The 72,089-nt window shown below is 44.1% G+C and overlaps 1 protein-coding gene across 1 annotated transcript; it reads left to right on the plus strand.

Annotated features, from left to right (window-relative positions):
- The first annotated feature begins 5,457 nt into the window (after positions 1–5,457).
- LOC143958921 (uroplakin-3b-like) lies at positions 5,458–52,381 on the plus strand. Its single transcript, XM_077467908.1, has 6 exons — positions 5,458–5,539; positions 27,926–28,078; positions 34,285–34,510; positions 43,785–43,861; positions 48,699–48,828; positions 52,259–52,381. Exons 1-6 carry the CDS (start codon positions 5,458–5,460, stop codon positions 52,305–52,307), a joined length of 717 nt encoding a protein of 238 aa, XP_077324034.1. The 3' UTR covers positions 52,308–52,381.
- Positions 52,382–72,089: the final 19,708 nt, after the last annotated feature.

Here is a 72,089-nt window from a genome sequence, read left to right on the forward strand (position 1 = left end):
AAACCCAGAGGTGATCAAATACCACCAAATGAAAGCTCTATTTGTATGAAAAAAAGGACAAAAAATTAATTTGGATACAGTGTTACATCACTGAGTAATTGTCATTCAAATTGGTCTGGGCAGGATGGGGGTTTAACCCCCCTGACGGTCTTCCCGAGTCTGGCTCGGGGTGGAATTTTTGTACCATTAGCGGTAACCCCGAGCCAGACTCGGGACCGCATTGCTGGATCCAGGAGGAGGTTTACTTACCTTCTCCCTCGGATCCAGCGTTGTCTCCCCGCTGTACGAGCGAGCCGTGCCTCGCTCGATCTATCACGGAGCCGATCTCCGTGCCCTGCGAGCGTTGCGACGCACGGGGACGGAGATCAGCGCCAAATTCAAAAAGTGAAACACACAGTATACATACAGTATAATGTAATCTTACAGATTACATTGCTGTATGTAAATATTTCACATCCCCTTTGTCCCTGGTGGTCTGCCCAGTGCTCTGCATGCAGTTTTATATAATAAAAACTGTTCTTTATGCCTGGAAACTGGAGATTGTCCATAGCAACCAAACTGTCATTTTACATCAAAAATGGTTTTAGACCAGCTAGAAAACAGCAATATTAAATTAGAATCACTCGCAGAATTGAGCGATAGTGATTTGTGGAGAGATCCGTCATCAAATACTGAAAAGTAATGACAGTGACAATTCTGCAACTGAGCAAATTTCAGTGTTTTTGATTTGATTACATTATTGAATAATTTTTATTATTGTTATATTATTATTTGGTACAATTATTTATAGTTATTGATTATATTATAATTTATGATTTAATTTTTCAAACTTTATCATACCCGGGATGTCTGCTAGACTCTGTTTTGGACAGATTTAAGAGAGTTATTCCTAAGAATTACAGGACTACAATATAAAATGCCAAATTTTCATGCAAAATAATGGTACTGCTTTTAGCACCTAAAACCCGAAATAATCGTACCGCCAGGGAGGTTAAGTGCCCTCAACCTAGCTTAGACTATTGTCCCAAAGTGTAAAAAAGCTGATATGAAACAACCGCAGTTCTGCTGATGTAGAGAAAAGCATGGCAATAACTATACAGGGAAGAGCCACTGCTTTGCTTGGCCACCAATAGGTAAAGGCCTACCATGCTGAATAGTCAACTCAGTCCTGGTTAAATTTGATGGACACATGTAAGTCTTTTTTGACATTGCATGTTATATGCGGTTTTTGGCTTCTTTTGTAAAGGTCTAGTTTATCCCCATCCTGTAGTGCTTCCAAAGCCCCCTACTGCTCATACTAGTTATAGGTGGCTTCAATGACCAATTGGAATGTTTAGGAAGAAAGACCAAGCTTAAAGTGGACAAAAAGTGAGCCGCTGCCCCATCTATAGCTGGCCTATACAGCAAGCAGCATTGGAGGGCAACAAATGACAAAAAACAGCCAAGGAAAAATCCAAGGAAAATACCAAGCTCATACCAAGCTCATACCAAACTCTACTTACAGACCAGCTGCGACCAACCAAATTAACCTAATTTAACAGTATGCGTTAAAAACAGGGATTTAGTCTGCACACATTTGTAAGGCAATGCACCCTGTTACCTGTAGTTCCTACCTCTAATTTATAAGAGGCACCACAGTGGAAAAACATGCATTCTGATGAAGCCCATCTGACTTTCATCTATCCCATCAGAATGTACGTACTTCCACTTTGGAGCCTCATATAAGTTAGAGGTGGGAACTACAGGTAACAGAGTGCCTTGCCGGGGCCTGTGGCTTACGCATGTATTTGAAAATGTGTGCAGACTAAACCCCTACTGTTAGACAGATTAATTTGGTTGGTCGCACCTGGTCAGTACGTAGAGCTTGGTATTTTCCTTGGATTTTTCCTTGGCTGTTTTTAACTCCACGCCAAAACCTTTAAAAAAACAGCATGGGGTCCCCCCAAAATCCATACCAGGCCCTTATCCGAGCAAGCAGCCTGGTAGGCCAGGAAAGGGGGTGAATGAGTGAGCACCCCCTTACAGTGTACCCCTAACCATTCACAGAGGGGGGGCCAGATCTGGGGGCCCCCTTATTCCGATAACCACTGGGCCAGGGTTGTGGGGACTAGGCCCTTGTCCTCATCAACATGGGGACAAGATGCTTTGGGGGGACCCCAAAGCACCCTCCCCATGTTGAGGGCAAGTGGTCTGGTATGGTTCAGGCGGGGGGGGGGGGCGCTCACTCGCCCCCCCCCCTTATCCTGGTCTGCAAGGTTGCTTGTGTGGATAAGGGTCTGGCAAGGATTTTGGGAGGGACCCCACACCAATTTTTTTTCAAATGTTGGTGTAGAGTTCCCCTTAAAATCCATATCAGACCCAAAGAGCCTGGTATGGACTGGGGAGAACCCATGCTGTTTTTTTTTCTTAATTTTGTCATATTGTTCCCCTTAACCCCTTCAATACACTGTATTATATACTGTACACTGACTGCATATATATATATATATATATATATATATATATATATATATATATACGCTACACTGCCTGCACTGTAAATATATATATATATATATATATATATATATATATTCTATACTGACTGCACTATATATATATATATATATATATATATATATATATATATATATATATATATATATATATATATGAATGAAATGTTGTGGGTGGAGTGCACATGATCCAGATTTAGCAGTGCAAGCAATCAGACCCTTCCACGGTTCATATATAGAAAAAACGATCAGATGGGATTTCTACGCTTAAAATGTATTTAGAAAAATTCAAAATCGAATTCCATTCAGTGTATCCGTGTCAATAATTTATCTATCCTGCATGACGGTTATCAATCAGTGCAGGAATTCCAGAGTCCTCCATTGCTTTTATACCGTCGAGGTCAAACGATATATGACAGATTGGTTAAATCTGATCAGTATGGTTCTGTTTATGCTGCATTCAATGCAACAGTATGATCAAAGGGAAATCTTTTTCCCATCCACATAGAGGGTACAACATTGATATTAAGAATCATTACACTTTCCAATCATTTTATGTTCATTTTATGTTGTATACATAATAAAATATTCATGTGGCTTATTGTATGTTGATGAAACCACTCAAAAGGTTAAAGATAGAGTAGCTAAACATACAGTATCTCACAAAAGTGAGTACACCCCTCCAGGGGTGGACTGACAACTCATGGGGCCCCCAGGCAATCAGACATTATGGGGCCACACAGGCCACGTGCACACGCGCGCGCACACACACACACACACACTATACAATCACACAGTATAAACAGACATGTTTCTACTCACTGAGAAGGTACTGGAGAGACAGATGTAAAAAAAAACACAGATTTTTTCATACTTTCAGTGGTTTTACTGAGGCTGGCAACCCTGATGGGGCCCCCTAGTGGCACGGGGCCCTCGGGCAGTGCCTGAGTGGCCCAATGGTCAGTCCGCCCCTGCACCCCTCACATTTTTGCAAATATTTTATTATATCTTTCCATGTGACAACACTGAAGAAATGAAACTTTGCTACAATGTAAAGTAGTGCACGTGCAGCTTGTATAACAGTGTAAATTTGCTGTCCACTCAAGATAACTCAACACAGCCATTAATGTCTAAACCGCTGGCAACAAAGTGGCATTATTTTGTGTGGCCACCATTATTTTCCAGCACTGCCTTAACCCTCTTGGGCATGGAGTTTACCAGAGCTTCACAGGTTGCCACTAGAGTCCTCTTCCACTTCTCCATGATGATATCACGGAGCTGGTGGATGTTAGAGACCTTATGTTCCTCCACCTTCTGTTTGAGGATGGCCCACAGATGCTCAATAGGTCTGGAGACATGCTTGGCCAGTCCATCACCTTTATCCCCAGCTTCTTTAGCAAGGGAGTGGTCAGCTTGAAGGTGTGTTTATGATCGTTATCATGTTGGAATACTGCCCTGCGGCCCAGTCTCCGAAGGGAGGAGATCATACTCTACTTCAGTATGTCACAGTACATAGTGGCATTTATGGTTCCTTCAATGAACTGTAGCTCCCCAGTGCCAGCAGCACTCATGCAGACCCAGACCATGACACTCCCACCACTATGCTTGACTGTAGGCAAGACACACTTGTCTTTGTACTCCTTACCTGGTTGCCACTGTTTCGTCACATATGACGACCCATCACATTTGGCTACCCGCTGTACCCGCTGGACTGCGCATGCGTAACGCCGCCATATGCATTCCAACACTTTATTAGATTGGATTCTGCTCTTGCGCAGAATCTTGTGGCCACACCCCTGAGTCCAGGTTAGAGCCCCACCATCCAAGTGGACATAGAGTTAGATTATAATTATGCCGAGTGAAGTGAGGCCGTGCCCGAAGCGTGGCGAGCGAAACACGTATACGAGGGGCCCTGTGACAAAGTGGTTTAACAACAGTGTTGGAACGCATATGACGGCATCGCCATGTGCACTCCAGTGGGTAGCAAAATGTTATGTGTAGCCGAATGTGACGTGACACCACCACACACATTTGACACCATCTGAACCAAATAAGTTTATCTTGATCTCATCAGACCACAGGACATGGTTCCCGTAATCCATGTCCTTAGTCGGCTTGTCTTCAGCAAACTGTTGGCGGGTTTTCTTGTGCATCATCTTCCTTCACTGTATACTACACGGTGTATATATATATATATATATATATATATATATATATATATATATATATATATATATATATATTAATGCACTGCCTGTACTGTATATATAGTCTACACTACATTGACTACACTGTATATACTGTATCTCGCAGTGCATTATGGGGTGTTCCGCTGTGCTCAAATTTGCTGCGGAACGCCCCATAATGTTCAACGGGCGAGCACCCGATGTTTGGGTCGAACTTATGTTTGACTTGAACATTGGGACCATCACTAATCCCCAGTAAAGGTAAATTATAAACTCTCCCTACTGGGTACTACAAATGTAAGGATAAATCTAAAACCATATTGTTTACTAGTACAGTAAGGATAAATACTAAACCCTGGTATGTCCTGCCACTATAAAGATTAATCCTAAACCCTGTTGTGTACTACCACAACTAGGGTGTACTACCACCCATGGTACATAAGTAATGCAGCTGTATAGTGCAGATAAGTGATTTTGAAAAGTTAGTATTGAAAGAATCCAGTGATGCTTTGGTGATAGATCATCTTCAGTGAGGCTTGTAGTAAAAGAATAATTACTAGACACTCACAAAGGAAGGCAGGAAAACTACTACAAACATGCCCAGAATGTATTTTTACAAGTTTTTAATTACTCTAGAGTTCCCAGAGGGCAGAGCCTTGACCTTAATATAGGACGGAAAATATTTTTATATGTGCCAGAAAGTTTATATTAACTGGTAACAGGAAGAAAATTTTATGTTTGTGATTAGCTAGGAACATTGCTATATCACAAAGAAGATGCGGTCCTGTGCACCAGTGATGAGGTCCCTGACAATTCTACTTTTTATTTGTGTAACCTCCCTGAATGCACAAAGTACCGGTAAGTGCAATTTTATATTTGTATTTTCATATGTATGTATGTATCTATTTATCTATCTATCTATCTATCTATCTATCTATCTATCTATCTATCTATCTATCTATCTATCTATCTATCTAGTGTATGACACAAATCATATATCCAGTATATAAATTCAGTTCTAATACAGTCAACCTAATATTATTTTGCTGAAGACAATATACTTGTGTTCATCTCTCAAGCTGAAGAAAGTTAAAGACCTCTGGTCTATTATGGGTGCTTTTCTTGAAGCACCCACTTAGCATTGAAGAGTATCATGGGCACAGGGGAAATGAAGGAATCAAGAAATAGATCAGGATTACCGGAAATTTACCATCATGTTGGCATATAATGCAATGATTCCTATACAGACACACACACACGCACACACAGGTTGCAACTCATGTGCCTTACACTTAGGGATTGATTTATTAAAACTGGAGAGTGTATACTTAGACTATGGTGGGGTAAAATAAAAGTTGGGAGCCTGTCACTGTGATCTTTTTAGAAATTTGATATGCTCACTCAACTCTGGAGAAATGTCAGCTTCAGAATAATCAAAATAGGTAAAGGTAGGATAGTAGTATATTGTGGTATCCTCAACCTCTGCCACAGGTTAATTGTGAACTTTTAGGCCCCTTTCACACTACCGTGACTTCAAAGTCGCTTGATTTTGCCACACTTTCGCGACTGCGATTTTGACGAGATCTCAGGGAATGCCTGTGTAACTCACATCAAAGTCAGTCCAAATGTGAAAGGGGCCTTAAAGTGAAATTCCAGGCTAGGTCTAACTAAGCCTAAAAAGTATTCCAACCCCCTTTTAACTTTTATTTTACCTACCCTGTAGAAGGAAGATGCTTGCACTTACCTATTCTCAGGGAGCCCCAGTCTGATCACCAGATCTCCTTAGCGGATGGCTTCAGGGGAGAGTAGGGACAGCCAACAATGAATGCCCATAGTAAGCCTATACGTGACGTCCATCTGTTGTCAGCGATCTCTCCTCTCCCCTGAAGCCATCTGCTGGGGAGATCATTTGACCAGACCGGAGAGCCCTAGGGCCGCGTACACACGGGCGGACTGTTCGCCCAACCTTGTCCGCTGAACAGTGTTTGGGCGGACAGTCCGCCCGTGTGTGGGCTTTCAGCGGACAGTTTCAGCGGACAGTTGGACGGACAAAGTCTTTCGGCAATTCCGAAAAACTGTCCGCTGAAACTGTGTTTGAGCGAACAGTCCGCCCGTGTGTAGGCTACTTTCGAAATGAGCAAACTGTTCCCGCTCGGAAAGTCCGCCCATTTCGAGCGCGTGTACAGGTAGGCGGGGCCCGCGAGGGAGACGTCGCGGGCTCCGCCGCCTGGAATGGGCTTAAAGGGGAACCCCAACGCCGAAAAAAATCGGCGTGGGGGTTCCCCCAAAGTCCACACCAGACCCTTGTCCGAGCACGCTACCCGGCCGGCCAGGAAAGGGGGGCGAGCGAGCTCGCCCCCCCTCCTGAGCCGTACCAGGCCGCGTGCCCTCAACATGGGGGGGTGCCTTGGGGAAGGGGGGGCCGCGCGGCCCCCCCACCCCAAAGCACCTTGTCCCCATGTTGATGAGGACAAGGGCCTCTTCCCGACAACCCTGGCCGTTGGTTGTCGGGGTCTGCGGGCGGGGGGCTTATCGGAATCCGGGAGCCCCCTTTAAGAAGGGGGCCCCCGGATACCGGCCCCCCACCCTATGTGAATGAGTATGGGGTACAATGTACCCCTACCCATTCACCTGTGAAATAAAGTACAAAAAAAAACACAACACAGGGAAAAAATATTTTATTGCACAGCTCCGGGGGTCTTCCGTCTTCGGGGGTCTTCTCGCCGGACTCCTCCGCTATCTGTGTGTAGCTCTTTTACTAGCGGAGGAGCCCGGCTTTCTTCCTCCCCGCCGCCGGCCTCTTCTCCCGACTTCGGGGGTCTTGTCCCCCTCTTCGGTTCTTCTGCCGGGCCACCGCGCCTTCTTGTAGCTCTTTTGCAGGCGGTGGCCCGGTCTTCTGTCGCCGCTGCCTTCCGTTCTTCTGTCGCCGCCTTCGGTTCTTCTGCCGGGCCACCGCGCCTTCTTGTAGCTCTTTTACAGGCGGTGGCCCGGTCTTCTGTCGCCGCTGTCGTCGCCGCCGCCTTCCGTTCTTGTTCTTCTTCTTGTTCTTCTTCTTCTTCTCCTGGAGATGTTGACTCGACGAGCTCTCCGGCCGGAATGCCAGAGCCGCGCTGTGCGGTCACTTATATAGTGACAATGGGGCGGTGTCACATGGTATATGTCACATGGGTTGGTCACATGGGTTGATGTCACATGGGGACTATGACATCGTAAGGGGGCGGGGTCACCATGTGACCAACCCATGTGACATATACCATGTGACACCGCCCCATTGTCACTATATAAGTGGCAGCGGAGCGTGTCCCTGGCATTCCGGCCGGAGAGCTCGTCGAGTCAACATCTCCAGGAGAAGAAGAAGAAGAACAAGAAGAAGAACAAGAACGGAAGGCGGCGGCGACGACAGCGGCGACAGAAGACCGGGCCACCGCCTGTAAAAGAGCTACAAGAAGGCGCGGTGGCCCGGCAGAAGAACCGAAGGCGGCGACAGAAGAACGGAAGGCAGCGGCGACAGAAGACCGGGCCACCGCCTGCAAAAGAGCTACAAGAAGGCGCGGTGGCCCGGCAGAAGAACCGAAGAGGGGGACAAGACCCCCGAAGTCGGGAGAAGAGGCCGGCGGCGGGGAGGAAGAAAGCCGGACTCCTCCGCTAGTAAAAGAGCTACAAGAAGATAGCGGAGGAGTCCGGCGAGAAGACCCCCGAAGACGGAAGACCCCCGGAGCTGTGCAATAAAACATTTTTTCTCGTGTGTTGTGTTTTTTTTTGTACTTTATTTCACAGGTGAATGGGTAGGGGTACATTGTACCCCATACTCATTCACATAGGGTGGGGGGCCGGTATCCGGGGGCCCCCTTCTTAAAGGGGGCTCCCGGATTCCGATAAGCCCCCCGCCCGCAGACCCCGACAACCAACGGCCAGGGTTGTCGGGAAGAGGCCCTTGTCCTCATCAACATGGGGACAAGGTGCTTTGGGGTGGGGGGGCCGCGCGGCCCCCCCTTCCCCAAGGCACCCCCCCATGTTGAGGGCACGCGGCCTGGTACGGCTCAGGAGGGGGGGCGAGCTCGCTCGCCCCCCTTTCCTGGCCGGCCGGGTAGCGTGCTCGGACAAGGGTCTGGTGTGGACTTTGGGGGAACCCCCACGCCGATTTTTTTCGGCGTTGGGGTTCCCCTTTAAGCCCATTCCAGGCGGCGGAGCCCGCGACGTCTCCTTCGCGGGCCCCGCCTACCTGCACACACGCTCGAAATGGGCGGATTTGCCTCCTCCTTACGTGGGCGAGTCCGTTCATTTCAAAAGTTGAGCGAACTGTTTGGCAAACAGTTCGCTGAAACAGTCCGCTCGTGTGTGGGCAAGTCCGCTCATGCAAATTTTGAGCGGACTGTTTGCCGAAACTGTTTGACGAACAAGGTTGGGCAAACAGTCCGCGCGTGTGTACGCGGCCTAGGAATTGGTAAGAATAAGGATCTTTTTTCTACAGAGTAGTTAGAATACAACGGTAGGTGTTATAAGGTGTTTGGGAGCCATTTTAAGCTTAGTTAGGTCTGGACTGCACTTCTACTTTAAGCCTAGCCCAGAAATTTGTAAATATGGACCTTTAAGAACAGCCAAGTAGAGAGTAGAGCAGTCACTGTCTGTAGGTAAAGGTCAAATGGATATTCCTCTTTTGCTAAATAAATACTAGGTTCTTGATTCAATGAGAACAGTCACAGGTATCTTTATGATGGAGCAGTGAGAACTCTATGTAATGTACACCGGCAGCAGCTTATGTCCAGCTGGTCACTCTGCAGAACAGAAGCCTTCCCCTAAGGGAGGGCCATTTCCCCCCAAGCTGCTGTGTCTTGGAAAAACTGAAAATCAGAATTGACCCATGCAGTTAGCAGAGAGAGGAGAGATCAGAGAGGAACCAGACTAGGATCTTTGGATGCAGGTTACTACACACTCCAGAGAGATGCGCTTTGTTCGTTTTCCATGTCTGAGGTTTACAACCACCTCAAGGCAAGCTTCCATACTTTAAAACAGGGGTATCCAAAATTTCTAAACAAAAGGCCAGTTTACTGTCCTTCAGACTTCAGGGGGGCTGAACTGTGGCCTTTGGGAGTAGAAATTGTCTTGGCGGTAGTGGGAGAAGACAATGTATCTTTGGTATCAGTTGGAGGACTAGTGCCCCATCGTTGGTGTTGGTGGGAGGACTAGTGCCCAGTTGTTGGTGTCAGTGGGAGGAATAGTGCCCCATTATTGGTATCAGTGGGACGAATAGTGTCCCATCATTGGTGTCATTGAGAGGAATAGTGCCCCATCATTGGTGTCAGTGAAAGGAATAGTTACCCAACATTGATGTCAGTGAGAGGAATTGTTCCCCATCATTGGTGTCATTGAGAGTAATAGTGCCCCATCATTGGTGTCAGTGAGAGGAATAGTGCTCAATTATTGGTATCAGTGGGAGAAATAGTGTCCCATCATTGGTGTCAGTGAAAGGAATAGTTACCCAACATTGATGTCAGTGAGAGGAATTGTTCCCCATCATTGGTGTCATTGAGAGTAATAGTGCCCCATCATTGGTGTCAGTGAGAGGAATAGTGCTCAATTATTGGTATCAGTGGGAGAAATAGTGTCCCATCATTGGTGTCAGTGGAAGGAATAGTAGGAAATAATGCTCCATTATTGGTATCTGTAGGAGGAATAGTGCTCCAATATTGGTGTCAGTAGGAGGAATAGTGCTCCATCATTGGTATCTGTGGGAGGAATAGTGCTCCATTATTGGTGTCAGTGGGTGAAAGAGTGACCCATCATTGGTATCAGAGAGAAGATCAGTGGCCCACCATTGGTATCAATGGGAGAAATAGTGACCCACCATTGGTATCAGTGGGAGGATTGGTGACGCATCATTGGTATCAGTGGGAGGATTAGTGACATACCATTGGTATCAATGGGATGAATAGCTCCCCATTATTGGTATCAGTTTGAGGAATAGTGCCACATCATTGATGTCAATGGGACAAATAGTGCTTCATGGTTCATGTCAGTAGCAAGAAGCATGCCCCATTGTAGGTGCCAGTGGTTGAAATAGTGTCTTGTATCATTGGAAGGAAAGGTTACTCAAGGGCCGGATAAAGACAAGCAAAGGGCCACATCTGACCCCTGCAGTTTGGAGACCACTGATTTAAAGCAATCAAATATAGATTAATTAATTTTATATTTATTAACTCAAAGTGGGCAGTACAAATATGCAACATTTACTGAGATCGTGATACACATTTATCTATGTTTAGAGACTAAACATGGATATTAGAACTGTTATGGTCCAGAGAGACAATAACTATGAAAGGGTTTGTTATCCCATCCATCTAAAACTATGCCAGCCCCTCTATTAGAAGCTGGCATAGCACGCAATGTCAGTAGTTTTAAACAACGAGCAGTGTAAACACCTAATTTGAGCTGTCTTCAGGCCAGTCACAGCATTCATGGCCGCTTTACAAATCTGATGGAATGCTTCTGTGGGAGGGGTCGTGATCTCCCTCTAACGTCAGATGGGGAGGCTGCTTGTCTCCTCCGCAGAAGCCATGTATCGTAGCTTTAAAGCAGCTGCAAGTCACGTGACTAGCCTGAAGACAGCTCAAATTAAGTATTTACACTGCTCCTTTTGAAAACTAGTGATATATGGGGTTGATTTACTAAAGGCAAATGCACTCTGCACTACAAGTGCACTAAAAGTGCACTTGTAAGTGCAGTCACTGTAGATCGCTGTAGATCTGAGGGGAAGCTCTGCTGATGTTATCATCCAATCGTGTGCAAGCAAAAATGCTGTTTTTTATTTTCCTTGCATGTCCTCCTCAGATCTACAGCGACTGCACTTCCAAGTGCACTTGTAGTGCAAAGTGGAGTTGATTTTAGTAAATAAACCCCATAGTGTGCTATGCCAGCCTCTAATAGAGAGGCCAGCAGTGAATTATTTTACAAGAATAGCGGCGGGGGCGGGGCCGGGGCCAGCCGGACACAGACACAGAGGGGGATGACAGGCAGGAAGGAGGGGGGGAGAGAGGAGAGCAGAGCAGGGCAGCCTATCATGGAGGGAGGCACTTTGACCATGGGGATCAGGGCGGAGCAGCCCTGATTTTTGTAGCATGGGTGGCTGCCTCAACACAACCAAATGTGAGCCAGGGGAAAAAAACACCCCTTATTCTGCCCCTTAATTGCACATTTCAAGCTATTCTAAATAATTTAAGTTGCCTATAGTGCCCTATGTATAAAACTGTCCCAGAGAAAAAACTTGGAAACTAAGAAATGTTAAAAAATTATGTTTTATAACTGATAGTGGGGGTTTCCCAAATTTGAGTGTAAAAGTGGAAATACCCATAAAGGTTTATGTAAATCCTAACAATGAGCTCTCTCTTGATCTGTCAAATATGCCTGCCAGGGTCCAGATCCAAACCTACACCCTCTGCAGTGTCTGGCTGTGGCTTTTCTCGCTGTGCCACCTGAGATGCTGGACAGCTCATTCTCTGATCCTTTGGACAATCTTGCCTTGTCTCTTGTTTCTGGTGAACCTTGAACGCTTTGCTTATTCGATAAACTTCCTGAGTTACAGTAAGCCATGTCTCAGTACTTCCTGTTTGTTAGATTATTGTACTCTCTTTCATTACCAACCTTTGGATTGTTCCTTGACTATGCTTCTGCTAGATCCCAACCTGCAACCACTTGTTACTGACCTTTGGCTTGTTTATTGACTAAGCTTCTGCTTATCCCTACCTGCTGTATCTGCTACTGGACCCCAACTTGCACACTGTCATGGTTTTGCAATAGTGTTTGTCTGCTTACCTGTATCCATGTGTTCATCTCTAGAGACCAGCCGACCCTCACCTGACTGCTTTTGTAATCCATCCTCTGGCATGACTTCACCCTAGCTCCTATCAGAGAACTCTATATTAACCTGTGCACTGCAGACCAACCCTGCTGATCAACCTTTGTGTGTTTGCTTCCTGTTACCTGCCGTGTGCTCCTCTGTTGTTCCGTTACCGACTTTGGCGTGTCCTTGACTATCCCTGTTTGCCTGTGATCCTGACCTTTTGGCGTGTCCTTTACTATTCCTGTCTGCTTGTGGCTCCGACCTTGGCTTTGTCCCTCACTATCCCTATCCTCCTGTTGCCTACTGTGGGTGTGAGCTGGGGGACCCTGGGGGTCGCGACCTGGAGCCAGTTGCAGCCAAGTCCATCCTCACCACTAGAGGCGCTGGTGAACACCTGCTGCCTCTTAGAGTCCGCGCCCCAGGGAATCTTATGCTCTAACCCCAGTGGGATCTGTCTCCCGTCTGCAGCGGTCAGCCGTAGGGTCCACAACCTTGCGGTGCACTCCTGATCCCTATGGTGTGCATCTGTCACCTCGCCTCAAGGTGACCTGTCACACACCTCCTGGTGGGGTGATCCTGAGGACTGGGACCTAGTACTAAGATTCCACAAAAACCATCTCTACCATCAGGAGTTCTGGTGAACACCGGTTAGTGCTTAGACCCCACACCTCAGGTAAGCCCACGTTATCTACTACACATGCTTGTGTACTTTTCTTGCTGGTCAGTGAGAGCCTCTCCACTGCTATAGCTACTGGTCTCCGAGCCTGACTTGTAATGGCAATACTATTTTAAGCACTATGTTATATCTATTTAATAAGTGCAAAAAATACCTGTTGACCTCTTGATAAGAATTTCATAACTGTCCTGTGTCCTGTTCTGACTTCCTGTGTTTTATAGCTTTCTCCATTCTTATCCTTAGCCTTTATGCCAAAGCAGGGGGAGGGAAGGAGGGATTTAGGTTTTACAGAGCACTGGGCTGTCTTTTCATTGGGGTGCAACCTATATGCTAAAGATGGTTTGCACCTAAATGGAAAGGGGTCTACTGTGCTGGGGGAGAGGTTTATGGGAAGGCCGGAGGTGTATTTAAACTAGGATTGTGGGGGGAGGGTGAATTACAGTATGATGGGACAGACAGGTCAGACAGGGATCTGCCCCTATTGATGGGTGGAATGGGGAAAGATGGGGGGAGGGCTATGGCAGATGATATGAAGGTTCCAATGTTACAAACAACCACCGGAAATTGTACTATTTGTACTAAAATAAAAAATATGCAACATACATTTGCAAAATGTGTCAATGAATTAAAGTGTTTGTTCTCCAATGCCAGAAGTCGGCCAAACAAAATGAGTGAGTTGGAACTCTGGTGCACAAAGAGAACTATGATCTAATTAGTATTGCTGAATCTTGGCTTTATTCCCCTCATGACTGGGCTATTAATATTCCTGGCTATGCTCTCTTTCAGGAAAGACAGGTTAAAGCGGGGGGGGGGGGGGGTGTATGTCTCTATGTGAGAAGTGGTCTCAAAGTGAGTGTGAAAGAGGACCTAGTTGATGGAGAGTGTGATGAGTCTGAAGCATAATGGGTGGGACTGTACATGGGTGTGCCTACTACAAAGGTTATCATTGGAGTTTGTTATAGACCTCCCAGTTTTAATGAGAAGGTGGAGACTCAGCTCCTAGCACAGATGGAAAGGGATGCAAAGGCTGAAATAGTGATAATAATGCGGGATTTTAACTACCCGGAAATTGACTGGAGTAATGGCACTGCTGGGACAGTTAAAGGGCAAAAATTTATAAACCTATTACAAGACAATTTTATGGTCCAGTTTATTGAGGCCCCAACTAGGAATGACACTCTGCTAGACCTGGTAATCTCAAGCTATGCAGAGCTTATTACCAATATTCATATAAAATAACATCTGGGTAGTAGTAACCATAAGATGATTGTATTTAATGTTAGTCGTAAGCAACAAACACATACGGGAAAGTTAAAAACACTTAACATTAAGAGAGCAAGGGCTGCTCTCCAAGCCTTAGACTGGGAGGGAAAATTGGCATCAATGGACACAGAACAGAAATGGGAATTCTTCAAAAAGACTGTATGCAAACTCACTGCAAAGTAAATTCCCATGGGCAATAAGTTTAACCACTTGCCGCTCGCCATATAGCAAAATGACAGCGGCAAAGCGGCTTCAATATCCTGACCGGACGTCATATGGTGTCCAGCAGGATAACAGCCGCCGGTGCACCAAGGCCAATCGGTGGTATGGTTTGCCAGTCTGACACACTGCAACACCGATCTAGGTAAAGAGGCTCTGACGGAGACTCTTTACCATGTGATCAGCTGTGGACCACCAGGGACGCCACTAGGGCCACCAGGGATGTCACCACCAGTTATGCCACCCTAGACCACCAAGGATGCCAATCAGTGCCCACAATGAATGCCAATCGGTGCCCACAATGGATGCCAATCAGTGCCCACAATGGGCATCACTGATTGGCAGGCATTATTGTTTGGCACTGATTGGCATCTATCTTTACCATCAATTACTGTACATCAGTGCCACCTATCAGTGCCCATCCATGCCCATCTGTGCCACCTATCAGTGCCCATCTGTGTCGCCTATCAGTGCCCATCAGTGCCACCTATGTGTACCCATCAGTGCTGCATATCAGTGCCACCTATCAGTGCCCCCATCAGTGCCGCTGTCACGTACCTGGTAGGCGAGCCCAGAATGCAGGGGGCGGCCTCTCGTAACCCCTGGCTCGAGAACCCCTGAGGGTGATAACAGGGGTTCAAAAATTCAGAGGGCACAAGTGCCTAGCAGGTGTAAGGCAGATCCGGATCGTCAGCAGCAACACAGGCAGCAGATAAGAACGGCTGGTGACAGTTGGCAGGTGGCAGCAGGCACAGGCAGATGGACTGGAATAGCAGAAGATCGTCAGCAGGTGACAGCAGGCTCAGGCAGTCAAGGCTGGAACAGCAGGAGGTCGTCAGCAGGTGACAGCAGGCACAGGCAGATGGACTGGAATAGCAGAAGATTGTCAGCAGGTGACAGCAGGCTCTGGCAGTCAAGGCTGGAACAGCAGGAGGTCGTCAGCAGGTGACAGCAGGTATTTGGATCTCCGATCGGATCAGCAGGAGGTAACAGCAGAGTTGGGTACAGGCCAGGTCGGTAACAGGCAGACAGCAACGGTACAAGGGAAGAGGCAGAGACGTAGTCAGACAGGCAAGGAGTCGGAGGCAGGCAGCAAACGAACGTAGTTAGGAACAGGCCGGGTAACAGGAATCAAGGCAACAGATAGCAGGTAACAGTATCTTCGGACACGCTGTAGACTGGACAGCAAGAGGGAAGCCGAGGCAGAGTCCTTAAGTAGCCTTTAGGGCGCCAAAGCGGTCGCACGACGAGTCTGCGTGCCCCCGCGAGTAGTCGTGCGTCCGTTCGTGACCTCGCCCACCCGCGTGCGCTCGTTCGCAACATCGCGCACCCGCGTGCGCCTGATCGTACCAGCGCGCACCCACGTGCGTCCGCTCGCGTTAACACGTGCCAAAGGGTAACGACAGGTTCTCAGCAACGGGCCCCTGCGAGCAGACCTCCCATGTGCGATCGGATCGCCAGGACGGTCATGACAGCCACATATTAGTGCCCATCATCAGTGTCCATCAGTGCCACCTCATTGGTGCCCGTCAGTGCAGCCCCATCAGTGCCCAACAGTGACGGAGAAAACACTTATTTACAAGGTTTTGTAACAGAAACAAAAAACATATTTTTTTCAAAATTTTCGGTCTTTTTTTATTTGTTTAGCAGAAAATAAAAAGGTGATCAAATACCACCAAAAGAAAGCTCTATTTGTGGAAACAAAATTATAAAAATAAAAATGTGTCATTCAAAGTGTGACAGTGCTGAAAGCTGAAAATTGGTCTGGGCAGGAAGGTGTATAAGTGCTTTGTATTGGAGTGGTTAAAAGGCTAAAAATAAAACTTATATGGCTCACAGACAAAGTTAAAATGGCTATAAATAATAAGAAAATAACTTTTTTAAAACTATGAAAATGAAGGAACACTATCACCGTTTAAATGTTACAAAGAATATAATAGAATATGTAAAAAGGAAATCAAGGATCCAAAAATTCAAAACAAACAGCAGATTGCAAAAGATAGTAGGACAAACCCCAAAACATTCTTCAAATATATTAATAGTAAAAAGGTCAGTTTTCAACCAAAACACTGCGCTATTCTTATATATATATATATATATATATATATATATATATATATATATATATATATATATAAAAAATATGAAAACAGCTGCTAACACACCACCAGGGTATAAAGTGTGACGTGATAAATGTTATATAAAAGTGTAGCGCTTCAAAGATATGGCGTATTTTCTGCCAACCTTTTAGAAATATATATGCATTCAGTAAATATTCCCAGTGTGAAATAGTGCACACAACATACAAAATCACATGTAAATATTACTTGCTATATATGGATATGTAGCTATAAATTTATTCTATAAAGAAAAGAAAACAAAAGAATAGATCAAAAAATGAGAAAATCCAGACATGGAAATAGCAAAGTCTCTTATATATGATGTCCGTGTATAATCCACAAATGTGTAGAAAAGATCATACACCTCCTTCATAAAAAATCGTGCAGTCACCACGTGATGTTCCCTTCACAAGCGAAATGGACGCTTACCGGATTTAGTGGATCCACTCAAATTTATATTTGGAGGATCACATAGGCTCATATATATATGCAGACTCCTTCAACAGTGCATTTTCCAGAGGGATTTCAAATATGGTTACTCCATTCATATATTAAGAGGTGACTTATCTCCAGCCATTAGGGATGAGCTTCGTGTTCGAGTCGAACATACGTTCGACTCGAACATCGGCTGTTCGTCCGTTCGGCGAAGTCCGAACATTTTGGTCCGGTCGCGCCAAATTCGTGTGTCGCTCACGGCCCACAATGCACTCCGATGGCGCAGTGCATTGCTGGCTCATGATTGGCCAAGCATGCACTGTGACCCCGCATGCTTGTCCAATCGCAGCGCCAGCAGCGAGGAGAGCCATGATTGGCCACAGGCAGGATGCCTGTGGCCAATCATAGCTCAGGCAGTGTAGTGCACGCCCCACACTATATAAGGCCGCCAGCGCGGCGGCCTTGTGTAGTGTGTTGGCGTCTGAAGCAGTGGGTGTTCTGTGTACCTTCAACACAGTACACACCGATCGTTTTCTGCCGATTTTCGATCTTGCTGTTGTGTAGTGGTTATTGTCTGCGTGCCCTGACCGCAGTATACACCGCTATATTTACCTCACCTATATAGCTAGTGATCTATCTTTTATAATAGAGCATGCAGTCAGTAGTGTTAGGAGATAGTGCGTGCTGTCTGCGTGCTCTGTACCCAGTACATACCGCTATATCCACCTACATAGCTGTTCTCTATTTGAGCCCACTTGCCATCTGCAGGAGTTATTGGAAGTTGTGTGTGCCTCCAGCACAGCACAGTATACATCTGTATATACCCCTTTATCTCTGGTGTTCTATAATAAAGGCATCTGCAGGAGTTAGTGGGTGTTCTGTGTACCTTCAACACAGTACACACCGATCGTTTTCGGACGATTTTCGATCTTGCTGTTGTGTAGTGGTTGTTGTCTGCGTGCCCTGACCGCAGTATACACCGCTATATTCACCTCACCTATATAGCTAGTGAGCTATCTTTTATAATAGAGCTTGCAGTCAGTAGTGTTAGGAGCTAGTGCGTGCTTACTGCGTGCTCTGTACCCAGTACATACCGCTATATCCACCTACATAGCTCTTCTCTATTTGAGACCACTTGCCATCTGCAGGAGTTATTGGAAGTTGTGTGTGCCTCCAGCACAGCACAGTATACATCTGTATATACCCCTTTATCTCTGGTGTTCTATAATAAAGGCATCTGCAGGAGTTAGTGGGTGTTGTGTGCCTCTAGCACAATATACACTACCCAACTGCTTTTTTACCCAACTTCCTTCAGGCCATTACCATGTCTGGAAGGCCAGCAAGGAGAGGCAGACAGGCGCGAGCCGATAAAAGAGGGCAAGCAGGCTCTGTGTCTAGAGACAACAGTGCTGGTCGTGGACGCGGTGCATTGTCATCAGCACGTGGCCATGGGACACGCTTGTCCTTCTTTTCGGCAGCTGGACATGTTGAGCCGCAACATGCCAACGACTTGGTAGAGTGGATGACCAAGCCCTCTTCATCCTCCTCATCCTCTCTCACCCAGGCTCAGGGTACTAGCAAAGCAGCTGCCAATGCATCGTCTTCCCTCCTCTCAATGTCATCATCAGTGACTCCTTCCCTAGACCCACCACGTCCTCCTGAGGAGTCTCCTGAACTCTTTGAGCACAGTGTTGGGTACATGCTCCAGGAGGATGCCCAGTGTTTTGTGGGCTCTGATGATGACACTCAGCTAAAGGAAGGCAGTAGCGTGAGCGCAGAGAGAGGGGATGCTCAAGAAGGACAGCAATGTTCCACAAGCTGCAGCATACTGCCAGGTTTGCTACAGCGATGAAGAGGGAGGGGATGATGAGGGCACTGACTCCACGTGGGTGCCTGGAAGGAGAGAGGAGGAGGACTAGGAGGAGGAGGCACATGTCCAACGAGGCAGGATGCCCTCCGGGGGCCAGCTTAGGGGCAGCACACCGACTGAATCACACCGCAGAGCTCCGCCTGTGCAGAGCGCTGCCTCTGCGCGTTATTCTAAAAGTTCTTTGGTGTGGGCCTTTTTTGAGACTTTTGAGTGCATCAGATCGCACCGCTGCTATTTGCAACATATGTCTCAAGCGTATCTCACGTGGCCAAAACATCAGCCGCTTGGGCACCACATGCTTGACCAGACATATGTTGACCTGCCATGCAGCTCGTTGGCAAGCGTACCTCAAAGACCCACACCAAAGAACAAAGCGGACCTCTCCTTGCTCCTCATCAGCTGGCATCTCCAACCCCACTAGACCTTCAGTCCTCTCTGAAACCTGCTCTGAGAGGAATGAAGGTGTAGAATTAGGTGTGTCACAGCCAAGTGCTTCCGGGAACTCTGCTAGCGGTACACCCACGTCCAATTATAGCAGGCAAATGTCCCTGCCCCAGCTGCTGGACCGGCGAAAGAAGTTCACTCCCAGCCATCCACATGCCCAGCGGTTGAATGCTAGCTTGGCTAAATTGCTAGCACTTCAACTGCTGCCTTTTCAGTTGGTAGACTCGGCCCCCTTCCGTGAGTTTGTACAATGTGCGGTTCCTCAGTGGCAGGTCCCCAAACGCCACTTTTTCTCACAGAAGGCGATTCCGGCTCTCTACCGGCATGTGGAAGGCAATTTCCTTGCCTCGCTGGACAGGGCGGTCAGCGGTAAGGTGCATATTACCGCTGACTCATGGTCCAGCAGGCATGGACAGGGACGTTACCTGTCTTTCACGGCCCATTGGGTCACTCTTCTGGCAGCTGGGATGCAGGATAAGGTGCAGTAGTGTTGGAGGTTGTTCCGCCACCACGCCTCCAAAATGCTACTATTGGTTGTGACACACCTCTCTCCTCCACCCCCTCCTCTTCTTCTTCCTCCATGGCCTCTTCCAGGGCTCTGTCCTCAGGACCAGCGGTGCTCCGTAGGCATTCCAGGGGCTACGCAAGTACGCAGGCAAAACGATGCCATGCCGTGCTTGCGCTGGTTTGTTTGGGGGACAGGAGCCACACTGGGGTTGATGTTTTGTCAGCTCTGCAGGGGCAGGCCGAGAGGTGGTTGACGCCACGCCAGCTTAAGCCAGGAATGGTGGTTTGCGACAATGGCACCAACCTCCTCTCCGCCCTCCGACAGGGACAACTGACCCATGTGCCCTGTGTAGCTCACGTCCTTAACCTGGTGGTGCAGCGGTTCTTGGGCAGGTACCCCAGGCTTACAGGATGTCCTGAAGCAGGCCAGGAAAGTCTGTGTGCATTTCTGCCGATCATTTAATGCCTGTGCTCGGCTGGCTGAGCTCCAAAAGGAGTTGAACCTGCCCAAGAACCGCCTTATATGTGACATGCCCACCAGATGGAACTCAACATTGGCCATGCTGCAGCGGCTGCACACGCAGCAGAGGGCCATCAATGAGTGCCTGTGCGACTACGGCACCAGGACAGGGTCAGGGGAGCTTGGTTTTTTCTCACCACGCCAGTGGGGCATGATCAGGGATGCATGCACTGTCCTGTCACCGTTTGAGGAGGCCACAAGGATGGTGAGCAGTGACAGTGCATGCATCAGTGACACTGTACCTCTTGTCCACCTCTTGGAGCATACGCTGCGTGGAATAATGGACAGGGCACTTGAGGCAGAACAGAGGCAGGAAGAGGAGGACTTCCTTGCCTCTCAAGGCCCCCTTTATCCAGACAGTGTTCCTGCTGTGCCACCCATTACACAGGAAGAGGATGAGGAGGAGGAAGAGGAGGAGGAGGATGATTGTGTCAGCATGGAGGTGGAGGCTGGCACTCAGCATCAGCATCAGCAGCAGCAGTCTTGTAGGGATGATTTACAGTCCCAAGAAACACGTGGACTTGTACGTGGCTGGGAGGAGGTAGCTGCGGATCATGTTGTCCTTAGTGACCCAGAGGACTCCGGACCGAATGCCTCAGCTAACCTACGCTGCATGGCCTCCCTGATCCTGCAAAGCCTGCGGAAGGATCCTCGTAGGATCAAGGAGAGGGACCATTACTGGCTGGCCACTCTCCTTGATCCACGGTACAAGGGTAAGGTTGCCGACCTTATCTTGCCATCGCAGAGGGAGCAGAGGATGAGACATCTCCGGGAGGCCTTGCAGAAAGGTCTGTGCAACGCGTTCCCAGAGACTGGGAGGTTACAAACTCCTGGTCTTGGACAACGTGTTGCTGAGGCATCGGTCAGAAGGAGCGGTGGAGAAAGTGGCTGTCTGACTGATGCTTTCAGACAATTTTTTAGTCCGCAGCCCCAAGGTATGATCGGTTCCAGCACCCATCGCCAGCGTCTGATTTACATGGTGCAGGAATACCTAGGGGCAAGGTCAGACTTGGACACCTTTCCCACCGAAAATCCTCTGGCTTACTGGGTCTTGAGGATCGATCACTGGCCAGAGCTTGCACAGTATGCAATTGAGCTACTGGCCTGTCCTGCATCCAGCGTTCTTTCGGAACGCACCTTCAGTGCTGCTGGTGGCTTTGTTACCGATCACAGGGTGCGCCTGTCCACCGAATCAGTTGATCGACTGACCTTCATCAAGATGAATCAGTCTTGGATCACCCACAGCTACCAAGCACCTGAAGCTGATGTAACAGAATAATTTTTTTTGAAATATCACATCCCTTCAAGACTGCCTATGCTGATGCTGAGTGACTGTCCTGTTATGTTGATTGTCTATCCTCTTCCTCCTCCGCTGATATGTTGGAAGAACATTTCTGGTTCTGGTTGATGCCATCAGCCCAATTTTTCTGCCCCTGTTTAACAGGGGCATTTAAGTACAATTTTTGATGCAATGCTTTGCAGCAGGGCTAATTCCTGCAATCAAACGAGTATATGGGAGAGGTTGCAGTGTGGTGGCACCAGCACCAGTGCCTAAGGCCCAATTTTTCTGCCCCTGTTTAACAGGGGCGTTTAATTACAATTTTTGATGCAATGCTTTGCAGCAGGGCTAATTCCTGCAATCAAACAAGAGTATATGGGAGAGGTTGTAGTGTGGTGGCACCAGCACCAGTGCCTAAGGCCCAATTTTTCTGCCCCTGTTTAACAGGGGCGTTTAATTACAATTTTTGATGCAATGCTTTGCAGCAGGGCTAATTCCTGCAATAAAACTAGAGTATATGGCAGAGGTTGCAGTGTGGTGGCACCAGCACCAGTGCCTAAGGCCCAATTTTTCTGCCCCTGTTTAACAGGGGCGTTTAATTACAATTTTTGATGCAATGCTTTGCAGCAGGGCTAATTCCTGCAATAAAACTAGAGTATATGGCAGAGGTTGCAGTGTGGTGGCACCAGCACCAGTGCCTAAGGCCCAATTTTTCTGCCCCTGTTTAACAGGGGCGTTTAATTACAATTTTTGATGCAATGCTTTGCAGCAGGGCTAATTCCTGCAATAAAACTAGAGTATATGGCAGAGGTTGCAGTGTGGTGGCACCAGCACCAGTGCCTAAGGCCCAATTTTTCTGCCCCTGTTTAACAGGGGCGTTCAATTACAATTTTTGATGCAATGCTTTGCAGCAGGGCTAATTCCTGCAATAAAACTAGAGTATATGGCAGAGGTTGCAGTGTGGTGGCACCAGCACCAGTGCCTAAGGCCCAATTTTTCTGCCCCTGTTTAACAGGGGCGTTTAATTACAATTTTTGATGCAATGCTTTGCAGCAGGGCTAATTCCTGCAATAAAACTAGAGTATATGGCAGAGGTTGCAGTGTGGTGGCACCAGCACCAGTGCCTAAGGCCCAATTTTTCTGCCCCTGTTTAACAGGGGCGTTTAATTACAATTTTTGATGCAATGCTTTGCAGCAGGGCTAATTCCTGCAATAAAACTAGAGTATATGGCAGAGGTTGCAGTGTGGTGGCACCAGCACCAGTGCCTAAGGCCCAATTTTTCGGCCCCTGTTTAACAGGGGCGTTTAATTACAATTTTTGATGCAATGCTTTGCAGCAGGGCTAATTCCTGCAATAAAACTAGAGTATATGGCAGAGGTTGCAGTGTGGTGGCACCAGCACCAGTGCCTAAGGCCCAATTTTTCGGCCCCTGTTTAACAGGGGCGTTTAATTACAATTTTTGATGCAATGCTTTGCAGCAGGGCTAATTCCTGCAATAAAACTAGAGTATATGGCAGAGGTTGCAGTGTGGTGGCACCAGCACCAGTGCCTAAGGCCCAATTTTTCTGCCCCTTTTTAACAGGGGCGTTTAAGTACAATTTTTGATGTAATGCTTTGCAGCAGGGCTAATTCCTGCAATAAAACTAGAGTATATGGCAGAGGTTGCAGTGTGGTGGCACCAGCAGCAGTGCCTAAGGCCAAATTTTTCTGCCCCTGTTTAACAGGGACATGTAATTACAATTCTTGATATAATATTTCACAGGAGGGCCCCTTCCTGTGCCCACCCAGAGTAACGGTGAGGACTTATAGTGTTGTGGCACCAGCACCACAACCACCAAAGGTCAATTTTTCTACCACTGTTCAACAATGGCATGTAATTACAATTCTTGATATAATCGTTCACAGCAGGGCGCTCCAGCGCCCACCAAGAGTCACTTTGAGGGCTTACAATGTTGTGGCAAAACCAACACCTTGTTCCGCCATTTCTGCAGAGCATATAGGGCAGGCCCCTACTTTCAAACATCCAATTTACAAACATCTCCTACTTGCAAACGGAAGGAGACAACAGCAAGTGAGATGAAAAAAGATGGACAACAAAACAAATTATACAGGGGTGATAACCCTTCCCTATGTTTTCCAAAAAGCTTAAAAATCTTTTTTTTGACTGGAGCTACACTTTAAAAATGTACCAGTTGAAAATTACAAACAGATTCAACTTAACACAACAAACCTACACAGTCCCTGTCTTGTTTGCACCGCCTGTATACTGCTGTTCTGAGTATATAGGGCCTGGGGGCCACACGCATTTCCTTTTTTTAATATGGGTACGGGGTTCCCCTTAATATGCGTACAAGACCTAAAGGGGCTGGTAATGGGCAGGGAGGGCTACCCATGCCATTTTTCTCAATGATTTTCAACCATATTGCAGGAACCAGATATAACATTAAAACCGCAAGCAGTTTTAAATGGTGTTATTTCCGTTTAATGTCATTTTGTGCAGGGACTGTTCTAAACACGGGAAACACGTGGCACTTCACAGGCATACTACAGACACCCCCCAGGCACCATATTTAAAGGAATATTTCACTTTTTTTTTCACTTTAATCGTCATTAAAATCAGTGCTCCCGCCAAAACGGCCATTTTTAAAAACATTTTAGGCATTGACCCATGTCCCCTGGGGCAGGAGCCAGGTCCCCAAACCCTTTTTAGGACAGTATCTTGCATATTAGCCGTTAAAATTAGCACTTTTCATTTCGAACGTTCGAGTCCCATAGACTTCAATGGGGTTCTAAAGTTCGTTCGAATTTAGGGTCCGTTCGAAAGTTCTGGTGCGAACCGAACCGGGGGGGTGTTCGGCTCATCCCTACCAGCCATACAGGTCCACAGGGATAATAGAGCACATATAAAGAAAAGCAGGGACCAAAATAGTGTAATTCCGTTTTGTATAAAATAATTTAATAAAAAATTATTGAACTCACATGTGTACAGAAGATTAAGCGCTTTTCAGTATAAAACAAGGCTGCAGTGAAGTGGGATACGCCATATCTTTGAAGCGCTACACTTTTATATAACAGTAAAAAGGTCAGGTCTGAGCATGTAGGTCCTTTACAAAATAATCTAGAGTGGATGACTGTTGACAAAGAGAAGGCAAACTTATTAAATACTTTATTTAGCTCTGTGTATACAAAGGAGCATGGGGGAGCTTGTGTCCATAATGGGGATGATATTGACACAGCCCCAAATTATCCACAATGGTTCAAAAGTGATATGGTCCAGGAATATTTAGACAGAATAAAGGTGGATAAAGCACCTGGATCAGAAAGCATCCACCCACAAATCCTAAAAGAATTGAGCTCTCTCATTTCAAATCTTTTAGAGACTCATTAATGACTGAAATGGTACCACTGGATTGGCGTAGGGCCAATGTGGTGCCCATATTTAAAAAGTGATCAAAATCTTTACCAAGTAACTTTAGACCTGTTAGTTTAACTTCTATAGTCGGGATGATACTGGAGAGTTTAATAAAAGACCACATAGATGAGTTCTTGAAGGAAAAAATATTTTAAGTAACAGATAGCATGGATTCTTGAAAGACAGAAGTTGTCAAACAAACCTTTTCTTTTTATTAGGAGGTAAGTAAAACCTTGGATAGAGGGGTGCCTCTGGACATAGTATACTTGAATTTTGCAAAAGCGTTTGACACAGTTCCCCACACACGACTAATGTGTAAGATAAAGTTTACAGGCTGGAAAGATCAATTTGTAAATGGATAGAAAACTGGCTAAAAAACTAATTCAGAGAGTAGTGGTTAATAATTCTTAGGGCTCTTTCACACTACCGATCTGTTCAACATTGAACGGATGCTCCATAGAGGTTTATGGAACGTCGGATGTCAGCGGTGACATGTCCGCTGACATCCGACCTGCTCCGATCCCAAAAAGTGTGACGGAGGAAAAACCTACTTTTCCATCCGTCTGTGGATCGGATCGGGTGACGATGGACTCTGCGGTCCGTCCTCATCCGATCTCCCATAGGGGAGAGCGGCGCTCTGACAGGTCCGTTCCTGCACAGTGTGCAGAGATGGACCTGTCATATTCCTGCTCAACAGGGATCGACGGAGGGACGGAAGACTAGGGGGCACTATTTACGTCTAGAGGAAAAAAGATTTCACCTCCAAATACGGAACGGTTTCTTCACAGCAAGAGCTGGGAAAATGTGGAATAAACTCCCTCTAGAGGTGGTTCTGGCCAACTCAGTAGACTGCTTTAAAAAAGGCCTGGATTATTTCCTAAGTGTACATAATATAACTGGGTACTGACATTTATAGGTAAAGTTGATCCAGGGAAAATCTGATTGCCTCTTATGCTGCATACACACGACCGGACTTTCTGTCAGAATAAACTCTGACAGTCTTTCCGACGGAGTTTCTGATGGAGTTCCGACCGAACGGACGTTTCAGCCGCGATGACGTACAACAGGACTACAAAAGGAAGTTCAATAGCCAGGAGCCAATAGCTGCCCTTGCATCGTATTTGGTCCATCGGACTAGCATACAGACAAGCGATTTTCCCAATAGGAATTGATTCCGTCGGAAAGATTTAAAACATGTTCTATTTCTAGGTCCGTCAGACTTTTTGAAAAAAAAGTCAGCTGAAGCCCACACACGATTGGAATATCCGATGAAATGATTCCGTCTGACCTTTTCTGCCGGAAAGAGCGGTCGTGTGTACGCGGCATTAGAGGATCAGGATGGAATTTTTCCCCTGCTTTAGCAAATTGGATCATGCTTTTCTGGAGTTTTTCGCCTTCCTCTGGATCAACTGTGGGTGAAGGATTGTGCATATGGGATTGAGTGATTTTTTTTTTTTTGTTGAACTGGAAGGACCTGTGTCTTTCAATCTGACTAGCTATGTAAATATGCTGTACAGATCTCAAAGTGGAAGTGGTTGAATGATTGAGCAAAAAATCCTGAAAGGGCTGACAACACTCAGTCCACAAAAAATGTTACATGTTGACAGCCCACAACAGAGCTTAGAATTTGAATGCATTTTTGGTGGATCAACAGGTATTTTTCTGTAATTGCAGAGTATTTAAAGGAATAAAACATGGGCTGGGTGTGTGTGTGGCTATGGTGCAGAGGGATCAGGTAAAACGTTTTTTCCTTATAACATTCTTTTACTATGCTGAAGATAGCATTAAACTTTCTTCCAGAATCAATGTAAGCAACTAGGCACTTATCCACATTAAACATAAGTGTTGTTCAGTAGTGTAGTAGGCATACAGTGCTTACATTCAGTAAGTTGCCAGAAGCTTGCTTTCTTATAGTGGTTGTAAAAGATAATATTTTTTTACCTAAAATAAAACACCTGTTATACTTATCTGCTCCGTGCAATGATATTGCACAGAGAGGCCCTACACCTCCTCTTCTAAGGTTCCCCACTGGTGTGATTGGCACCACCTGTTCTGTGTCTGCCCCCCAATATCAAGCTCCTTGCTATGGTGGAAGACATGCAAGCTCACACCCGGGCCCCGTCCCCTGCCTTCTGCTCACAAGATTTGATTGACAGCAGAAGGAGCCAATGTGAGACTAAATGTAAACTGTAAAAACTATTTCCGTAGTGCTTGTTCTACAAAACGTAGATGTTTTAAATAAGTGTACATGTTTCCATAGATGAATGAAGCTGGCCATAAATGTTTTTGAATTGATTCCCATATCCACACATTTGACATGGATGTGGGAATCCTTCTCCACTATGTCAGTGTAGTCTGACAGCAGTACTCCCCTGCCATCAGAATACACTGGTCAGCGATGCCACCAATTGGTTGTGTACGCTGATCAAAAGAAACATTTTCAACAAGCCTGTTCATGGATCGACTTCTCATGAATGGGAACAGCCATAGATGGATTGAGATTTGACCAGTCCCTGCTGAACTGGCTCAGTTGCAATCTGTCTGTGTGAGAGTGTTGCTAATGTTTCCACATTTGCTAAAATTAAACACAGATTATACTAAAATAAAATAGATTTTTAGATTTTTACCTCACCATTTTTACTCTTATTTTCCTATGTACAGCATCTATCAATTGTCCACCTGTGCTTGTTGGATCAAACTTACCTGGAAGAATTACATCTTGGGGATTTGCATTGCAAGATTTCTGCTGTACAGCTGCAGTTTCTAGCATTAACCCTACCGACAGCGTTGTGGTAATCGTGGCTTTGTCGAGTGGTAAGCAAAGTATAAATAACTGCAATAACTTGTTATCTTGGTATTTACACTGCTGTCTTGATAGCCAGTGAACAAAAAGTCTGCATTCACACTTTGGCATTGCTGTGTTACAATATGTGGTAATGCAGATAATATGCATCAGTGCATTGTTGTGGCATTAATTTTGAACGTCAACGCAATACACAAATGCAATGCACCTGTCTTGTAGCATTCAGCAATATGTAGCAGTGTACTGTGGTGCGTTGTGGTGTGTTGCATTACAAAAAAAGGTCATATGCATTTTAAGCACATTGGGGTGCATTGGGGTTCATTTTGAATGGGCTGCCATAACACAATGCACACTAATACACACCTTAACACGTGTGCATTAACGCATCACAAAGACGTAAATGGTCCCAAAAAGCTTTGGTTTCCTTTTACACAATTGTGGCCATGTGGGACATAAACTGTTGAAACTTTGTCTGTAAAAGGCAAGCAAATGGCAAAAATGTGTCCTCCGTATTGCTAGAGTTCCTTGCAGCCGATCTTTTCCCAATTACTGACTTACCACGCCTTGTTCTGCACTATATCTCCCTGTGTCTGAGGCCATGTTAGTAGAAGAGCAGGGCATTAATTCCTCATGTCACAGGTGATATGAAAGTTGATGTGTGTAAAGATTAAGAAGCAGTAGGAGAGGTTCAAAACGCTCAAAGCCACAGAAGAGATAAAGCAGAAGCATGGATATCCTTCTCTACAAACCCTTATGCTGTGTACACATGGCCGGACTTTTCGACAGCAAAGGTCGGACGGAACGAATCAGTCTGACAATTCGACCATGTGTGGGCTTCATTGGACCTTTGCTGTCGAAAAATCAGACAGACTTTAGATTTAGAACATGTTTCAAATCTTTCCGTCGGACTCGAGTCCGGTCGAAAAATCCATTCGTCTGTATGCTAGTTCGACAGACGAAAACCAATGCTAGGGCAGCTATTGGCTACTGGCTATGAACTTCCTTATTCTAGTCTGGTCGTACATCATCACGGTTGAATCCGTTAGACTTTGGTGTGATTGTGTGTGGCCAAGTCCATTCGGTCGGAAAGTCCGTCGGAAGTCCACCGAAAGTCAGTCGGGAAGACCGTCGGACCTAGTCTGCGAGAAAGTCCAGTCGAGTGTACACAGCATTAGGTACAGTTTCATAGCTCCCAACTGTCCCTGATTTCGAGAGACTGTCCCTGATTTTGAGCAATGTCCCTCTGTCCCTCATTCCTCCTCATTTGTCCCTCATTTTGGTCTGATCCATATGGATGTATATAAAATGCACTTTTTATCTATCAAAAAGTGTTTTCCAGGGCTAAACCTTTCATCCGATTTCTAAATTGCTGCATTTGTAAATTCCAAAAGCCAATATAAAGGAATTGTAGTGGTAAAAAAGCACTTGTGGGTTTAACCAATCTTGTTTTTTTGTACAATTCTCCTCTAAGGGGGCGTGGTAAGGGGTGTGTCCTATGCCTTCATACTTTTGCCGATAGGTGTCCCTCATTCCCATCTCAAAAAGTTGGGAGGTATACAGTTTCATCTGCAGTAAGCAGCACAGTAGCGACATCACAAAATCTCACTCAAAATCTCATCACAGCTACAGCACTTTAGTTGAGCTAAAGTAGTGACTTCTGAACACTTGTGAAGATGGGTGTAGCATGAGGGCATGCTGCTCGTAATGTGGCATCCCTTTCCCTTTGCTTCACTATGTTATAGACAAAATGGATACACTGTAGAGTAAAATAAGCCCCATCACTGGGATCAATAGTAATAGTAACCCACAGCATTGGTGTGGTGGATGCAATAATAGCCTCAAATATTTGTGTCAGTGCAACAATAACCCCTAGCACTGGGGTCAGTGGAAGCAAAAATAAACCCCAGCATTACTGTCAGTAGGGACAAAATAAACCACTTCATTGGTGGTCAGAAAATAAACAAAACAAATAATAAAATGAATAAGGTTAAAAATTGATACACAATGACATGATACTCATACAACAATCTATGTAAAGAAAACATATTTAGCAAAAATGATTATTCATAGGAAGCACTAGTGTACACATCTATACTGTATATGTACAGTATATATACATATTGATGACATTAACCTCTAATTCCTCATTAAGCCCTCCTGGGCTCTGCAGTATTCAATGCACGCGGACGCTGAGAGCAGCAAGGTGGTGATCTTAACCAGAGACTTAACCCCTCGTATACTGAATTGTTTTATTGGACTTTTTAGGACTTCTGCTTTTAGACCCATTTTGACCTGAGTGCAAGTACTGTCCTAACTGGTGGCTTATTGATTGTTTAATGGTGGTCAGTGGCAGTAATAATAACTCTCCAGAATTTCCCTGATGTGCGCCCGCGGCCAGGGATGCCCTTCTGGCAATTGAGTGCCGCGCTGTAGCTGTCTTTCGGCTATAGTACGGACGCGAAATGGCTAAATCCATTCTTCATTGGTGATCAGTAGGGATGGGCGAACGGTTCAGGCTGAACTTTCGCTCTTTGGAAGTTCAATGAACAGCCGAACAAACTGACCACAATGCATTGTGGTGCTGAACAGTGCATTGCAAGCCCTGATTGGCTGAAGCAGTGAAAGCTTCAGCCAATCAGGGCACAGAGCACTGTCAGAGTCATGATTGGATTGGACACTGTCCTCATGTCTTTATCGAACCATGGCTCATTCCCGCCCCACAGTATAAAAGTATTCTTTCAATGGCAGCCATTTTCAGTGTGATTCAGTGTGCTATTAGTTAGTTAGTGTTCTATGCTGTGCTATTTTGCTTCAATTGTCAGTGTAGAATATTAGTTTAGTGTCAGTCAAGGGATAGTGTGAGTACAGTGAAGTGTGGTTTTGTGCGTTACTGCCAGTTTAATGCCATTTACTTTTGTGTGCATTACTGCCAGTTTAACGCCATATAGTTCTGTGCGTCACTGTACATTTGCAGTATATTATAGTGTATCCATGGAGTATGTCTGTGTAGTGTAAGTACTCAAATTAAAGTGCACCAAACACCTCTTTACATTGATTAACGTGCATCTTCTTTATATTTGCTTAAAAGCACCGCCCCTCCCTCACAATAATGTCTGGGAGGACAACAAGGAGAGGCAGATATTCCCTTGGCACTGTTAGGTGGCCAGCATCAAATGTGCCCACAGGCAAAGGTGGACGTGGTGGTTAGTCCTCAGGCAGGGCATCATTTCCTCTGTCTGTTTTGGTGAGTTTGCCCGTGCTATCCAGCCACAGTATGCAGAGAACGTGGTGGACTGGTTTACTAAACCTTCCTCATCCTCTGTCAGGCAAGCAGAGACAAGTGTACAGTCCCCTGCATTTGCCAGAGAGGATAAACCGGCCTCCTTGTCCATATCTATTCCTGCCATAACCCAACATCAGCCATCGAGGAGTCAGCTGAGTTATTTGACCACAGCGTCAGCCACTTGCCACTTGCTCCTCGATGATGCCCAGCCATTACTGGATTCAGATGTTGGTTCTGAGATTAAGGATGACAGGAACATAAACCTAGAGAGAGAGGGAGGAACACTGGAAGACAAGTTGGCATTCATGTTCCCCAAGCCACAGCATATTGCCAAGTTTTCTCCAGTGGTAATGATGAAGATGTGGCAGATGATGATGAGGAGGTCACTGATGTGAATTGGGTGCCAGATAGAGCAGATGAGGAAACTGAAGGTGAGGCGGCACAACCCCAAGGAGGCTGACATCAAGAAAGAGTGTAGGGCAGCCACCCTATTCCATCACAGTCTGCAGCTGTTATCTCCCGACCCACTCCCCAAAGCTCAGCTAACTGTGTCTCAGGCACATCAAACGTGGCAAAAACACCAACCATTTTGGTACCACATGTTTAATAAGGCATTTAACGTCCAACTACTCAGCCCGTTGACAAGAGCACCTAAGAGCCACACAAAAGGGGCACTAATCTGTCCCTCCTCCTCCTCCTTACCCACTTCAGTCTGCCTCTGCTTTATCAAGTCATTACCTCTCAGCAGCCTCAACTGACAGGGATTATGGTATCACACAGGGTGTCCCAGGTTCCAGCAGCACATCTGCCAGAAGCATACCACCAGCTGTAGACTGTAGCCAGCAAATTTCTCTGCCCTATTAGCTGCAGCAGAAAAAAAATACAGTCCCTGCCACCCACATGCCCAGCATCTAAATGCAAGCTTGTCAATGCTGTTGGCTCTCCAACTTCTGCCTTTCAGCATGGTGGATTCTGACCCCTTTTGTGAATTCGCACCATGTGCTGTACCGCAATGGAAGGTTCCCAGTCGCTACTACTTTTCACATAAGGCCGTTCCATCTCTCTACCATCACGTGGAAGGGAATGTTCTGGCATTGTTGGGCAAGGCAGTCAGCCATAAAGTCCGCCTTACTGCTGACACGTGTTACAGCAAGCATGGACAGCAACAATATATTTCATTCTCAGCACACTGGGTAATGCTGCTTGTAACTCGAAAGGATGCAGGACAAGGCTTGGTGCCACAGCTTGTTGTGCCCCCACGTCTCCAAACAGCTGGTGATGATGATGCCAGACCTGTGAGCTCTACCCACTTCTCGTCTTCCTCCTCCTCCACCACCTCCATGCCCTCCTCCACAGAATTGTCTTATGAACATCAGGAACCCCCACTGAATTCAAAGGGCTATTCCCAGAGTCACGCTAAAAGGTGCCATGCAGTGCTTCAGCTGGTGTGTTTAGGGGACAGGAACCAAACCCGAGCAGTGATTCTTGCAGCTCTGCAGGAACAGGCCCCGAGGTGGTTCATACCACGCCAGCTGGAGCCAGGAATGGGGGTGTGCAATAATGGCTCAAATCTCCTGTCCGCCCTTAGACAGGGAAAGTTAACACATGCGCCATGCCTGGCACATGTCCTCAATATGGTGGTGCAGCGTTTCCTAAATACGTACCCAGTGTTGCAAAATGTGCTAAAGCTGGCCAGAAGAGTCTGTAGCCATTTCAGGCTGTCATACACAATTATCATTCAAAGAGTGACAGCGCTGAAAGCTGAAAATTAGCCTGGGCAGGAAGGAGATTTAAGTGCTCTAATAAGCAAATGGTATGTTCACTAGACCCCAGTAACTTTTTTCCTTTATCAATCAAAAGGAAGATATTCAACCATCTACTTAGGGTATGAGTTCAAACTGATTATACGTTAATATTATTAAGTTCCTATATTTTAAAATAATTAATATATAAACTATATTACCAAAAGTATTAGGACACTTGCCTTTCCATGCACATGAATTTTAATGGCATCCTAGTATTTTTCCGTAGGGTTCAATATTAAGTTGGCCCACCCTTTACAGCTATAACAGCTTCAACTCTTCTGGGAAGGTTTAGGAGTGAGTCTATGGGAATGTTTGACCATTCTTCCATAAGCACATTTGTGAGGTCAAGCACTGATGTGGACGAGAAGGCCTGGCTCGCACTCTCCGCTCTAATTCATTCCAAAGGTGTTCTATCAGGTTGAGATCAGGACTTTGTGCAGGCCAGTCAAGTTCCTCCCCCTCAAACTCACTCATCCATGTCCATATGGACCCTGGTTTGTGCACTGGTGCAGAGTCATGTTGGAACAGGAAGGGGCCATCCCCAAACTATTCCCACAAAGTTGGGAACATGAAATTGTCTAAAATATCTTGGTATGCTGATGCCTTAAGAGTTCCCTTCACTGGAACTAAGGAGTCAAGCCCAACCCCTGAAAAACAACCCCACTGCATAACCCCCCTTCTACCAAATGATTTGGATCAATGCAAAAAGTCCATAAAGACATGGATGAGCGAGTCTGGGGTGGAAGAACTTGACTAGCCTGGACAGAGTCCTGACCTAAACCCAACAGAACACCTTTGGGATGAGTTAAACAGGGCCTGCAAGTCAGGCCTTCTCATCCACATCAGTGCCTGACCTCACAAATGCACTTCTGGAAGAATGGTCAAACAATCCCATAGACACACTCCTAAACCTTGTGGACAGCCTTCCCAGAAGAGTTGAAGCTGTTATAGCTTCAAAGGGTTGGCCAACTCAATATTAAACCCTACGGACTAAGACCGGGATGCCCTGGTTCATATGCGAGTAAATGCAGGTGTCCCAATACTTTTGGTAATATAGTGTATCTTGGTAATGCAATTAAAATATCATATATTCTATTGTTACCATACTGTTTTTCACTTTTTTTTTCAGCTGTTGCAAAAATCAGTCTGTCTAGTATAAGTATAGCAAACCCACCACTGTATTTCAATTTGTCTAACAATGGTTATTATGCTGCTTTAACTGCAACTGTTGGAAGTTTGTGCAATGGACTCGCATTTCCATTTGGAGCAGTACTTATTGGAGATTCATTTTACTGCCTTCAAACTGGATTCCAAGCCTTCTGCAATGGTCCTTTGTCTCCAGGACTCTCATACAGGTAGGTTTTATCTTTACTCAAATATATGTGTATATATATATATGAGCTTAACACAAATGTGTAGATCTTCTAATAGCACCTTTACCACTAGGCATGGTTAGATTTATACTTTCTGTTCAACTTAGGTCAACTCATTTTTTTAATAATTACCAAGCGGGTAGGGCATAGGTAAAACAGACCACTTAATACTATTTATTTGTACAAAAAAAACATGTGCTGCATAGAGATGAGTGACTCTTTTTGGATTTACTAGTAGTTGGTGGAATCCTACTTGAAATTCACAAAACCAGAACTTAGCAGTGAACATAAAAAGGGCAAGGGGAGCTGGGATCTCTCCATGGGATATATTTACCGAAGCAAAACGTATTTTTAAAAGATACTACACAGCAGGGAGAGCCTCCTTTTTAAAGCGACTTCAAGGGCGACGTAGAAAAAACACCAATCCTTTCAATGACATGCTTGGGAGATGCTTTTAAGCTGTATATGGCATTGTGGAACAGTACAATTTTTCCCGAGCGGTGTTAGGGACAATGTATTCTAGCATCACATATTTTGTATGTGTAATTGATTTTTTAGCTTTTACTTTTAACTTAACTTTAAAACAGCAGTGGGACCTCAATGTGCCAGACTTATCCACCTTACCAACCATTCAGTGTCTGCTGCCCCTTTCTGGCAATCCCTTCACCGGCTTCCGCTCAACTAACAAATTAAATAAAAAATGCTAGCAACGACTTACAAAGCCATCCACAACTCTGCGCCCACGTACATCAATAGCTTAGTTTCAAAATACCAACCAAATTTCTCTCTTGGTTTCTCCCAAGACCTCCTACTCCCTAGTTTCCTTGTCACCTTCAGGACTTGGAGGTCTCCTCTCCAACTCTATACTCCAGTCTGTCTGACTATCTCCTACTCTGTCCAATCCTGAAAACCCTTCTCTTCAGAGAAGTCTATCCTGCCTCCACCTAACAACTGTACTTTTATATTTTCCATCAGCCCACCCCCTACAGTAACTACCTTTTGTATCACTTGACCCTCCCTTTTAGATTGTAAGATTCTTCCTGTACTGAATTGTATTGTAACTGTAATGTCTGCCCTCGTGTTGTAAAGCACTGTGCTATATCCTGAATTCTACTTTCTCCTCCTTTTTTTTTAAATTTAAACATAGGAAAATGGAGGTGGGCAATTTCAAATCTTGAACTTAAGTTTTTTTTTCTTAGGGGCAATAAATAGAATTATTCACCTAATGTTTCATGTTATGCCCCATTCGATACCTTTGTTCTCTCTCACTGCAGATACCTTTATGGATACTTATATATTGTTAATATTGTTATTTGATGTATATGTACAGGATGTATTGACATGCTTTTGCCCGATGTAGGCGTTAATAAAAATTGTAATTGAAAAAAAAAAAATCCTGAATAACAATCATAATAGTAATCTTATGTATTATCTTAGTTGTTTAAATATCTTATTTATTTCAATGTGATAAAGGCATTTTTGGTAGTTTGGCTGCAACAACAGTTTTTTTTTTTTTTTTTTTTTTATCAAGCAGTAATAGGCCTGAATTGAAAAGTGGAAAAAGTAGCCACAACAGATCTATAAGCTATAGAAAACCTTACTCTTAAAAAATAAATCTAAAGACCTCAACCCCATATAAATTGGCCACTGACAACACAGTGTAATAGTATAGTTTGTGAACTGCAGTACCTAAATATTTTAATAAAATATGAAACGTGTGCAAAAAAACACAGCCCCACTTTCTGTAATGTTTGGTATTGATGCATTAATTGGGCTGCGCAAGGCAGAAACTATGCACACATATAAACATATTGAAAAAGAAACTACCGTATGCACATCTGCATTTCTTCATGGCCACATAATCTTTAATCTCTCGGGCACTCATTAGCCAATTGTGGACTTTTTTTTTTTTACTTGTCTACTAATAGAGTAGAAGAAAAAAAGTCCCCAAATCGTCCCCATGACCAGCATCTTAAATCTCACCATCATAAGTGCTGGCTTTGCAGCTTCTCCCTTTACAGCTTGTGGAATCAATCCAACATCTACACGTTTATGGCCTCTGTTACATCACAATGGCAGATAACCAGCCACTGTTATTTTGTCAAAAATAATTCACCTGCCCTCCACCAGCTTGTGTCTATGTCAATGTCATGGCGGGGTACACAAGACCACAGACATGTGGCCCATAGTTGACAACATTAAAAAAATTTTTTCCAGGGGCAATATTTTTGCTTTCCTTTAATTGGGGGTGCTGCATTCATTTAAAATGGGTTTGGTTTTGCATGACCAATACATAACAGATGTGATTACCACTATTTGCTTAACCCCAACCTATTAAACTTATTATTATTATTAAAGTGGTTGTAAACCCTTACAAACCACTTTGACCTACAGGTAAGCCTAGATTAAGGCTTACCTGTAGGTCCAAGAAATATCTCCCAAACCTATATGGTTTAGGAGATATTTGCCTGAAGACTGGCACCGCTATCTACGGCGCGCAGGCGCACTGAGCGGGGCATCGTCGATGACGGCAATGCCGCGAGTCTCGGCTCCCGTGCGCATGCGCGGGAGTGACGTCATCGCTGCTCCGGCGAATCACAGCGCCGGAGCAGCGAGACCCACGGAGACCCACCAAGAAGATGGACGCTCGGAACTACAGGGGACAGCGGTGACATCGCTGGCTCCTGTGTCAGGTAAGTGACACATAATGGACTACTTTGCGATGCATAGTAGTCCATTATGCTTTACCTTTACAGGGAATGAAAGAGGAAGTAAACTCATCAGGGTTTACTTCCTCTTTAATTGAGACCACACCAGGTTGGAGTAACAAAAAGGCCGTAGCAGCCTACTTTATTTTAACAAATATGTATATATATCTTCAACTTAAACATAAACATACAATACAACATCTGTTAGTCAACCCCAGCTATCTAGCATTGGTCTATGCAGGAACTCCATAATCCTCTGTGAAAAGAACCATATTTAATAGGCCTCAAGCAGGCTCAGAGACAAACACTGACCTCAGTGCCCCCATTAACACTTCCCGGCTAACCTATGTTAGCTGGAAACCACCATCAGGACCCATACCAAAGATAGTTCCTGAACACTTTCTTCGATACGGGACTGTGAGGTCAGTGTGCAGGGTAGCCATTAAGCATGGGACTAGTGATGGACGAACTTCCGACAGGACGTTTCGCGAACGCGGACTGCGAACGTTCGCGGCGGGCCCCATTGACTTCAATGGGAGGCGAACTGCGCAAACCTATAGGTCAAATTTGCAGCCACAAAATAATTATTAGCTGTGCAAACATAGTCCCACCACATGGCCAATGACATAACACATGTATGAGGTGAATCTGGGATCGACAACTACAAGCATTCTTTTTTTATATGGGAAATTGTTCTGACAATTCAGGACTGTGGAGCGCATAAAGGCAATGGAGGAGAGGGAAGGTCAGGGACCAGGGTAGGCAAAGAAGAGGGTGCAGGAGATGATCACCAGCAGCGTCACATACAGCAATGACACCTGCACCGTGATAGAGTCATCTGACAGCAGCACCGTGATACAGAGCACTGACATCAGCAGCGTGACATACAGCAAAGACACCTGCACGGTGATAGAGTCATCTGACAACAGCACCGTGATAGAGAGCACTGACAGTAGCAGCGTGACATAAAGCACTCACACCAGCACCGTGATATACAGAACTGACAGCAGCACCGTGATAGAGAGCCCTGACATCAGCAGCGTGACATAAAGCACTCACACCAGCACCGTGATATACAGCACTGACAGCAGCACCGTGATAGAGAGCACTGAGATCAGCACCGTGACATAAAGCACTCACACCAGCACCGTGATATACAGCACTGGCAGCAGCACTGTGACAGAGAGCCCTGACATCAGCACCGTGATATACAGCACTGACACCTGCACCGTAAGCAGCCCCAGGAGGAAGTCAGCACAGGGATGGTGGGAGCCCCTCATAATGAGCATAGCACAGGGATGGTGGGAGCACCTCAAAATATGCACAGCAGAGGTACAGCCCCAGGAGGAAGTCAGCACAGCACAGGGATGGTGGGAGCCCCTCATAATGAGCATAGCACAGGGATGGTGGGAGCACCTCAAAATATGCACAGCAGAGGTACAGCCCCAGGAGGAAGTCAGCACAGCACAGGGATGGTGGGAGCCCCTCATTAAATGCACAGCAGAGGTACAGGGTACGGGTACGGGCATATAGTACGGTGTGCTTTTTTTGGACAAGGAAGTGAGCCAAATTAAGAAAGAAGGTCTGTGTGCTCGATTAAAAAAATTGTTTATAGACATATACATGGTCTACTGGTCACATGTGTTGAATTCCTCCGAGATCCATGCCTCATTCATTTTTAGAAATGTGAGGTAGTTAACACTGTCGTGAGCTAGGCGAGTACGCTTATCGGTTACGATCCCCCCTGCTGCGCTGAACGTCCTTTCGGACAGGACACTGGATGAGGGGCAAGCCAACAGTTCCATTGCAAATTGGGCAAGCTCTGGCCAGAGGTCAAGCCTGCCCACCCAGTAGTCCAGGAGTTCATCACTCCTCAGAGCGTCCACATCGGCCGTTAACCCGATGTAGTCGGACACCTGACGGTCTAGGCGTTCCCTGATGCTGGATCCGGATGACACCTGTCGATGGGTTGGCTGAAAGAATGACCTCATATCCGAAGTCACCAACACATCTTCAAACCGGCCTCTTCTTTCAGTTGTACCCGCAACTCCTTCTCTGGGAGTGGGAATTGCTCCTCTGCCAGCGCACGCAAAAGCAGAATGCAGCATTTCTCGAAGCAAGGCCTGGAAGTGCTGCATTCTGACAGCCCTCTGCGACGGCGGTAACATTTCCGCCATTTTGTGTTTGTACCGGGGGTCTAAGTACGTTGCCACCCAGTACTGGTCCTTGACCCTTATGCTTTTTATACGGGGGTCCCTATTAAAACAATGGAGCATGAAGGCCCCCATTTGCACTAAAGTGGAAGCGGTGTGGTGGCCTGGCTCCTGCTCATCATCCAGGATAATGTCGTCCTCTTCATTCTCCTCTCCCCATCCACGCACAACAGGGATCCCAGAAAGGTTTAAAGCATGCTCTTCTTGCTCCTCCTCATCCGCCCCGGCACCATCCTCCTCTGACTCCTCTTCAGACTCCTGTTGTTGACTTGTCTCAGATAGAGTAGCCCCCCCTGGGAATTCATCCAGCATTGCGACTTCCTCATCTTCCCGCTCCTGCTCCTCCACAGCTTGATCAATGACACGACGCAATGCACGCTCCATAAAGAAGGCATAAGGTACCATGTCATTGATGGCGCCATGGCTGCGACTGACCAGTTTGGTGATCTCCTCAAATGGGCGCAGAAGTCTGCATGCGTCGCACATGAGCAGCCACTGGCGTGGTGAAAAAAACCCCAGCTCCCCAGAACCGGTTCTGCCGCAGAGTTCATACAGGTAGACGTTAACTGCACGTTTCTGCTGGAGCAGCCTATCAAGCATATAGAAGGTTGAGTTCCATTGCGTCGGGCAATCGCAAATAAGACGTCTGACCGGCAGATTGTGTCGCCGCTGAATGTCAGCAAGGCGAGCCATGGCCGTGTAAGATCTTCTGAAATGGGCCGAGATTTTCCTTGCCTGCCGCAAGATGTCCTGGACCCCAGGGTATTTGACAACGAATCGCTGCACGACCAAGTTTAAGACGTGTGCCATGCATGGCACGTGCGTGATTTTGCCCTGTTTCAATGCGCTAAGCAGATTGGCACCGTTGTCACACACCACTTTTCCAACTGTCAAATTGAGCGGTGTTAGCCACTGATCTGCCTGTGAACGCAAAGCTGAAAGGAGTGCCGGGCCAGTGTGGCTCTTGGCTTCCAGGCACAACAGACGCAGCACGGATGGCAACGTCTCACCTGGCATGTCGAATAGGTTCTGGGGAGCTTGGGCGGCACAGCGGAAGAGACGCTAGCAGCGGAAAAGGAGGAGTCAGCTGAGGAGGAGAGGGAGGAGGATGGAGTAGGAGGAGGAGGAGAAGAAGAGTCAGGCCTGCATGCAATCCGTGGCGGTATAACCAAATCTACACGGGTGCCACGGGTTTCATGCTTGACGGCCGTCAGAACGTTCACCCAGTGGGCAGTAAAAGTGATATACCTTCCCTGCCCGTGTTTGCTAGACCACGTGTCTGTGGTCAGATGTATCTTGGCACCGACACTGTGTGCCAGAGATACATTCACTTGCCGCTGAACATGGCCATATAGCTCTGGGATGCCCTTCTTTGAGAAATACTTCCTTCCTGGGACCTTCCATTGTGGTGTTCCAATGGCCACAAATTTGCGAAAGGCCTCCGAGTCCACCAGTTTATATGGCAGTAGTTGGCGGGCTATGAGTTCTGACAAGCCAGCCGTCAACCGTTGGGCAAGAGGGTTATCCGGCGTCATCATTTTTTTACGCTCGAACATTAGACCCACGGAAGCCTGCCTTTTTGCAGAAAAATGTGAGCTTGGCGTGATGGAAGGTGGAGTGGAGGACAATTGTGAGGAGAGAGGAGAAGGAGAAGTAGAAGACGAGGCTGGACGGTGAGAGCCTGCAGTGTGGCTTTGCGTGTTCCGTTGCTCCCACTCGGCTCGGTGATGGCTGCCCATGTGCCTTCTTAAGGCGGTCGTCCCTAGGTGAGTGTTGGGCTTACCGCGACTAATGCGTTGACTGCAAAGATTGCAGATGGCAACGCTATTGTCAGCAGCGGACACGTTAAAAAAAGCCCACACTGCGGAGCCATGTGCCGGTGTCCTGGGAGCGCCAGATGTGACCGTACATGGTCGATGACTCGCTCCTGATACATTTGCAGTCTGCTTTGTCCCTCCTGTGCAATGTAAGTTATTCCTGCTTTTCCTCCCTATCTGCTGGTCCATATCTCCCTCTGAACTCCCCTCCTCTTCCTCTCTTGTGGGCACCCACGTGACATCACTAGACACGTCATCATCAACGTCACCTTCCCCACCGCTATAAGTAGAGATCTCGGAGTAGGCAGCAACACCGGGGACCAACCTCCTCCTTGGGCTGATCTGGGTACTGTCGTCAGACTGCTGAGTAGCGGTTGTTGCTACCTCCTCTTCCTGATCCAATACCAAGAGTGGCTGCGCATCAGAAATGTCCTCTTGATATGGATCGGAAAATAATTCCTGTGACTCAAGCGGAAGGCATGTGGTGGTGGTGGTGGTGGTGGTGTTGTTGGTGGTAGTGTCTTTGGGGGTGCACATAGCAGAGAGTGAAGAAGAGGGTGCAGATCGAGAGGATGAGGAGGGTGCAGAAGAGTAAGGCTGAGCGAGCCATTCAACCAAGTCTGGTGCGTCCTTTAAAGTAATTGAACGCACCTTCTGCAACTTCCCACTTTGGCTCAAGCCTGTTGCTCCTGCCCTACCCCTACCACCCCTGCCGAAGGGCCTGCCTCTTCCTCTGCCTGTCATTTTTGAAATGACCCTGTGACAAAGCTCTCAGTTCCTATACCAATGAAGGACTGCTGCAGTATAGGGCAGCGGTCAGCAGTAGTGCACCTCCACCCTATGTATTGTGGACCGATACCAGTCCTTATAGAATAGCAGACTGTACCTCACTCAACCCTATGTACTGTAGCACCCTAGACCAAGTTACCAGTCCTTATAAGGACTTTTGTGGACCAAGTAGGTTGTGTGTGAGTGATTAGCAGACTGTACGTCAGTCCCTATACCAATGAAGGACTGCTGCAGTATAGGGCAGCGGTCAGCAGTAGTGCACCTCAACCCTATGTATTGTGGACCGATAACAGTCCTTATAGAATAGCAGACTGTACCTCACTCAACCCTATGTACTGTAGCACCCTAGACCAAGTTACCAGTCCTTATAAGGACTTTTGTGGACCAAGTAGGTTGTGTGTGAGTGATTAGCAGACTGTACGTCAGTCCCTATACCAATGAAGGACTGCTGCAGTATAAGGCAGCGGTCAGCAGTAGTGCACCTCAACCCTATGTATTGTGGACCGATAACAGTCCTTATAGAATAGCAGACTGTACCTCACTCAACCCTATGTACTGTAGCACCCTAGACAGACCAAGTTACCAGTCCTGATAAAGAGCTTTGTGGAACAAGTGAGTTGTGAATGATTAGCAGACTGCAGCAGAAGGGCAGCAGTCAAGTATAATATTCTTTCTATATTTGGAAGAAAGAATATTATACGTGTACAAGCCTATTACCATACCACTGATACCAGTCCTGAAAAGAACCTTTGTGGAACTAATAGTAACAGCTACTGTTTAAACTGACCCTCACTGCCTGACACACTGCTTCCTGCCTGTCCCTATATAAACTGGCAAAACAGAGGCTGCTGGAACAATAACTGGTTACTGGAATAGCACTTTTGTGGACCTGATAGTAACAGCTAATGATGATGACTAATCTGGCTGTCCCTACAGCAGCACACAGTGTTCTGTCCCTTTCTCTAAACTGACAAAAGACACTCAGGCTGCTGCAACAATCAGTAGCACAGCAAACCTATATACACCTAACACCTATACCAGTCCTGAAAAGAACTTTTGTGTACCAAATAGCTAGCGATTTATCTCTCCCTGCTCCACACAGCAACCTTTTCCCTATAGTGACAGAAGAAAGAATGTAAAATGGCCGCTGGATCGGGTGTATTTATAGGTTAGGGGGAATGTCCAAGTGTCCATGTGCTGTAATGTCTCAATTGGCTGTCCTGTACCCCATGATGGATGTGTCATCAGGTCAAAGTTCTTTTACACAGTAAAAACACGGAAGTCCGCGGGGCGAACGGCGCCAATAGTCCGCCGAACGGGCGGACCGCGAACAGCCGAAATTCGCCGCGAAACGACCGCCGGGCGAACTGTTCGGCCATCACTACATGGGACCTGGATAAAAGCAGAGATTACTGGAGATCCGCACAAATTTTTTTTTAGCTTTCAAAGAACCCCTGCTAAAAACAATAAATTGAAGGTCAGTAGTAACAATGCATGTGGTTAGAATGGCAACCTTACAGACAGTTAAAATAAATCTTTAGCATCATGCCACTGATTCTGTCAAGTGGAAGTGGCTAGGGTCCTAGAACTATGCAGACACCATCAAATGAAAGGTCAATCAGCCACAACCTCTGGAGGAACTTCCAGTTCCCTGGATGAGAGAGGCTAATGTATTATGTGATGGAAATAGTATGATTACTCATTTTGTATTTTGTTCTGTGTTTTAAAGGGTAGCTTTGCTAATATATCGTAATGGCCAACTTATCGCGGAAACTCCATGGTCAAATGTAATTACTCTTACAAACCGTGAGTAATTGTTTTTTTTCATTGAATACATAAAAGCATGTTTCTTAATTTCCAGATATTAGTGATATAAAATGAAGATAATAAAGTGTTTGTAAATGCTAGCATTTTTAAAACTAAAATAACAAACATGTTATACGTACCTGCTCTGAGCAGTGGTTTTGCACAGAGCAGCCCCGATCCTCCTCTTTTCGGGTACTCCACCAATTCTCTTGGCTCCTCCCCCCTGCTGAGTGTCCCCGTAGCAAGCCGCTTGGTATGGGAGCACTTGTGTGTGCTCACTCCCGAGCCCCATTCTTGTTCCAATGGCAAATGTCTACAAGAGATATTCTCCACACTTTGTAGAGATTTCTTCTTGCTGCCTGTTTCTGGGAGTGACAGAAAATCTCAAAAAGACCCTTCTCTATCCAAAACTAATAAAAAGATTTGGCTTTAAATACACTTTGATCAATGCTCAGTGCCACCGAAATCAGTGTTCAATGGTCAGGGCAACCTGGTGATCATGGATGAGTACCTGTTTAATTATTTGTGTTCAGCTGTCAGTGCCCCATAATCACTGGTGTTCATTGATCAGTGCCTGCTTAATCACTGGTGTTCAGTGGTCAGTGCCCCCTTTTATTGATGATCAGTGGGAGCTTGGTAAGAGAAAACATTGATGTTAAGTGCTGAATAACCTGGAGGGAACTCCACAGATCATTTGTTACTGCCTCTTAGGTCTCTACAGAGTGATGCCTGGTGGGAAATCACTCTGCCTGTTGCTGCATACTGTACATAGGAAGGTGGCACTGCACCAGGTGCACCAGACAAAAGATCCAGGGTATGTGCCCTAGGTCCCCTGGTTTAAGCAACTCCACCGGAGGCTGCCTACATGAAGGTGGCACTACACTTGGGGCACCAGACAGGAGACCAAGGGCATATGAATAAGGTGCCCTGGTCTAGCAACCCCTGTAAATTAGTATTGATGTATGTTAGTGTGGATTATGAAGCAAATTAGCACTCTCCACAGACATGGATTGGTGCTTGTGATCAATATAATGTGACACTTACTTTTAAATAATTATAACAAAGATCAACTATTACATTTAAGATGAGGTTGGCTTAATAGTACCAAAAGACCGTTCACTAAAAATACTGTGACAATATGTAATTTCATGAATTCTTAATATAGTAACCATTGTATATATAGAATGCAGGTTACTGACTATATAGCAGTGGGGGTTATTTACGAAAGGCAAATCCACTTTGCACTGCAAATGCACTTAGAAATGCAGTCTCTGTAAATCTAAGGGGTAGATCTGAAATGAGTGCAAGCTCTGCTGATTTTATCAACCAATTATGTGCAAGCTAAAATGCTGTTTTTTTTTTCCTTGCATACCCCCCTTGGATCTACAGCGGCTTTACTTCCAAGTGCACTTCCAGTGCAAAGTAGATTTTCCTTTAGTAAATAACCCCTAATGCAATCATTATGATGCTTGTTGGCAGTTGTAATGCCCTTTATTTGTAGCCCTCCTGTGGTGATGTAGTGGGTGGGGGGAGGGGCTTATGCTTTTTATATACCAGCTGTGGGTGGGGCCTGGTGGTGTTGCGGTATAGGAGCAGGATATCCCTGACCAGCAATATATAGCTATGTGCCTTAAGAAGAGAGAAAGAGCCCACTCAGGGCTGAGCTGCCAGGATGACTAGAGGAGGACACATCGGAGGAAGATGGAGGAACCCTGCTACCCCTAACCTTCCTTTATCAGGGCCTGTGGCTTGGTTCAGGATGGCCTTGAGACTTAGGTGAATTACACCCTATATGTGAGGGAGGAACACCCTATGTGTGAAACCAACTGCAGACTATGAATATGTGGGAAGGTGGATCTCAGGCCAGGAGAGTGTGACACAATATGACATGGCACAGGTTCTCCCTAAAGGCAGATACTCGACTATCCTATCTGACAAAGAGGCCCAGGGACTCAGGGACAGCATGGTGCAAACAACTGTCCAATCCTGGTCCTTTCGTGCTGACAAAGTAGATTTCTACCTGTAAATAAAACATGCTTTGCATTAGGGTCTGTAATACAGTTGATTTTTGGCACAGGCATTTTCATAAACTACCCTTTGCAAAATAATTTTAGCACTAAGTGATAAAATGCCCAAAACAGACTTTTGGACACTAGATGGCACTAAGTAGAAATGAAAAACAATCATCCAGCACATGAAATAGCCTAATAACATTTATTTTTTTGCCCCTCTTCACACAGAAAGAACATACATGCACTTTCACTGGGTAAATTTGTATACTTTTTTTATATAAATAAATATTATGGCCCTACAAAGTTGCCCTGTGTAGCTGTGACTAACCCAATACATCCACTACTCTGCCCTTAACTGACTTTTATTCTGACGTGAGAATCATGTGTAGCACCCTCTAGTGTGCTAGGGGAGGTTTTTATTTCTCTTAGGGTAGGTAAATTTCCAGGCCTGGGCATGTTTTTGTGATCTGGGTTAGGAGTGAAGTAGAGCAGTGCTGGGTAACTTACAGGTGGTGTCACCAGGACCTAGGGGGCCGTGACCAATCCCCAACTTGGATTGGCGGGGGGCAGGCCTCCTTAACCACTTCAATACAGGGCATTTATACACCTTCCTGCCCAGACCAATTTTCAGCTTTCAGCGCTGTCGCACTTTGAATGACAATTGCGCAGTCATGCTACACTGTACCCAAACTAAATTTTTATTATTTTGTTCCCACAAATAGAAATTTCTTTTGGTGGTATTTGATCGCCTCTGGGATTTTTATTTTCTGCTAAACAAATAAAAAAATACCGAAAAGTTTGAAAAAAATATGTTTTTTTTTGTTTCAGTTACAAAACTTTGTAAATAAGTAAATTTTCTCCTTCACTGTTGGGCACTGGTGGGGCTGCACTGACGAGCACTGATAAGGTGGCACTGATGGGCACCGATGAGGTGGCACCAAAGAAGTGGCACTGATGAGGTAGCATTGATGGGTTCTGATATGTGGCACTGATATGCAGCAGTGATAGGCGACACTGATGGGCACTGATAGGTGGCATTGATAGGTGCCCCATAAAGGCACTGATAGGCGGCATGGATTGGCATGGATAGGCGGCATGGATGGGTATGAATAGCTGGCACGGATAAGCATGGATAGGCGGCATGGATGGGCACTGATAGGCAGCATGGATGGGCACTGATAGGCGACACTGATGGGCACTGATAGGTGGCATTGTAGTGTAAAGTAATGTACTGATGGATGCCAATCAGTGCCAAACAATAATGCATGCCAATCAGTGAAGCCCATTGTGGACACTGATTGACATCCATTGTGGGCACTGTTTGGCATCCATTGTGGGCACTGACTGGCATCCCTGGTGGTCTAGGGTGGCATACCTGGTGCTGGGCATCCAGGGTGGTCTGGTGGCATCCCTGGTGGCCCAGTGTGGGCATCCTGGGGGGGCTGTGCTGATAATCGATCAGCACAGACCCCCCTTTCAGAGGAGTAGCCGATCGGCTCTCCTCTACTTGCGTCTGACAGTGAGGAAAAGCCAATCACTGGCTGTTCAATGTGATCAGCTGTGATTGGACATGGCTGATCATGTGGTAAAGAGTCTCCGGGGGTGTGCAGCGGCTTAATATCCTGAGGACATCATATGACGCCCAGTCAGGATATTGAAACCACTTTGCCGCCATCATTCAGCTATATGGCAGGTGGCAAGTGGTTAAATATCATGGGTCAGCCCAGCTGGCGAGGAGTTGATCGGCTGGAAGAATGGAGATGGAGTCTTAGGTTGTCAGGGCCTTTGAGGGAGCTCCCCAGTCTGTGTGGATGACCTTGGGCCTGGGCTCGGGTGCAGATGGGGCCCTCCAAGAAAATGTGGAGGTGTCCTGGACAGGATGCACAGGAGGAGCAAGAGAGGACAGTGGGAGAACACTGCCGGGCAAGTCTAGAGGAGTACTGCAGAGGCAGCCAGGAGTGCTGGTGAGTGAGCACACCGTCAAGAGGACTGGGAGGCACACCTGAGAGGACTGATGTGAAGCAGTCTGGGAGATAGGTGCAGAGCCAGTCTGGCGGATGGTGGTGTCATGGGCAGTGGAGCGAGGTAGCTGCAGCCAGGAGGGCTGGCAGTGCCTGAAGAGGTGGCACAGGGAGCAGTAGCCACAGGGACAGCTAGCACTGAGACTTTTCTATCTGCTACACCATATGGGCCTGTGGTTCCTTCCTGTACAGGGCATTTGCTTTGGGCCTGGCTGAGCCAGTGCCAGGCTTACAGTGCTAGTTAGTCTGGAGAAGGAAAGAGAGGAAGCAATGTGCAGGAGGAGTAAGGAGTGATATTCTGAAGACAGGAAGTGATGTGCAGGAGGGGAAAGGAGTGATGTATATACAGGATGTATATAAAGTCCCACTTTTGATTCCATGGGCATCTCATAAGTCCCCATCCCTATCCAAGTTCAATCTCCCTCAATAAAGCATAAAAAAACGAAGCGCAAGGACTGCTTCATGTCTCTGGATGAATGACAAGTTTGTGCCTGGCGGGGTCAGGGTGACAGACAGACCACAATACTACTAGTACACATGTAATTTTGCATCATTGCAACGTCACATGTGCTCTAAAAGTTTTCTATGTGTAGCATTTACCCCCAAAGGAGCCACTTTGGCATGGTAGATTCTTTGTTCTCCCCTCTGACACAGGCCATGGTAATGGGATGCTGCAGAGGAGCACACAGAATTTCACCGTTCCTCATCCCATTCTCCTACACCTACAGTATCCGGGTACATGTGTGATGTTGTAGTATGTACTGTGGCAGAAACGACTAATAAAGTTTATCTTTTGTCTTGCAGCACAAGATTTTCATACCATTGACCCTAATCCTAAATCGCGCAGTGCTAGCATGATCATTATTTCAACAATCCTCCCACTGCTCGTACTTGCACTACTAGCCATTTTTGTTATTGTCTTATTCTTGAGATGGTAAGTTTTGCCACTACATTTAAAATCTATACAGAATGTATTGTGGTACTTCAAAAAGCAACAGACTCTTTTAGAAGATATTGCTATCTAGCACAATATATTTGATAGATTGGGATTGAGTAGACAGGGAGATTGTTTTGTATAGATCACTAATCTCCTTACCCTGTGTAATCTTCATTATACATTTCTATACTAGGTTTGTTCATTGTCTCTAACCTACATACTCTCTTCTCTTTTATGTTTAGAGGATGACCCTGTCTTCCTGTCTGATTCTACTTTTCTAGAGCCTAGCAACATAATAAGCCTGTAAATGTTTGACCCATTGTACTTTCTCTCGCCTGTAGAATAGCAAACAGTAAAAAAAAAGTTGAAAAAATTATATTTTAGACAACAGGCAAAAGGGGATGGTTAAAGTGATTGTAAAGTATCTTATTTTTTTTTTTTTTTTTTTAATAACAAACATGTTATACTTACCTTCTATGTGCAGTGGATTTGCACAGGGCAGCCTAGATCCTTCTCTTCTCAGGTCCCTCTTAGCTGCTCCTTGCCCCTCCGCTGTCGAGTGCCCCCACAGCAAGCCCCTTGCTATGGGGGAACCCCAGCCAAGTCACAGCTCTGGTAGGCAATGGGGCTCCGGTAAGTATTCCAGTATGCTGGGGAGGCTGCTGCACACAGAAGGGTTTTTAGCTTAATGCATAGAATGCATTACGATAAAAAAAACATTCAGCCTTTACAGCTCCTTAAAGGATGGTCCTGTCCACATTATTCACAAAGACCCCTAGAAAATCACCAGCCTAAGCAGTAGCATAAAATTAATACTTAATTTGATGATAAGAGTAAACATGAAGAACTACAGCACTGTCATAAGCAGTAGACATGCAAAAGGAAAAAATGTGTTTAGTTTTGTTTCGTTTTAATTCGTTAATTAATTCATTTCGTTTAGTTATATTCGTTAAATTCCTTAAATTAGTTTTCGTATTTCACTTAGTTTTCTACCGAATTCGAAAGATCGGTCACATTCGAAAATATTTCTACCGAATTTGAAATGATTTTAACATGATTCGAAATTATTTCAACTGCATTCGAAATTATTTCAACTGCATTCGAAACTATTTCAACCGGATTCGAAAATATATTGCGACCGGACTTCAGGGCCATGTATCTCGGGGTCACTTGGTGCTAGAAACTCCAAATTTGGATATGTTATAGTGCTAGTTCTATTGTGTTTGCAAATCTGGTGTTTCTAGCTTATAAGTGATCCCGAGATATGTGGCCCCAAATTCGGGTCGTTTTTTTTGCACTGGTACAAGTATGAGAAGTTGATGTGACAGATATATATAAGTAAGTATAAGTAACTAACCATCTTCCAAAGTTTCTAATTCAAATCGAAAAGATTAGAACAGAATAGAAAAAAATAATTTAATAGAATAAAATAGAAGAATATACAACCATCTTCTGAAATTCAAATTTGAATAGAATAAATTTGAATTACGAATAGTATGAATTCAAATTTTTAAATTAATTAATTTTAAATTTGGATAGAAAAGATTATAATAAAATAGAAAATAGACTAGAAAAACAATAGAACAGAACAGAATAGAATATATTATATTTTATTCTGTTCTATTGTTTTTCTAGTCTATTCTTTTATATTCTATTAAAATCTTTTCTACTAAAATCGAAATCATTATATACTAAATTCGAATTTCGGAAGATGGTTATATATATATATATATATATATTTTCGACATTTGAATTTTGTATAGAATGAATTTGAATTTGAATAGAAAAGATTAGAATAGAGAATAGACTAGAACAATAGAACAGAATAGACTATAGATACTATCTATTTAATTTTAAATTTTTTTGCAGATTACCATTTGTTTAATAAGATCTCCTGCAGACTATTAGCATCTATTAAATTTTTTTGCATATCTCCTGCAGACTATTAGTATCTATTTAGTTTTTTTCACCAGATCTCCTGCAGACTATTAGCATAATTTTTTTTATAGCAGATCTCATGTAGACTATTAACAGCCATTTCACTTCTTTTTTTGCAGATCTCCTGCAGACTTTTAGAATCAATTTCATTTTTCTTTTTTTTGCAGATTACTATTTATTTCCATCAGATCTCCTGCAGTATATTAACATCTATTTAATTTTTTGCAGATCTCCTGCAGACTATTAGCATTTTTTTCATTTTTATTTTTATTTTTTTGCATTAGAACAGCCATTTCCTTTAGATATAGATGCTAATAGTCTGCAGGAGATCTGCAAACAATGAAATATATGTTATTATACTGCAGGAAATCTGATGGAAATAAATAGCAATCTCCAAAAAAAAATGAAATTGATTCTAACAGTCTGCAGGAGATCTGCAAAAAAAAAAAAGTGAAATGGCTGTTAATAGTCTACAGGAGATCTGCTAAAAAATAGACGCTAATGGTCTGCAGGAGATCTGGTTAGAAAACAAAATAGATACTAATAGCCTGCAGGAGATCTGCAAAAAATGTAAATAGATGCTAATAGTCTGCAGGAGATCTTATGGAAACAAATAGTAATCTGCAAAAGAAATTAAAAATGAAATAGATAGTATCTATATTCTATTCTGTTCTATTGTTTTTCTAGTCTATTCTCTATTTCCATTCTAATCTTTTCTATTCAAATTCAAATTCATTCTATATGAAATTCGAATGTTGGAAAGAAATATATATATATTATAAAACCACCATCTTCCGAAAATTCTAATTTAGAATATAATGATTTTGATTTTGATGCATCCGAATTACCGAATTGCAATGCTAACGAATTCAAACGAAGTTTGAATCGAATTCGAAGAATGACATTTTGCGACCCGACTTTGGGGCCATGTATCTCGGGGCCACTTATAGCTAGGAATACCATTGGTATGCAAACACAGTAGGACTAGCACTACAACATATCCAAATTTGGGGTTTCTAGCTCTAAGTGACCCCGAGTTATGGGGCCCCAAAGTCGGGTCGCTAAATGTCAAGCACTTTTCTGAAGCAGAGAATGACATAGGGTTATAGGGTTTTACAATCACTTTAAAAAACCAAGCAGGAGATTATGGCTCTAATTGAAATGCCCATGTGGAATCCAGTTTTATTAGTCTGTGGATGGACCCACACATTTTAGTGTTAGCCATAATTGTCAGCATTTTTATTAGCATCTATTATTTTTTTATTTTTGTGGTCAAGGTGGGAACATTGTAATATGTAAAAACAGTAACAGGTATTTACAGATGAACATCTACAATTGCTTCAAGTATACTTAGGGAACTGTAGGGAAAATATAACAGCAACAGAAGGCAGTAGAGATATTTCAAAAATACATTTATTATTTTTATACAAAATAAAGTGAAATAAATCTTTGGAAAAAAAATACAGTAAATATTTTTGTTTTCTTTTAGCTGCTGCAAACGATTTGCACCAAAGCGATGTCAACAGGGCAGTGAATAATTCAGATAACATTTTGCTGCCATCAATGTGAAAATGTCATTTTTTATGTTTAACTGTTTCTATCATATAATAGATTTTACCAAACACTGCTGTAATTATTACCTATAATCTGCATGTTATGTTTATCTATGTAAAAATTGTATATTGTTAGGTGACTGTCAATTGTATACATTATATATATATATATATATATATATATATATATATATATATATATATATATATATATATATATATATATATATAAGAAAAATTGTTTTCTTTGGATAGTCAGTTTATTGCCTTCTGTGTCTCATTAGGAAGATTTACCTTCATGCCCTGTCCTGTAGAGTCAACAGGAAGAGAAAGGATATCTTTCCAATGTGAAGGATATTTCCTCTAAGACTGTTGTCATGGGTAAAATTGTTCCAGTTGGAAGATTCCCCCTCTATTCCCATTCTGGTGGCAACTCCAAACTTTCAAATTACCTTCACTTTCTTTCCAGTGACACTGGAGATCAGGACAATTTGAGAGGATGAGTCTCCCTGGTTAGGACACAGACAGCAATAAAAACCTGACAGTGGTTCTATCACCTCTCTACTGTATCCAATTTACATTTTTTTGCCTTTTGTTAAACTTTAATGTCTAGTACACAATAAGAAATGGCATGTTTTCTATAGCAATTATAATAATAGTATTTGGCATCTGTAAAGATCCCACACAGTCCTCTCCAACTCTCATAATAGTGTGTTCTGTTTGACTCAAAATAACTATGACATGAACTAAGGGGAAAGTTCCAAAGTGGGGATACAGACAGTAAATAAGCTCCATGGGGGTTCCAGCCTTCCCTCACTTTATCCAGAACCAGAAAAATGCTGGTTTGCACTTTAGATGTCCCCTGAAAGCAATATACTGTAAGCTTTAGAACATCTTAGGTCTATAAGGTTAGAAGAAGGTCATCTGCAAGCCAAACGCACCTGTCATTGAAATCTGAGTAATCTCAGAAGCATCTCATACCAATGTCAAACCAATGCCACTGACAAAAGGCCAACTCTGGGCTCCCTGCTTCTGCTCACATTACTTTATTTCAATTATTTATTTATTTAAACTGGTCATGTGATAAGCGAGGTGCTTTCTGGATCTTCTCCTGGTGGTGGCGTGTCCTCAATGCAGAAAAGCATTGCTGGTATGATGACATTGGAGCCTCCCTCTGAATCTTCATATGTAAGTTCAAGGCAAGGCAAGGCACAGGTCCATGATGCCCTGCGCTCAAATGATGTCCTGGCAGGGAAAGAAAACAAGGTGGGCACAATGCTACAAAATATGTAAGTATTGCAGTCAGAGCCATTTTTGAACATTAACATTTGAAGAGGGACTGTTTCAAAATAACTGATGTTATGATTTTCGAAAAACAATCTAAGATTCTCATAGGAAGTGAATTGTATATAATAGTGATTAAAGTGGCTTTGGATGAGAATGAGATTGTTGATTAGTGAAATCAGTTTAGGCTCCTCTTGAGAAAGATCTGTTCTCACTGGTGGAAGGCCTTCTTGCTTCTGAGTGAATCCAAGAGTAGGAGTGCTAAATGATGAAGATAAGGAGGTTGTATTAGTAAAACTCGAGAGTGCAAAATCTGATGCAGTTCTGCATAGAAATCAGTTTCCAGGTTTGGCTGCCATGCACAGCTACACCAGATTTTGCACTCTCAAGTTTTGGTAAATCAACACCAGTACGTTTAAAGTTTTGTGATGTTTTATATACAGTGGGGATCTAAAGTTTGGGCACCCCAGGTAAAAATGTGTATTAATGTGCATAACGAAGCCAAGAAAAGATGGAAAAATCTCCAAATGGCATCAAATTACAGATTAGACATTCTTACAATATGCCAAAAAAAGTTAGATTTTATTTCCATCATTTACACTTTCAAAATTACATTAAAAAAAATGGTGTCTGCAAAAGTTTGGGCACCCTGCAGGAAATATCTTGTACTGCCCCCTTTGGCAAGTATCACAGCTTGTAAACGCTTTTTGTAGCCAGCCAAGAGTCTTTCAGTTCTTGTTTGAGGTATCTTTGCCCATTCTTCCTTACAAAAGTGTTCCAGTTCTTTGAGATTTCCTGGGCTGTCTGTCACGCATTGCTCTTTTAAGGTCTATCCATAGATTTTCAATAATGTTGAGGTCAGGAGATTGTGAAGGCCATGGCAAAACCTTCAGTTTACGCCTCTTGATGTAATCCCCCGTGGATTTTGAAGTGCGTTTAGGATCATTATCCATTTGTAGAAGCCATCCTCTCTTTAACTTCAGCTTTTTCACAGATGGCATCAAGTTACCATCCAAAATTTGCTGAAATTTTATTGAATCCTTTTTTCCTTCTACTAGTGAAATGTTCCCTGTGCTACTGGCTGTAATACAACCCCAAAGCATGATTGATCCACCCCAATGCTTAACAGTTGGACAGAGGTTCTTTTCATTAAATTCTGTGCCCTTTCTTCTCCAAACGTACCTTTGCTCATTCCGGCCAAAAAGTTCTATTTTAACCTCATCGGTCCACAGAACTTGTTTCCAAAATGCCTCAGGCTTATATATATGTTCATTTGCAAATTTTAAATGCTGATTTTTGTGGTGAGGACGTAGAAGAGGTTTTCTTCTGATGACTCTTCCATGAAGACCATATTTGTACAAGTATCTCTTTATAGTGGAATAGTGTACCACAACTCCAGTGTCTGCCAGATCTTTCTGGAGGGATCGTGCAGTCAAACGTGGGTTTTGAATTGCTTTTCTCACAATCCTGTGAGCTGTTCTGTCTGATATTTTTCTTGGTCTTCCAGATCTTGCTTTAACTTCCACTGTTCCTGATGACTGCCATTTCTTAATTACATTCCGAACAGAGGATATTGACATCTGAAAATGCTTTGCTATCTTCTTATAGCCTTCTCCAGCTTTGTGAGCGTCAACTATTTTCAGTTTCAGTTTTCTAGACAACTGCTTAGAAGAACCCATGGTGCTGATTGTTGGGGCAAGGTCAGGTGAGTCTGGCCATTTAAAACCTTTGAGATGGACATCACCTGGTCTTCCCAGACGATGATTGAGAACAATCCATGACACTGGCAGGTCTCAGCTTTGCAAAGGGGGCAGTGCATGCTATAAATTCTGCAGGGTGCCCAAACTTTTGCAGACACCATTTTTTTATGTTCTGTAATTTTGAAAGTGTAAATGATGGAAATAAAATCTAACTTTTTTTTGACATATAAGAATGTCTAATCTGTAATTTGATGCCATTTGGAGATTTTTCCATCTTTCCTTGGCTTCGTTATGCACATTAATACACATTTTTACCTGGGGTGCCCAAACTTTTGATCCCCACTGTAATATATATACAGGCATACCCCACTTTTAAGTACATAATGGGGTTTATTTACTAAACCTGGAAAGTGCAAAATCAGACTCACTTCTGCATAGAAACCAATGAGCTTCTAACCCCAGCTTGTTCAATTAAGCTTTGGTAATAAAACCTGGAAGCTCATTGGTTTCCTTGCAGAAGTGAGCCTGATTTTGCACTTTCCAGCTTTAGTAAATAAACCCCATTGTGTACTTAAAAGTGGGGTATGCCTGTATATATATATATATATATATATATATATATATATATAAAGTTTTTAGAAAATTAGATTTGCCTATTGCGTTTGACTTTGAAAATTCTTCAGCAAAAACTAGAGGGACAAAACTCAATTAAGTACGTATGTTTACAGGTTATGCTGTCTCTTACCAGTCTTATGTTAAATATGTTTCCACATTAAAGGATAAGTATGGCCAAAGCTTTTTTGGCCATACTTCTCCTGTGGATCACAGGAGTGCAGCTCGATCTGTTTTTAGCCAAGAGCGGGCTTAAGCAGTATCGATTGGATGTTGCAGCCACCTAGGTGATTATAAGGTTTTTTTTTTTTTTTTGGAAACCCCATACTTCTCTTTTAACAATATTTAAATATGAATTCCAGGGAAAAGAGGTATTGCCAAATTAACTAATACATACTGGGTTAAAATGCAACTAGTGTAAATACCTGAATTTGACTTGATTTCAGTATTTTTTTCTCCCCCTTACAATAGCATTCATATGTCAATCAGATGTCTTCCATTAAAATGTGCTACCTTAGGTAATACAACTCCCATTTATGTATTTCAACATGAGTTCAGCTTTGATCATGCCTCAGATTCAATTTAAATAAAGTAAAAAATGTGTATCACAACAGAACTATAATAAACATATACCATTATAAAATGTCTTCTGTGTTTTATTGTCCTCATAATGCAAGTTGAAATGAAGAATGTCTAGAAAAGTAATATTGCTAAAACCGGTAGAGGTTTTTGGTTTATATTATTAGTAATTACAGAGATAATACAAGCCAGTAAGGAAGGGAAAGATGTTGCACGAGAAAGAACAAATGTACAAAGAATATGAGTATTGATGGTAGATAGAACATTATGTTCTCAGTGCCGATGATGGACCAGAAATGTCATTGCATTAGGAAAATCAATACAGTTGCTGGATCATGAAAGGGCCCTGATTCCATATTTAATATTGTAGAAATACAAGTATTTACTTTGGTTAAAAATTTGCAGAGATTTGAGTTCTTCTATTTTCATTGCAGTACAAATGTCCATAGACCATTCTGCAAGTCGTGTGGGTAGTTTTTATTTGCTTCTAGCAGCACATAGAAAGCACTATAACAAACCTCAAAAAACAGTAAAAATAAATGCCAAGGTTACTCCTAGTTGACTCTGAGAACTGTAAGCGTATGTAGTGTGAATATACTGTATTGTGTAGATCTCATTTAGTATAAAAGCAGAAATAGTTTAAAAAATCATGAAGCAGTAGAACAGTTATAAACCTTAAAATATAATTTAGAGTGTCTTTCAATGAGAGATGACCTGAGTTCCTAAAGAAAATTATCAATTTAATAGACAAAAGGTTTGGCTTAGTCCATACTTTGCCATACGGTTGTCTGGTCATCTGGACAGTCTATAGCGATTATGGAGATGATCTGCCTTGATGCTGATTGCATAAAAGGACTGGGAAGTCATTGTAGAAAGACAAGGAGGTAGGCAATCAGACTTTCACAGTGGATAGGTACCAGGGGAGGGATGGCAGCCTTAGGCCTGGGGGGCAAGTCCAGTCAAGTGGCCCATTGAACAACCTAATCAGCTCACCATCCATCTGCACCACATTGCCCGCACAGAGAGAGAGAGAGAGAGAGGGAGGGAGACTGCTCCACATTGCCCCAGAGAAAGAGCGACCACTCCACACTGCCTGCACAAGGAGAGAGACCGCTTCACACTGCCTGCACAGTCAGAGAGACCGCTTCCCACTGCCTGCACAGGGAGAGAAACCGCTTCACACTGCCTGCACAGGGAGAGAGACCGCTTCACACTGCCTGCACAGGGAGAGAGACCGCTTCACACTGCCTGCACAGGGAGAGAGACCGCTTCACACTGCCTGCACAGAGAGAGAGAGACAGACCTCTTCACACTGCCTGCACAGAGAGAGCGAGAGACTGCTTCACACTGCCTGCACAGAGACAGGCCACTTCACACTGCCTGCACAGAGACAGACCACTTCACACTGCCTGCACAGAGACAGACCACTTCACACTGCCTGCACAGAGAGACCGCTTTACACTGCCTGCACAGAGAGACCGCTTCACACTGCCTGCACAGAGAGACTGCTTCACACTGCCTGCACAGAGAGACTGCTTCACACTGCCTGCACAGAGACAGACCACTTCACACTGCCTGCACAGAGACAGACCACTTCACACTGCCTGCACAGAGACAGACCACTTCACACTGCCTGCACAGAGAGACCGCTTCACACTGCCTGCACAGAGAGAGAGACCGCTTCACACTGCCTGCACAGAGAGACCGCTTCACATTGGTAGTCGATCAGCAGGTACCATGGACTCAATATCTACATGGCACCCATCGATCAGAGACACAGAACGGCAGCCTGCCTATGTAAACAAGGACCATTCTGACAATCACCATTCTGACAGGAGGGAAGACATGGATCCTTTGTGTGCAAATCAGGGACTATTATCCATGTCTTCCTCTAGTAAAAGCACCTCCCACACTGTAGTAAAACACTGGCTAGGCACACAGTTAACCCTTTTATTTCCCCTGATGTTATCCCTTTCCAGCCAGTGTCATTAGTACAGCGACAGTGTATATTTTTTAGCACTGATCATTGTATTAGTGTCACTGGTCTCCAAAAAGTGTCAAAAGTGTCAGTTAGTGTCCAAATGTCCGCTGCAACATTGCAGTCCCGGTATAAGTTGCTGATTGCTGCTATTACTAGTAAAAATAAGTAAATAAATAAAAATATCCTACAGTTTGTAGATGCTATAACATTTGCACAAACCAATCAATATACGTTTATTGGGATTTTTTACCACAAATATTTAGCTGAATATATATTGGTCTAAATTTATGAAGAAATTCATTTTTTTTTTCAATTTTCTTCTATTGAATATGTTTTATAGCAGAAAGTAAAAAATATTGTTGTTGTTTTTTTTTTTTTTTTCAAAATTGTCCCTTTCTTGTACATAGCGCAAGACAAAAAAACCTCAAAGGTCATCAAATACCACCAAAAGAAAGTTCTATTTGTGGGAAAAAAAAGGACATAAATTTTATTTGGGTACATCGTCACACGACTGCACAATTGTGAGTTAAAATAACACAGTGCCGTATTGCAAAAAATGGCCTGGTCATGAAGGGGGGGGGGGTAAATCTTCTGGAGCCGAAGTGGTTAAGCAGCATTAAATGCTCCCAAGGGGAACTCCAGGATTGTGGTGTTAGCCAGGGTTAGAGGTGGTGTAGTGGCTATCTTAGGGCATACAGTATTGGATTACATTCTGTGGGATAAAGGTTGTACATGACTAGGAGTAATCGGTAAACTAGTGCTATGAATGAGCATGGTTTAACCACTTGCCCACTGGGCACTTAAACTCCCTTCCTAACCAGACCAATTTTCAGCCTTTGGTGCTCTCACATTTTGAATGGCAATGCAACACTGTACCCATATGAAATTTGTGTCAGCACAGCAGCAGGTTCAAACAGGCCAGCGGGTGCCAGTATCTGTCACGCCATGCGTGCACCATTGCACACATGCATTCATATTTGGGTTGGTTCGCAATACGTGCACCAGCGTGCATAGAAGTTCGTCATATACGCCCATGATGGATATTGGCAACATTGCCAGTTCTTCTATGCCCATTTCCCTGACACAGTGTGTTGTAGTGCACATAGATGTGACTAGACTCATAATGATGCAAAAGCTTATCTCAAGTGTCCTGACTGTCCCCAGATGTACGGAAATATTATTAAAAAAAACATTGTACCACTGACTCAAACAAATGTAAAAAAAATGTGTTAGCAGTGTACAATTTCAACTCTTCCTATAAAACATGTAGACAGTAATATTTCAATTTATTTAGTAAAAACCCCAGAATCAGTGACTAATGCAGTATTATGAACGTGAGATCAACAGTGTAGCAAAGCCCTTTGTCAGAGTGTACCAGAAACTCAGTTTCACATGTTATGTGCTCCTGCCCCAGCTTTTGTTGAGCTTGATCAATGACAAATGTCTCACTCTATTCTAGTTTGTTTTCAATATGTGTGTTGTAGCACTGATAAAATTGTATTTTCAGCTCAGTAATCAGAAAGTTCCTATAAACAATAGGAATTTTTGCAGGCCATGCCATTTATTACACACCTCTTCAATTAGCATCGTTCCTTGTAAAGGAGAGAAATGCCAACCAGGTGTAGAAATCACTATTGGTGGCAAGCAAGGAGACAGCTTGGAGCAGATGGCCAGCTATGGTATATATACCAGGCGATATATGAGGAGTCCCAATAACTGCACAGAACTAATAGTCACATCATCAGCAGATTTGTGAAAACAGAAAGCACCCAGAACAAAGAATAACGGTAAGTTCAGAATTCTAATTTGCACCTACTATAACTATTAAACTTATGGCGAGGTTGGCTAATGGACACATAATGCGTAGTAAAGTGCTATTAAGTATAGTAGAGGCTTCTTAAAACAAAATGATCACTTTTATCACTATTTTTCAAAACAGTATTTTTTTCTCATTTTTAGAATAGCCATACAAATTATTCCTAAAGCCCCAACAGATAGTTGTGCATTCAGAAATGCAACTGGCAACATATAAAGGGTTCACATTTACAGAGTTATTTATTTCATGGCAGTACAACTACCCTGAAATTAAGCACAAAAACCTTTTTCTTTTTAATCTATAATAGAAATGATGACATAAAAATAAAGACTGATTTACGAATGCCATACTATACCTTTTAATAGCTAAAATTAGTATATACTAAAAACCTCCATTGAGAGAAATACAGAAAGCCATTTTGCAATGCTAGCAGTCAGACTGTGGGTTTAACGCTTTTTGAATTGCTGACCTAGAACAAATATCCAGATCACAAAAGAAGTCATATCTCCCAATGAGTGCTTCTGGTTGATGCTGCAGAAACTATTGAAGCCCTTGGCTCTGCATGACAGCCAGTGAAAAAAGATTTGCAGAAAAGGTCAGAAATAGAATCCTATATATTCGGTCAATACAGGTTTCCTTTCAAATAAAGACTTAACTAAAAGAAGAGAAAGTAAAACGTAAAAGTTTAATTTGTACTATTTTGAAATGGACTTGAAATTGTAGAGGTAATAAACAGGTATATGTATTGTATATCAGTGATTGAAATAATTGAATGTGCATACCCATCGTCCTGTAAGCCAGTGTGTATGAACACATTAGACAGACACACAGACAGACAGACAGACAGACAGACAGACAGACAGACAGACAGAAAATTATGATACACATTTTTTCAGGTAGAAAATTGGATAGTCATCTTCCTGGCACATGGGGTGCAAAGATGCAATTTTGCATGGCTGGTAAGCTTGACTTTGGGGATGCATTTCTTTCAAACAGGAAAGGAATCACAATATAAATCCACATGGCAGAAATCAAAGATAAGATAATGATAAATCAAGATGCATGTATGATGACAAGTTATGCATAACTTTAATTCATTCATAACTTTGCATTCAGTCACATGTCCCGGGTACAAAAAAAATTCAATAAGTGTATATTTTTATTGGTTTGCACAAAAGTTCTAGCGTTTACAAGGTAGGGTACATTTTCTGGAATTGAAACAGCTTTTAGTTTATGACTGCCTATCTCATTTCTTGAGGTGCTATAATGGCAGGGCAGTACAAACACCCCCCCCCCCAATTACCCCATTTTGAAAAGTAGACACCCCAAGGAATTTGCTGAGAGGTATGTTGAGCACATTAAATATTTTATTTTTTTGCCACAAGTGATTGAAAAAAAAAATGTACACAAGGTTGTCACTAAATGATTTGTACTCGGAGTCAAACTGTGGATAGTATGGAAAGGAACAAAGAGCAGTATGGTCAGTATGCCTAAAAGGGGGCAAAAATAACACAGTAGGATGAAAGCTTAACAACCAGATTACACAGTGAATTAACGTCTAACCTGGGGTAGTGGCAACAAAGTATGTACTCCGCTGTAGAAAGGGGCAGTATAGGACCAACCCAGGGGTTGACAAATGTAACAACTAACCAAGCTGGCATAAAACCAACCCCGAGCACCACACCTTGCCAGGCTCCCAGAACCAGTTAACAGTGCTGCCCCCCACCCCCCCCCCCCGCCAAAAAGTCTCGAGAACATGCAGATGTAACAGGAGAAGGCCGGGGTGCCAACCAGTTGATAGGCTAAAGTAAGCGAGACCCTGACCAGAAGCACCACTCCCCTGGCTTTAAGAACCACAAAAGCGAGCTATAGCACTGTCTTGAGTCCAAAGCTGGCAACCAACGCAAAAGGAGACGTAAGAGTATGTCAGATACGACACAAAAATAAGACCCAAAACAAAGGAAGTCAGCTGTGCACATCAGGGGGTCTACTCTGCTGGAACCCTGAGGATGGTTTCAATTGAAAGTGCAGAAAATAAAGGAACCTGACGGGTCATCCAACATGAAATGCTGAGACTCAACTCGAAACACCCTGAAAGTGCTGTGGCCCACGAACTGGAAGAGGCAAAAAAAACAAAAAGACAATAGGAACTGGATGTTAACCATCAGAACTGGAAACCTAGACTGTAGAGCCTGGAAAACATGCCAAGCCGTGCCATGAGCCTTCCTGATATTTAAACAAACCTAATGATCAAAGCTGCTGCGACAGCCAAATGGACAACCAATCTACCACGAAACTGGAACTGAAAAGAAAGCGCGATACCGGTACCTGCATCCGAGACCCGAGCCTACTGATACTGGCCCGAGCCCCGAAAGGGTCCTGGGATCCCTGAGCCAGTAGAAGCTGCCGAGCTGCAATAGGCTGATTTACCAATCATTCCATACCATGCACAACTCCTGACCGGACACAGCTAGGAAATAAAAAGGTAGTGTGGAACGACACCCAACTGGTCAGGAACACAACTAGCGAGAGAACCGTGAGCAACCAAAGAAACCTGTGACAAACATGCAACCTGCTAGAAGGAAACGTGGCTGAAGGAGAAACATGAGTAACGTGAGCTGATGACCATGAGCAGCCTAAGAACCGAGGCTGCAAGAAACACACCCTCCACATAAGAAACGCAGGTTACATAAGAACGTGAACCAATGAAAACTACGAGAGAAAACCCTGGGGGCACAAGAGAAAACCCTGGGGGCACAAGAGAAAACCCTGGGGGCACAAGAAAAAACCCTGGTGGCATGAGAGAACACCCTGGGGGCACGAGAGAAAACCCTGGGGACACGAGAGACCTGGAAAAACTACAGCAACCTGGAAAACAAGAGAACCTAGAAAATGAAAGAAACAAAACATTGCATGAGAAACAAAACATTTTCATGAGAAACGAAACATTTGCATGAGAAACGAAACATTTGCAAGAGAAACGTAGCATATCGAGAGAAACGTAACATAGCGATAGAAGTGGAACATTTGCAAGAGAAACGTAGCATATCGAGAGAAACATAGCATATCGAGAGAAACGTAACATATCGAGAGAAACGTAACATAGCGAGAGAAAACGTAATATAGCGAGAGAAAACGTAACATAGCGAGAGAAAACGTAACATAGCGAGAGAAACGGAACATAGCGAGAGTAATGTAACATTGCATGAGAACCGTGAATTGCATGAGAACTGTGCATTGCCTAAAAACGTACCTACCTAAGAACTAACCATATGAGAAACGAACTGCCTGAGATACGTGAGTTCGAACAAAATGTGAGTGGTGAGAGAACAGATGAGGAGACGAGCCACCGAACAAGCCAATTAAAAACGATCACCTCAATCTGTTAAAACCCATAGGCGTGATGGGTATCCCGCAGAACCTGGACAGCCCAGCTGTGTAAAACAACTAGAAAACGTAATAAATATAACCCGCCCATGACACAACAATCCCCCTGGTACCTGATAAGTATGAGGACGTGGGACCTACTATGTATAATGATGTGGGTGCCAAAATGACAGAACCAACAGCACATGAATGTGAACCTGATGACAACCCACCCTAATGAATGCAGCAGTGAGCCCGAGAAACCTGCAGCGCCAAGACAGGAAATTAAAATGAACACTCAGGGCTAAGGTACCCACAGACCGTGGTGAGTAGTAGTAAAAGGTGTAATGGTGAATGTATACGTATGATGTATGGACTACAGGTGAGAAGATAGTGGGACGACAATCAATTAACAACGAAACCTCAGCCCGTATGGACCTGTAGACGTGACAGATCCTGGATGTAAGTACCAGCTAACTAACGGAAATGCAGTGAATGAAAGGCAATAACATGAAACAAGGAAAACGTAAGAAACATGGGAACTGTAAGAAACATAGGAAACGTAAGAAACATGGGAAAAACGTGGGAAAAACTTAAGAAACATGGGAAAAAACGAAAGAAACATGGCAAAAACATGGGGGGAAAACGTAAGAAACATGGGGGAAAAACATAAGAGACATGGGAAAAACGTAAGAGACCTGGGAAAAACGTAGAAAACATGGGCTACGAAATAAGAAACAAAAAAACAAAAATTGCCTGAGACATGTAAAAATTGCATCAGACACGTAAATACAACACAACACGTAAATTGCATCAGACACATAAATACAACAGACACGTAAATTGCATCAGACACGCAAATTGCATGCGAAAATGTAAAACCTGAGAAAAAATAAACATGAACGTCACCTGAGAAACGCAAAACACATAAGCAATGCAAATTGCATCAGAAACGCGAACTGCGAGAAAAACACGTAAATTGCAAAGACTGTAACCTGTGTAAGAAACTGTAATTTGCAGAAAACTGAAATTTGCGTAAGAACCGAAAATTTCATGAACCATAAATCGCACCAGAAACCGTAGTTGCATGAACCGTCAACTGCATGAGACACACAATTATATGAGAACCGTAACCTGCAAAAAAATGTAATTTGCATAAAGCCGTAAATTCCAGAAAAATGAAAATAGCGTAAGACCCGTAAATTGCATGAGACCGTAAATTGCATGAGAAAAACCGTACACTGCATGAGAAACCATAACCGCATGAGAAACCGTAAAATTGCATAAGAAACCGAAAAAATTACATAAGAAACCGTAAATTGCATGAACATGGAACACCGGGAGAAATGGGGTCAATGAGAAGAGCTGGCGGAGGACGAAACACTCCCCCCCCCAGCATGAACACTGGGAGAGGAGGCGGCTGAAACAACATGGGAAAAGAGAGGCGGACCAGCCCCCCCCCCCCCCCTTCGGCTGTATCACACATTCAGTAATGGTATACCTAAAAATTGACAGCAATAGAACTCCGCAGCCACCCGGTGGACGACCCCCCCCCCAGACCACCGGGAGAAAGGAGGCGAGCGGGAGAAGCGACGCCACGCAGCCGCTCCAAAAACATGAGACATAAAGACAATCAGATGTTACTCTGCCACTTGAAAGCAGAAACAAACGGGTGCCCTCCCGTGGAGCCGGACGAGTCGACACAAGAGATGGCGTCCACGAGAGGAGGGGGCAGAGGAGGGCAGGCTTTATGCAGCCTGACTCCTCCCAGAAATACAGGCTGACCTGCGGTCAGCCTTACACATATGCTTAACCATGCTTAAACACATTGCTTAAACATGCCACGGGTAGATGTGAAATTGCACCCCAAAATACATTCTACTGCTTCTCCTGAGTATGGGGATACCATATGTGTGGGAATTTTTTGCAGTCACATACAGGACCATGAAAACCAATTACCGCCTTCAGGCTTTCTAAGGGAGTAAATCTTTGATTTCACTCCTCACTACCTATCACAGTTTCGGAGGTCATGAAATGCCCAGATAGCACAAAAACCCCCTAAATGACCCCATTTTGGAAAGTAGACACCCCCCAAGCTATTTGCTGAGAGGCATGTTGAGTATTTTGCAGATCTCGCTTTTTTACACAAAGTTTTGAAAAAAGAAAAAAAAAAAAAATTTTCCTTTCCTTTCTTAATTTTCCAAAACAAACGAGAGCTGCAAAGTACTCACTATGCCTCTTAGCAAATACCTTGGGGTGTCTACTTTCCAAAATGGGGTAATTTGGGGGGTCTTTGTTCTATCTTGACTTTTCAGGGCTTCCTGAAACCATATAAGCTTATATGCAAGAATGGGTGTTACTCTAGGATATGCTGACATAACATTATGAAACAGTATAATAATTGAGTAGAGTTGAATGGCTATTGAGGAAGAGAGGTGTGAAGAGAAGGAAGGAACCCTATACTTTGGAGAATTTAACAGCTGATATTTCTTCTTCCTTCTGAAGCCATCACCATACCATATGTTACCAGATGTCACTATGTAAATCTTGTCTTTACTTATCTTTCTGAACAATAAACAACTTTTCTGGAAGTATTGCATGAACAAAGGATTCTTCAATTTCTACTAAGAATCAAATTCCTAACATTTTGTTGGAGATGCAGGCTTGGAAAAAGACAGACACACGTCTCCTTAAAGAGGAAGTAAACCCTAATGGGTTTACTTCCTCTTTGTCTCCCTGCAAAGGTAAAGCATAATGGACTACTATGCATCGCATAGTAGCCCATTATGTGTCACTTACCTGACACAGGAGCCAGTGATGTCACCGCTGTCCCCTGTAGTCCGGAGCATCCATCTTCTTCCGGTTATCGCTGCTCCAGCCACTCACAGCGCTGGAGCAGCGACGACGTCACTCCCGCGCATGCGCATGGGAGCCGCCACTAATGGCATATCGCCGTTAGCAGCGGCATGCTGCTAACGGCAATAGTGCGCCTGCGCGTCGCTGTCTACAATGCATGCGCCGTGGACAGCTGTCACTGTCTTTTAGTAAATATCTCCTAAACCGTGTAGGTTTAGGAGATATTTCTTGGACCTACAGGTAAGCCTTAATCTAGGCTTACCTGTAGGTCAGAGTGGTTTGTAAGGGTTTACAACCACTTTAACACACCCATTAGATATGACACAGACATATTTACATGCTCGTCAGAAGCAGTGGTTTATCTCATCCAATGCCCTTGTGGGCTTCAGTACGTGGGGAGAACTAAGAGAGCCCTCAAGGTCAGATTGAATGAGCATATCGCCAACATTAAACGGGGTTTTGACAAACATCCCCTTTCTAGACACTATGACGAGAAACATGGAAGGGATCCGTCTAACACCTTGTACATGGGGATTGATAAGTACAAACCCCACTGGAGGGGGGGAGCTCTGGTCAGAGAGATCTCACGGTTGGAGATGTCTTGGATCCATAGACTAAAAACTTACACCCCTTACGGTATGAACACAGATACAGACGTTAATGCATTTATTAATAATGCTTAGCGTGTTGTTTCTGTCAGTGTTCTAGGTATAGACGCTAAACAGATATGACTTTTCCATCAGACATCGTGGGATCTGGATATCTGTGGTTTTTCCTACCTTAATTTAGCGTCTGATGGTTTTTCTTGCAAGCTCCCATTTTTTTCTATTTTAAGAGAGAAATATCTTATATCTCATAATATATTGAGTTCCATAAAATACACATGTGTATGTCCCTTTCACTTTTTGTTGTGGGTGAACTTTGTAGCTGATCCAATACCGCTATTTTATCATTACGAAGTGTTTAACCACATAATGAGTTAGATATTTATTATAAAGTGCCTTGTATGTTTTATCCATTTTGAGTATTAATTGTCAGTTAATAATTTTTAATTTTGTGGTTGGACCAGTCCCCTCCTCCCCTGTCTTAATTTAGTTTCATTTGAGGTATATACATCTTCCTCCTATATATATCTTCCTCCTTTGGGATAAGGAGGAAGATTTATTTGCTATGGAGGTCCGGAGCTATGACTACGCTTTATTGAAAGTGAGACGTGGCACCAGATGAAGCGCACACACTTCCCTGTAAGGGGTGATGTGCGTCGTTCATCCGCCCGCTACGTACGGTGCATTGTCATCCGCTCGTTACGCCCATTATATTGAAAGCGAGACATGGTATCAGATGGAGCGCACACACTTCCTTGTAGTGGGTGATGTGCGCCGTCCATCCGCTCGCTACGCACGTCGTGTTGCCATCCGCTCGTGATCCACGACGTGACGTCATCCGCTCGTTACGTACGGCGTGTTGTCACGCCGTCATAAGGAGCGTCTTTTTCAGACGTAAACAGAGAGGGGCGGGTGATTGCATGGATCACTTCCGCCGCCCTGGCCCCCTGATCTTGCACGTTATTGGACACGGGAGCATCACTTCCGCCGTCTTGGCCCTTTGACCTCGCATTCTATTGGATATGGGAGTGAGGCTTGGTCCTTTGATCCCGGAAGTGAAAGAGGCTCTCAGACAGCGGAGGAGGTGGCTTGTTCCAACGTTCACTATTTAATGGAGGCAATATGGCGTGTCACCCATACCCCAGACGACGTGAATTTTTCACGAAACGCGTTGGGTGGCGTGACACGCTTACTTGCCTCATGTGAACTGGTACCAGAAGGGATATCGATTGGTGTTCGCGATCGGCCGACGCTTGCCCAGTTTGATGATATGCCCGATGTTCTTTCATGTTTGTAAGTGCATCTCTTGTTTTTTTATATTCGTTTTAATAAATGATTTTACACTATTTGGAGCGCTTTTTTTCCTCCCTATGGTGAACCTTCCTTGATTCTACAATGCCATACATCTGAGTCCCGCTTTAAACAACGTCTTCCTATGCTGGACGGTTTATGACTGGTGTATCTCCTAACCTGCCTTACGATAAAGTGTTCCATTTGGAGGGCTCAAGTTTGATCCATCTGCAGACCCATTTTGTGATTAAGCGCTCCCTACCGGGACATCTGGTAAGGGGCTATTATTACTTGTCTGGTGGAGGTGCACCTGGTTTTTCTTCACGTTGATTGAAAAGCTTTACGATTGAATAGATCCCTTCCACACAGGGTGTCTCTCCAGTTGGACTGTTTATGGACTTTATGTTATCACATATAGTTTTAGAACTGTTTGAGTTTACTTTACATGCTTTTTTTCTTTGAATTATTGACTTAGAATTGCACATGTTTTTTCCTTTTTGGTTCATAGCCTATGAGGGAACATATATGTTCACTGTATACAATTATAAGTAATGTCTTATGGTTTATTTAGTCATAAGTTTGGTGTGTTAGAGTTATAGATCATAAGATACACTTGTTTAAGGTAGATCGGCTTAAATCCTAATAGAAATATTGGGGATTGCGCAGTTCTCTTCTTTTTCTTTGTCTCTATATGTATATTACACTTTGGGTATATATTAGAATTGCTGCATCACACATTTTCGTTAAGTATACACTGTAGCGCAGATTTCCTCTTCCTTTTTTTCCCTTAATCTAGGCTTACCTGTAGGTCAGAGTGGTTTGTAAGGGTTTACAACCACTTTAACACACCCATTAGATATGACACAGACATATTTACACAAAGATTTTGCTATTCATCCAGAAACGCCCCTGAGATACAAGAATATTAGATATTATTATATTTTTCCGCTTCCTATGTAGTCTGGGCAGTTCTCTGGCTCCATGTGACTATCTCTTTCCTCGTAAACCGTAAAACGATATGTATAGCCTGACCCCATATCTGGCACGCTTGTTGGGAAGATACTGTTTGAAGAACAAGGAGCCAGAAAACTTAATCAGTGACTCATCAACACAGACAACTTGTTGGGGAATAAGTAAGACTGCAAAGTTTTGGTTGAAGTGGTTTACGAGGGGCCGAATTTTGTGGAACTGATCAAATTCAGGGTCACCCCGAGGATGACAGTCATTAAAGTGCATATGCTCATATCTAGCCCTGGCCATGGAAGCAGGGAACATGGGCATATGATTAATTGTGTCAGTGGACAAATATGACCGCAACTCACTTTTTTTAACTATACCCATGAGGTGGGATAGGACCAGAAAGGTCTTAAATTCAGAAACCATAATAGGTTTTCAATCTCTGGCAAGGGTCAACTGGGGATTAGCGGCAATAAATTGACCAGCATACAAATTACTTTGGTCCACAATAGATCTATAGAGATGTTCTGTGAAAAACAGCAAATAAAAATCAAGGGACGTAAAGTCAACTGTTTCCACCTGAATTCTGGGTTGGTCAGTGAATGGGGGAAGTACGGGCTCTGCAGAAGTGGTGGGCTCCCAATCAGGATTGGCATATGCAGCGGGAAGGGCACTATGGGCCCTACAGGCCTGTGTTTGCCTTCTTCTTGGTGGCTGGGGGGCACTAATTGTGCTAGCCACCGCACCAACTTGAACTGCACTTATGGGACTTACCATGTCACCAGGTGATACTGCAGTACTGGTTTGACTATGACCAGAGTTTAATAGGCTGCTGGTGCTTGCCAGTTCACCAGACAGATGAGCGGCACTAGTACTGACTCTCTGCTCCATAGGAGATCCCTGCTCCATAGGAGATCCCTGCGATTGTTGCAGCTCAGCAACAGAAGAACGGAATCGGGTACACCTGAACATAGCAGGGACCACTACTCCGTCACTACTTTTTGACAGGGGGTGAAAGGGTTAACTGGGGCGATCAAGGGGTTAAAACTTTTATTAGGCAATATATGGGGGTACCCTGGCGCTAATACTGGCGGTGAAACTAGCCAACTAACTAGTGTCACCCGTGACACTAATACGGCGATCAGAAAATAGATCTGTACACTATATTAGTGACACTGGTGGTAGGGGTGAAAGGGTTAAATGGGGGATGATTAAGGCATTAAACCTTTATTAGGGGGTTAATGGGGGTACCCTAAAGCTATCTGGGTCTATTACTAACTGCCCTAACTCTGATTAATGTCACAAGTGATAACAATGCAGTGATTAGTGAAAAATCAGAAAACTGCACTTGGTGACACAGTGACAGGGAGTGAAGAGGTTAACTGGGGGGTGATCAGGGGGTGACAAGTGTACCTATGTGTTCTGATGTCAGTGTAATGTTGGTGTACTCACTTTTGGATGTCCCCTCTCCTCTCTCTGGAACCGAACAGGGTTCCCCAAGGGGAGATGACATTACTTCTCCTGCCTGTGTTTACATTCACAGACGGGACAGTCTCTCATTTGCCAGAACCGATCACCAGATCCAGGCCAGAAATTAATGGCCTGGACCTGGAGACTGATCAGTTCTGTAACAAATTTGATTACCATGGGGAGGGTGGGGGCGCACGTGCGCGTCCCCTACCCACGGGTGCAAGCGCCATACTATTTTGTTTTGCACAGCATTGCCATTCTGTCGCCGTATTTCAACGGCGGGTGGCCGGCAACTGGTTAATTTCCTTCCTTTCTTTCCTTCCCACCTTGTACTTTAAATGTGCTGTCTCCATTCAAATTGTAAAACGTGGCAAAAACTCTTGGTACTGTATAAATCCTGTATAAAGATAATAAGGTAGGTGAGTCAAACATTTTATTTTTATTTTTTAAAGGAAACTCAGCTTACTATGTCCAAAGCTTTGCATGAGTTGATTTCCACAGATATTGGCTTGCACTGATTTAGCCTAATCTAAGATATAACATCCTGCAGACAACACCGGTTTTCTCAGTTAGAGATTTACATCTGATGGGGGGTATTTCATTGAACTTTTCTACAAAAAAAGTACATTTATTATCAATTTCAAAGTGTAAATGGATAAAAATGTACAGCGTGAGCCTAGCTAGTTGAGATTTCTGACCACTAGATGGTACCATTGTCACAAATTAACATTGGACACTGAACACAAAGCCTTTGCATTTCCCTTACCTAATTGGATTAGCTTCTGTTATGTTTCTATGATCCACAACACAAATAACAATTACAATGCTCAAACCTGACCCCTTTTTTTTTTTAAGGATAATTAGGGCCTTTGTTGACAGAGTTTTGGCTTTTGAGAACATTTAGGATTCATATGCTTACTAAATCCATAAGACCATAAAAACACTCACTGTCAGTTGCAATAAATGTGTAGTTACTATGCAGTATTACCTACAACAGTGTGCAACCACATTTAAAGCTGAACTTCAAGATATGCAAATGTTAAAATACAAGAGTCTTGTTTTTTTACTTGGTGTGCTTGGCATCTTTTTGCAAGATCCGCGCAGTAATACCTTGTGAAACTTCCCCTGTGAAGGAGCTTTCTGTAATAAAGACTAGTCACTTTTGTTCTCTTTGTGTACAGGATGATTGGTCTTGTCTCCACCCCCTTCTATAGTTTTCTGCAGGCAGCCTATAGTGGGTTGCTGGCCCTA

Source organism: Lithobates pipiens, unplaced genomic scaffold, assembly GCF_037356315.1.
Source record: "Lithobates pipiens isolate NorthernLeopardFrog02 unplaced genomic scaffold, aLitPip1_a1.2 Scaffold_64, whole genome shotgun sequence".
NCBI classification, from domain to species: Eukaryota; Metazoa; Chordata; class Amphibia; order Anura; family Ranidae; genus Lithobates; species Lithobates pipiens.

Coding starts and splice junctions, on each gene's coding strand:
- LOC143958921 (XM_077467908.1), top strand. CDS start 5,458: ATGCGGTCCTGTGCACCAGTGATGAGGTCCCTGACAATTCTACTTTTT. Junction 5,540..27,925: donor CCTGAATGCACAAAGTACCG/GTAAGTGCAATT, acceptor TCCTATGTACAG/CATCTATCAATTGTCCACCT. Junction 48,829..52,258: donor ATTGTCTTATTCTTGAGATG/GTAAGTTTTGCC, acceptor GTTTTCTTTTAG/CTGCTGCAAACGATTTGCAC.